The 67,821-nt window shown below is 43.4% G+C and overlaps 2 protein-coding genes across 13 annotated transcripts; one reads left to right on the forward strand and one right to left on the reverse strand.

Moving 5' to 3' along the window:
• The first annotated feature begins 12,183 nt into the window (after nt 1-12,183).
• ZNF182 (zinc finger protein 182) lies at nt 12,184-60,684 on the forward strand. Of its 12 annotated transcripts, none has more exons than XM_045068385.1 (8): nt 12,184-12,505; nt 12,872-13,034; nt 23,315-23,476; nt 29,439-29,625; nt 30,511-30,569; nt 51,095-51,221; nt 51,531-51,626; nt 57,678-60,684. In XM_045068385.1, the coding sequence occupies exons 5-8, from the start codon at nt 30,555-30,557 to the stop codon at nt 59,309-59,311; spliced, it is 1,872 nt and encodes a 623-aa protein (XP_044924320.1). In that variant the 5' UTR covers nt 12,184-12,505; nt 12,872-13,034; nt 23,315-23,476; nt 29,439-29,625; nt 30,511-30,554; the 3' UTR covers nt 59,312-60,684. The 12 variants fall into 12 exon arrangements, with proteins under 12 accessions (XP_044924320.1, XP_044924323.1, XP_044924322.1 ...); XM_045068389.1 differs by lacking the exons at nt 12,184-12,505; nt 12,872-13,034; nt 23,315-23,476 and adding exons at nt 29,018-29,195; nt 30,173-30,212; nt 30,913-31,090; XM_045068384.1 differs by lacking the exons at nt 12,184-12,505; nt 12,872-13,034; nt 23,315-23,476 and adding exons at nt 29,018-29,195; nt 30,173-30,287.
• LOC101690263 (sperm acrosome-associated protein 5) lies at nt 21,787-24,398 on the reverse strand. The gene is made up of 4 exons (XM_004754990.3): nt 24,194-24,398; nt 23,643-23,801; nt 22,080-22,158; nt 21,787-21,976 (listed from the first exon to the last, which is right to left on the reverse strand). Exons 1-4 carry the CDS (start codon nt 24,336-24,338, stop codon nt 21,895-21,897), a joined length of 465 nt encoding a protein of 154 aa, XP_004755047.2. The 5' UTR covers nt 24,339-24,398; the 3' UTR covers nt 21,787-21,894.
• Nucleotides 60,685-67,821: the final 7,137 nt, after the last annotated feature.

Raw genomic sequence — 67,821 nt, forward strand, 5'->3', positions numbered from 1 at the left:
CCATCAGTGTGTTCTCTAGAGTTTGCTTCTTGGTTTGCTCTTTCTTTTTTCCCTTTGCTCATTTGTTTTGTTTCTTAAATTCCATATAAGAGTAAAATCATGTTGTATTTGTCTTTCTGTGACTGACTTCTTTCAGTTAGCATTATACTCTCTAGCCCCATCCATGTTGTTACCAATGGCAAGATTTATTCCCTTTTTTGGCTGAGTAATATTCGTGTGTGTGTGTGTGTGTGTGTGTGTGTGTGCGTGCGCGCGTGCGCACGCACGCACACACACATATGTGCACATACCACTTCTTCTTTATCTACTCATCGATTGATGGACACTTGGGCTGCTTCCATAATTTGGTCATTGTAGGTAATGCTGCTCTAAACATTGGGGGTATCCCTTTGAATTAGTGTTCTTGTAATCTTTGGGTAAATACATAGTAGTGTGATTGCTGGATCATAGGGTAGTTCTATTTTTAACTTTTGGAGGAACCTCCATATTGTTTTCCATGGTGGCTACATCAGTTTGCATTCCCACCAACAGTGCAAGAGTGTTCCCCCTTCTTCACTTCCTTGCTAACATCCGTAGTTTCTTGTATTATTGATTTCAGCCATTCTGACAGGAGTGAGTTGACAACTCATTGTAGTTTTGACTTGCATTTCTCTCATGATAAGTGGTGAGCACTTTTTCATGTGTCTGTTGGCCATCTGGATGTCTTCTTTTGAAAAATGTCATTCCTATCTTCTACCTATTTTTTCAAAGATTTTATTTATCTGACAGAGAGAGATCATAAGTATGCAGAGAGGCAGGCAGAGAGAGAGGGGGAAGCACAGAGAGCCTGATGCAGGGCTTGATCCCAGGACCCTGAGATCATGACCTGAGCCGAAGGCAGAGGCTTTAACCCACTGAGCCACCCAGGCACCGCTTTCTGCCTATTTTTTAATTGGATTATTAATTTGTCGGGTGTTGAGTCTTATATGTTCTTTATATATTTTGGATACTAACCTTTTATCAGACATGTTATTTGCAAATATCTTCTCCTATTCTGTAAGTTGTCTTTTAGTTTTGTTGATGGTTTTCTTTGTTGTGCAGAAGCTTTTTATATTGATATAGTCTCAGTAGTTTCTTTTTGTTTCCCTTGCCTCAGGAAACAAGCTAGAAAGAAGTTGCTATGGCTGATGTCAAAGAAGTTACTGCCTGTGTTATCTTCTAGGATTTTTGTGGTTTCAGGTCTCACATTTAAGTCTTTAATCCATGTTGAATTTATTTTTGTGTATGGTGTAAGTAAGTGGTGCAATTTCATTCTTTTGTTTGCTGCTGTCCACTTTTCCCAGCATCATTTGTTGCAGAGACATTTTTTCCCCCATTGGAAATTCTTTCCTGCTTTGTCAAAGATTAATTGACCATATAGTTGTAGATTAATTTCCGGGTTTTCTATTCTGTTCCATGGATCTATGTGTCTTTATTTGTACCAGTGCCATACTGTTTTTGATCACCACAGCTTTGAATTATAACTTGAAGTCCAGAATTGTGATGCCTCCAGCTTTGCTTTTCTTTTTCAGGGTTGCTTTGACTATTTGGAGTCTTTTGTGGTTCCATACAAATTTTAGGATTGTTTATTCTAGCTCTGTGAGAAATGCTCTTGGTATTTGGCATATTGGTAGGGATTGCATTAAACGTGTAGACTGAGCTTTGAGTAGTATAGACATTTTAACAATATTTGTTTTTCTAATCCATGAGCACAGAATGTCTTTCCATGTCTTGTGTCATCTCTAATTTCCTTTTTGAAAAAAGATTTATTTATTTATTTATTTATTTGAGAGAGAGAGAGAAAGAACAAGCAAGTCAGAGGAGGGGCAGAGGGAGAGGCAGTGGCAGAGAATCTCAAACAGACTCCCCGCTGAGGGCAGAGCCTGACACAGGGCTTGAACTCACCACCTTGAGATCATGACCTGAGCTAAAAGTAAGACTCAGATGCTCAACTGACAGAGCCACCCAGGTGCCCCATCTTCAATTTCTTTTATCAGTGTTTTATAGTTTTCAGAGTACAGGTCTTTCACCTCTTTGGCTAGATTTATGCCTAGGTATCCTATTGTTTTTGGTTCAGTTATAAGTAGGACTGATTCCTTAATTTTCTCTTTCTGTTGCTTCATTATTGGTATATCAAAATGTAACAGATTTCTGTACACTGATATTGTATCCTGTGACTTTACTGAATTTGTGCATCAGTTCTAGCAGTTTTTTGATGGAGTCTTTGGGCTTTCTATATATAATATCCAATCATCTGTAAATAGTAAAAATTTTACTTCTTCCTTGCCAATTTGGATGACTTTTCTTTTTGTTGTGTGATTGCAATGACTAGGACTAGGACTTTTTGTTGTCTGATTGCAATGACTAAAAGTGCTGAGAGTGGATATCCCTGCCTTGCTCCTGACTGTAGAGAAGAAGCTCTCAGTTTTTCCTCATTGAGTATGATGTTAACTGTGGGTTTTTCATATATGGCCTTTATTACTTTGAGGTATATATTCCCTCTAAACCTGCTTTTTTGAGGGTTTCTATCATGAATTGATGTTGTACATTGTCAAAAGTTTTTTCTGCATCTATTAAAATGATCATATGGTTCTTATCTTTTATTAATGTGATATATCACATTGCTTGATATATGAATTTGGAACCACTCTTGCAACTCAGGAATAAATTCCACTTGATCGGGATGAATGATTTTTTTTTTAATGTATTGCTGGATTTGGTTTGCTAGTACTTTACTGAGAATTTTTGCAATTATGTTCATCAGGGATATTGGTCTATTCTCTTTTTTAGTGGGGTTTTTATCTGGTTTTGGTATCAGGGTAATATAGAATGGCATTTGGAAGTTTTCCTTCCTTTTCTATTTTTTGGAATAGTTTGAGAAGAATAGGTATTAATCCTTTTAAAAATATTTGGTAGAATTTGCCTGTGAAGCCATCTGGTCCTGGATTTTATTTGTGGGGAGTTTTTTGATTACTCATTCAATTTCTTTGCTGGTTATTGCTCTGTTCAAATTTTCTATTTTCTCCCATTTCTGTTTTGATAACTGGTTGCAAGAACTCATGAAATATAGTCCCTCTTGTTTCCCAAGCCAATGGCTTTGGGGAAACCTTTTGTGTTCTTCTCTCTCTTGGCTTTCTCTGTGACCATCGTTCCCTTCCCTCTGCAGCATCCATGATCCCTGTGTCCCCAAAACACATTCTTCAAGGTGGCCTCTTCTCTCCTCTTAGTTGTGGAGTTCATTCTGTCAGTCTTTAGGTTGACTTCTGAGGTGTTTAGGATGATTTGGTAGTCATCTAGTTTTGTCTTTGGGATGAGGCAAGCCTAGGGTCCTTCTACTCTGCTGCCATCTTCCTTCCTCCGTCCCCCAACATCTGCTTTTATTTATTTATTTATTTATTTAAGATTTTATTTATTTATTTGACAGAGAGAAATCACAAATAGATGGAGAGGCAGGCAGAGAGAGAGAGAGAGGGAAGCAGGCTCCCTGCTGAGCAGAGACCGATGCGGGCCTCCATCCCAGGACCCTGAGATCATGACCTGAGCCGAAGGCAGCGGCTTAACCCACTGAGCCACCCAGGCGCCCCAACATCTGCTTTTAAAGGCTCATGTAATGATACCAGGCCCATTTGGGTAATCCAGGATAATCTCTCTACATTAAGATAAACTGATTAAAATCTTAATTATATCTGTAAAATCCATTTTGTCATGTGACAACATATTCATGTATATGGCAACTCATCACTCAGTTGCTGGGAATGAGGGCAGGGTATCTTTGGGTCTCCATTATTCTGCCTATTATACCACCTAATCATATAGGTTCAAAATATATAAATTGAAAGTTGATAGAATTAAAAGGAGAAATAGACAAATCCCCAACAAAGTTAGGGACTTTAACCCATCTCTCTCAGTGATGGAACTAGCAGAAAGAAATCAGAAATGATATAAAATGATATAAAAATTTCAGAAATGAAGTATATAAAATAATTTATATATAAAAATGATATAAATAATATTCTGACATAATCAGAGTAACACAATTAAAGAATTTCATCTAATTGGTACATGGACAACACCATGCCCTGCAACTGAAGAATTCACATTCTTTTCTGATACACAAAGAATATTTACCCAAATAGATCTCATGCTGGTATACAAAGAAAGTCTCAACAAATTTCAAGGGGTGAAGTTTAACCATACAGATACAATGGAATTAAATTATATATCTATAACAGATAACTAGAAAACCCTCAAATATGTGAAGATAAGTCACACACTTGTAAATAACTCATGGATCAGGAAGAAATCACAGTAGAAATTAGAAAGTGTCTTGGACCACATGTTAATGAGAATATGTCATCTCATTGATGCAAGAAAAGAGACTTGACAAAAATCCAACATCCTTTCATGAAAAAACATTCAACAAATTAGGAATAGAAGGGAACTTCCTCAATCTGATAAAAGGCATTTATGGGAAACCCATAGCTAACATCATACTCAATACTGAAAGAACAAAAGCATTTCCTTAAGATCAGGAACAAGACAAGGAGGCCCACTTTTGCCGCTTTTTTTTTTTTTTTGTAATTTATTTATTTTTTTTTCAGCGTAACAGTATTCATTGTTTTTGCACCACACCCAGTGCTCCATGCAATATGTGCCCTCTCTAATACCCACCACCTGGTTCCCCCAACCTCCCACCCTCCACCCCTTCAAAACCCTCAGATTGGGGTGCCTGGGTGGCTCAGTGGGTTAAGCCATTGCCTTCGGCTCAGGTCATGATCTCAGGGTCCTGGGATCGAGTCCCACGTCGGGCTCTCTGCTCAGCAGGGAGCCTGCTTCCCTCTCTCTCTCTGCCTGCCTCTCTGTCTACTTGTGATTTCTCTCTGTCAAATAAATAAATAAAATATTTTTTAAAAAGTCAGTTAAAAAAAAAAAAAGATTAAAAAAAAAAAACCCTCAGATTGTTTTTCAGAGTCCGTAGACTTTTGCCACTTCTATTAAACATTGTACTCAGAGTCCTAGCCAGAACAATTTTCAGTCAAGAAAAAGAAATCAGGGGCGCCTGGGTGGCTCAGTGGGTTAAAGCCTCTGCCTTCAGCTCAGGTCATGATCCCAGGGTCCTGGGATCGAGCCCCGCATCGGGCTCTCTGCTCAACAAGGAGCCTGCTTCCTCCTCCCTCTCTGCCTGCCTCTCTTCCTACTTGTGATCTCTCTCTGTCAAATAAATAAATAAAATCTTAAAAAAAAAAAAGAAAAAGAAATCAAAGGCACTCAAATTGGAACGGAAATAAAACGATTTCTGTTCCCAGATAATATCATCTTATATATATAAAATCCTAGAGAATCCACAAAAAACTATTACAGTTCATAACTGAATTCAGCAAAGTGGCAGAATAGAAGATCAACACACGAAAGCACTTGTATTTCTATACACTGGTAATGAACAATCTGAAAAGGAAATCAAGAAATCAATTCTATTTCTAATAGGACCCAAAAGAATAAAATACTTAGAAATAAATTTAACTAAGCAGGTGCAAGACTTGTGCACTGAAAAGTTTAAAACATCAATAAAAGAAATGAAAGAGACTTAAATAATGGAAAGACATCCAGCGTTCATGGTTTGGAAAATTTAACATTGTGAAGATGGCAATACTTCTCAAAGCAATGTACACATTTAATGTAATCCTTATCAAAATTCCAATGGCCTTTTTTTTTTTTTTGCAGAAATGGAGAAGCAGATCCTAAAATTTATATGGAATTGCAAGGAGTCCCAACTAGCCAAGACATTTTTGAAAAAGAACAAAATTGGAGAACTCCCACTTCCTTATTTCAAATCTTATCACAAAGATACAGTAATTGAAACAGTGTGGTACTGGCATAAGGATATATATATATATATATATATATATATATATTATAATCAGTGGAATAAAACTGAAAGTCCAGAAACAAACCCACCCACATACAGTCAGTCAATTGATTTCAACAAGTGTGACAAGACAGTTAGGTGGGGGAAAGAGCAGTCTCTTCAACAATGTGCGAGGACAACTGGATGTCCACATACACAAGAAGGCAGTTGGATCCTGACCAAACATCACATATAAAAATTAGCTCGAAGTGTATCAAAGACCTAACTAGAAGAACTAAAAGTAGAAAATTCTTTAACAAAAATATAGTGGTCAATCTTCATGACCTTGGATTTGGCAGTAGCTTCTGAGATATGACACCAAAAGTATCAGCAATGAAGAAATGGTAGGTAAGTTGGAATTCATCAAGATTGAAAACTTCTGTATATCAAAGGACATTATCAGGAGAGTAAAAAGACAACTTAGAGAATGGAAGAAAGTATTACTAATCAGATATCTGATAATGGTTTAGTATCCAAAATATATAAAGAACTCTTACAAGTGAACAATAAAAAGACAAAAATCCATTTTGAAAAAATGGGCAAAAGTGCCTGGCTGGTTTAATCAGTGGAGCATGTGACTCTTGATTTCAGGGTCATGGGTTCAAGCCCCATGTTGGGCACGGAGCCTACTTAAAAAAAAAAAAAAAAGATTTAAAAACTGGGCAAAGGATTTGAAAGGACATTTCCCCAAATGGCCCATAAACACATGAAAATATTCTTACCATCATTAGTCACCAGGGAAATGCAGATCAAAACCACAATGAGATAGCACTTTATACCTCCTGGTATGGCTGTAATAAAAACAAATAGAAAATGAAAGTGTTGGGCAGGATGTGGAGAAATTGGAACCCTCCTACATTGCTGGTAGGAATGTAAAATAGTGTAGCCATAGTGAAAAACAGTTTGGTAGTTCCTTAAGTAGTTAAACATAGAAATACCATATGGTCCAGCAAGCCTACTCCTAGGTATATACACAATAAAATTGAAAACAGGTGTCCAAACAAAAATTTTTACACAAATGTTCATAGTAGCAGTATTTGCGATAGCCAGAAGGTAGACACAACCCAAATGTCTACCAACTGATGAATGGACAAACCAAATGTGGTCTATCCCTACAATAGAGTATTTAGCCATAAAGGAGAATGATTACTGATACATGACACCACATGGATATATCTTGAGGCCATTATGCTCAGTGAAGGAAGCCAGATGCAAAATACCACATAGTATATGATTCTATTTATATGAAAATCCCAAACTGGCAAATCCATAGAGACAGAAAACAGATTAGTGGGAAGCATGAACTGAAGGCACAGGGGAGAATGGGGAATGACTGCTTTATGGGTAGAGTTTCATTTCAGAGTGATAAGGTTAGTCGGTAGCTAGATAGTGGTCATGGTTGTAGACCATTGGGAATGTACTAAATGACACTGAATTGTACACTTTAAAATGGTAAAAATAATAAATTCCATGTTCTATGTATTTTATTGTGATAAAAAAGGGGTTCATTCTCTCTCCCTTTCCCTGCTATTGTGGCATGTGCAATTGATTTTGTTCTTTGTCATGTCTTCTCACAAGACCTTTAGGATCAAGTGATTCCTGGCCAAGAAACATAATCAGAATTATCTTGTCCCTCGATGGGTTTGAATAAAAACTGGTAATAAAATCAGGTATAACTCCAAGAGGAGACAATAGGGAAGAACGAAGCTAGGTGTGTAAGGAATTGCACATGAGATCACACATGTATTTATACTGTATCAAAGTCACTAGCATCTTAAACCATATCAAGCTGAAAACATCACCACTACCTGGACAGCTAGGCATGTTTAATTGGGAAAATGATTTTTCTGTTTGTTTCTGTGCTTCTGCACTAGAATGTTGTTTGTGGGACGTTTTTTAAAGGTGTTAATATGGGGTACAGTATGGGTGACTGGTGGCCACAAAGCAGAGTGAATGCGAAGTGAGTAAACAGTGGGACCCGATGGGGAAATCTGGGACACAGTGGGAGGGAATAGATTTGAATGATTGATAGAGTAGGAAGGAATGGGAGCCAGGAGGGACAAAGGTGAGCTGGAATGGAGGGGCCTGGCAGTTTCAGACTTTATAGCTGAATGAGTCCTGTTCTTCTGGAAAGCACTGATGGAGAAGAAATACCCCCACTCATTCGTGTTCCAGGAAATGGAAAACCACAAAGTTCCCAGTATTAGCTCGAGCTGCCATAACAAAATAGCACAGACTGAGGAACTTAAAAATAGAATTTAGTTTCTTACAGTTCTGGAAGCTGGGAAGTCCAAGACATAGGCACCAGCTGATTTGATTCCTGGAGAGAACTCTCTTTTAGGCTTTCTGAGAACCACCTTCTCAGTGTGTCCCCACATGACCTCTTTGTTGTGTGGCAGAGGTGTCTCTTCTAAGGACATTAATCCCATCCAATCTGGGCCCCCCTGTATGATCTCATCTAACTTTAACCCTCCAAAGGTCTCATCTCCAAATATCATCATTTTGGGGGCCAGGTTTTCAATGTATGTGTTTTGAAGGGGACACAATTCAGTTCATAGCAATTCCCAATGCCTTTGCATATTCCAAGGTAAGACCTGTCTCTGTCCTTCCTGATTCAAGGATGACTTTTTTTTTTTTAAATATGCCTCATGTTAAAAAAAAAAATAAGTTCAAAATGGTGTCACTTAGACTGAATTCCCAAATATATTCCCAAAGACATAATCTTTTAAAAATTATTTACATTTTGTTAACATACAGTGCGATATTGGCTTCTGGAGTAGAATTTAGTGATTCATCACTTACAACACCCAGGGCTTCTCACAAGTGCCCTCTTTAATCCGCATCACCCAGCTAGCCCATCCCCCACCCATCTCCCTCCGTCAACCCTCAGTTTGTTCTCTATCATTAGGAGTCACAGCAGTTTCCCTCCCTCCTTATTTTTTTTCCTCCTTCCCCTTTGTTCATCTGTTTTCTTTCTTAAATTCCACATGTGATGAAGATCATATGGTATTTGTCTTTTTCTGACTGACTTGTTTCACTTAGCATAATATACTCTAGCTCCATCCATGCTGTTGCAAATGGCAAGATTTCATTCTTTTTGAGGATTGAGTAATACTCCACCATATAGATACATCTATCTATATCTATGTGTGTGTGTGATATGTATATCTCACACACACACATATATATATTATACACACATACATATACCACATCTTCTTTACCATTCATCAGTTGATGGACGTTTGGTCTCTTCCCATAGTTTGGCTTTTGTTGATAATGTTGCTATAAACATTGGGGTGCATTTATCCCTTTCAATCTGCATTTTTGCATCCCCTGAAGACATAATCTAATTGCAGTTCCAACCTCCTGAAGAAGTATAGTCTTAACCAGACAGCCAGGAATTTTTCAATCCACATCAGTGAATCTGCCACTTGAGCCCTTTCCTTACCACTCCCAAAAAAGACGAGGTAATCTGTAGGATAAGACATCTTGCTTTTATTGCACTACTGGGTATTTACCCTAAAGATAAGAATGTAGTGACCCGAAGGGGCCCGTGCACCTGAATGTTTATAGCAACAATGTCCACAATAGCCAAACTGTGGAAAGAACCTAGATGTCCATCAACAGATGAATAGATAAAGAAGATGTGGTATATGGAATATTATGCAGCCATCAAAAACCGAAATCGCGCCATTTGCAACGACGTGGATGGAACTAGAGGATATTAGACTAAGCGAAACAAATCAATCAGAGAAAGGCAATTATCATATGATCTCACCGATATGAGGAATTTGAGAAACAGGACAGAGGATCATAGGGGAAGGGAGGGAAAAATGAAACAAGATGAAACTAGAGAAGGAGGCAAACCATAAGAGACTCTAAATCTCAGGAAACAAACTGAGGGTTGCTGAAGGGGAGAGGGGAGGGAGGGAGAGGTGGCTGGGTGATGGACATTGGGGAGGGTATGTGCTATGGTGAGTGCTGTGAATTGTGTAAGACTGATGAATCACAGAACTGTACCCCTGAAATAAATAATATATTATATGTTTGTTTTTTTAAAAAAAAAAAGGTACCTTGCTTTTCCCCCTAGAGTGAGGCCTGGCCTGAAACGATCCTTTTCTTTTGTTAATAACTTTCTTGCCCTCATCCTTTTGTACAAATGTGCCATTTTTTTAAAGATTTTATTTATTTATTTGACAGAGAGAGATCACAGGTAGGTAGAGAGGCAGGCAGAGAGAGAGAGAGAGAGAGAGAGAGAGAGAAGCAGGCTTCCTGCCGAGCAGAGAGCCTGATGTGGGACTCAATCCCAGGATCCTGAGATCATGACCTGAGCCAAAGGCAGCGACTTAACCCACTGAGCCACCCAGGCGCCCCATACAAATGTGCCATTTTTTTACAACTCCTTAGTGCACCTCTCTACTTGGTGGGGGAGGGGGTGGCTTCTTGCCGATTCATGAACCATTTAACAAAACCAATTAGATTTTCAAATTTACTTGGTTAAGTTTTGTTACTTAACACTCTATAAAACCCCAGGTCCCTTTTCTTGCCTTTGAGATGTTCCTCGTTAATGGGTTTTCCCCATTGCAATAGCCTGAAAAAAAAATCATCTCCTTAATTATCATGTACATTTTGACTTTCACATGACTAAGTGGTAGAGTGTGATTAATAGGGTAGAGTGTTTAAGGTCCAGAATCTGAGCACACTGTCCTGGTTGTTCCTCCATAGGTTACTAAGGCCCAGAGGCCAGGGACCTGGGACTACAGGACTCGGACCCTGGCATCTCGACCCTCCCGCAACTTTCTGGGGGCAGATGCCTAGAAGTGGGATGGAATGTGGGCTTGGCAGATCACTGTCAGGTTCAGATTCTTATTTAGTCTCTAACTGATGAAGTTCTAGAACCTAGGTGAGGTTCGGTGGGGTGAGGTCCGGAGCCGATGACTAAGAAAGAATTCTTGAGACATCTTTGGTGCAAAATGGTGGTTTATTAAAGTACGGGGGCAGGACCCGTGGGCAGAAAGAGCTGCTGCCCCGCTATCCTGAGGAGTGGCTGATTATAAACACAGGAGCTGGGTAGGTGAGGACAAAGGGGTGTTCAGAAGGGCTATCAGGGTAAAGAAGATAGTCAGGATATTGAAGGCTTGGTTATTATCAAGCCAAGGCCATTTTCCCCTCTAATGGGGCACTAACATGAAGACAATTGGGAGTTTCCTGGTGGAATGTCACATTCCTCCTATTAGTGAGATTTAGGTTTAGAAGAAATTTAACTTTATTTACCTTTCCTTCTACCTCAGCCTCCTTCAGTTTTGTTTATGGAGGGGAGTCTGATGTTAGGGCTTGAGGAACTGAGTTATGTGTCTCTGGAAATTGGGATATTGATAAGATAACTTCCTTGTTGTAAATTTCTAGAGCATTTGTAAACCAAGGGAGACTCCTGTCTTGCAGGATTGTGTTCTCTGCAAGTTAACTATTTGTTTTTCTTTTAGGGCAGCCAGGGGTGCCTGAGGAATGTCACACATATTATGGAGGGAGGGGAGCGGGTGGGAAGAGGGTGCAAGGTGCTAGCTTTTGCTTTGTCCTCAGCCAGCCTCCTGCTCCCTCATCATAACTAAGACCTCCCTGTTGTCCCAATCCTCCCAGGCTTCTGTCTTTGGCTCTCCTTGTAATTCTGTTTATGCTTGTCACTTTCTTCACCTGTCTCTTTCTGCGAGGACAGAATTTCCCCCATCTGCACTAGTGGTATCTCCCAAAGAGGATGGCTAGCTGAATCGTATCTATCAGAAGGACTGTACTCCCCGGTTCTCCACGCCCCCATCTCCCCGTTGTTATGTTCTTGCACCCCGACACTTTCTATTGCCCCAGTGGTAGAGGAAGGGATCATTCCCAGTTTGCTTCCCTTCTTCCCACTAATAGTTCCCGGGTATATCTGTAATACTCCCGGTCTCCTCACCCCCACCGCGCCGTGGTATCTTCCCACGGAGGCGGTGGTCTCGTCCTCAGCCCTACGTTGGTACAGATCAGTTCCCATCACACCCGCAACCATGCGCAAAACTCTCCCATCACTAGCCTTTGCGTCTAGGGCTTCAGTCATGGCAAGTTTTCAAAGTCCTCCCGAAATCTCATCTCTTCTGAACTTTCAGAGACACCTATCTCCGCTGTACGGAATTGGCACCTTCGAAAGATGTCTGCTCCCTGACAAACCGGTTTATTGGCGCGGCCATTTCTTTACACACCTCCTCCCCCGCCCCGCCCCGCCTTCACGCCTGGCCACCGCAGAAACAGGCACGCCGGGCGCGGCCACTGGCTCCTGGCCCCGACGGCTTCAGCGAGGGCCACTGCGCATGCGAGGGACAGAGCTGGACCCTGCCGAGGGCTGGGTAAAGGACCGAGAGAGTGGTTGTCGGAGGAACTGGTGACTGATTTGGGGAAACTCCAGGCGGAGCTCGCCAGAATCCAGGGGGAAACAGGAAGAGTAGGGGATGGAGGGCGGACGGTTCGCTCAGAGCGGCGGGGAGACAGCGCGGATCTGCGGGCGGAGCGGCACGTGCCAGTGCGGGCTCTGTAGAGATGCGACGTCTCCAGGTGAGTACTTGGAGGGGGCCTCTGAGATGGGTCGTGAGAGTCGTTGGGGGTATGCGATGGGGGGGGCCTCTAAGGTGAGTGATGGGGCCTGTGGAGTGGGGGTGTGGAGTGAGGGATGGGGTATCAAGGGGGTGGGATGTGTGATGGGAGGTCTCTGGCGTCAGGGATGGGGGATCTGTGGGGTGCGTCCTGGGGTCCGTGGGGGTGAATAATGAGGGTATTTGGGGGGTGATGGGGTTTGCTTAGAGTCAGTGATAGGTGAGGGTGAGTACTGGGAAGTCTGTGGATTCCGTGACAGAGCGTTGTTGTGGAACGATGGGGCTCTGTGGGGCAAACAGATATTCTTTTGTTTTGTCTTGCCTACAGCAGGGTCATTTAACGAGCTGGCGTTTATGGATTGCTAGCCTGATGATTTGGTGAACTTTCCAGTTTTCCATGCTGTTACAACTTTTTTCTTCTCTCCGCTCTCAAAGCTTTGCTTTTCTAGGCCACTGCCACTCTCCATAAGGCAGACATGACTAATTTCCAGGTAAGTTCTTATTTGCTCTCCCCTCCCTGACTCACTTAGAAGCAAAGAAGCAGTCATGTGTAGTGGTTGAGAGCCCAGACTCTGGGGCCAAAATGTTCATAATAGCTTTGTGAACTTAAGCAGGTCTCTAACTTCTCTGTAGCTTAGTTTCCCTATTTGTAAAATGATGATGATGATACCTAAGCCTTTATGATTGCTAGTGAAGATCAATTGAGTTAATATTAAGTGTTTAGGGGGCGCGTGGGTGCCTCAGTTGGTTAAGTGTCTGCCTTCAGCTCAGGTCATGATCTCAAGATCCTAGGATTCAGCCCTGCCTTGAGCTTCCTGCTCAGTGGGGAGTCTGCTTCTGTCTCTTCTCTCCCTCTGTGCTCTCTCTCTCTCAATTAAATAAATAAAATCTTTTTAAAAAGTTAAGTGTTGGGTGGGGGGTTGGGTAAGCCTGGTGGTGGGTATTATGGAGGGCACGTATTGCATGGAGCACTGGGTGTGGTGCATTAACAAAGAATGCTGGAACACTGAAAAGAAATAAAATAAAATAAAATGGAAAATTAAAAATTAAGTGTTTAGAACAATGCCTGGCACACACATAATAAGGTTTATATATGGGGTTGGCATTGTTATTTATGCCATAAAATGAGCATGTATAAACACATGAAAAGTTAGGATTAGGGAAATAGAGTAATACCAAAGCAAGGTTGATATGTATACATGTAGATCATAGGATCTTACATAATTACATTGAGCTACAGTTCTTTTTCTGAGCTTCTTGGAAGCTGTGACATATAGGGGAGAAGCACTCATTTGTTTTATTTATCTTACCTATAGAGAGAAAGTAAGCCACTCCCTCAGAAGCAAAGAATTCCTGATGTTGAGGTTTCAAAATAATTCTGTAGTGGGTTAGCCATAGCCTCATCACCAATCTTGTGATAATCACAGGGAGATGATTGCTTTGTGTGTGACTTAAAATATGTCTTCATACCAGCCAAAGGTGTCCTGCTGGGCCAGAACTAAAGGGATGTGACACTTCAGGAAACCAGAGCCATGTCAGTACAAGCAGCTGTCATGTTCAGGGTCAATACAAGGATAAAACCTTAAGGGTCAAGAAATAACCAGTAAATGGGGGCATCCAAGTGGCTCAGTCGGTTAAGCATCTGCCTTCAGCTCGGGTTGTGATCCCAGGGTCCCGGGATTGAGCCCTGCATCAGGATCCCTGCTCAGTGAGGAGTCTGCTTCTCCCTCTCCCACTCCCCCTGCTTGTGTTCCCTCTCTCACTGTCTCTCTCTTTCCTTGCCAAATAAATAAATAAAATCTTAAAAAAAGAAAGAAGCAGTAAACCCCATACCCTCCAAATTATTTTCCAGTATTTATTTAAATTGGAGTATAATTTAACATACAATGTTGTATTAGTTTCAGGCGTACAACATATTGATTTGACAATTCTCTACCTTACGGAGCGCTCACCGGAAATAAGTGTAGTCACCATTTGTCCCCCGACGACATTATCACAGTATTATGGACGATATTCCCTATGCTGTACTTTCCTCTCCTGGACTTATTTATAACAAGCTCTTTGTACATCTCAATCTCCTTTCTCTATTTCACCCATCCTCCCATCCTCCCACCCACCTCCCCCCAGTACTTTGTTTTTTTTTCTCATCTGGGATTTTTGGCAAAGCTGGAGCAATCCAAAGATCTGCCTTTTTCCTTTTCAGGCTGGGAATTAATGATGTCCCTGACTGTATTCAGTTCTTTCCCTTTTGCCCTTTGCATGTATGTATGTATGTATTATTTATTTAATTCACTTGAGAGAGCGGGAGTGCACAAGTAGGGGGAAGGGCAGAGGGAGAGGGAGAAGCCCATTCCCACTGAGCAGGGATCCTGATGCGGAGCTTGGTCCGGAGCCCAGGGATCACGACCCGAGCCAAAGGCAGGTGCTTAACCGACTGAGCCACCAAGGCACCCCTCTCTTTTGCCCTTTATAAAAATGTCTATTTCGTTGTGTCATTTTTCCCCCTCTCACTACAAAAGAAGTGGCACCAAAAAACTCAGACTCTTAGGAATGTACAGTCTAAAAAGAGAAAATATCTCTAGATGTCTTATCATCACTCATTCCAGATAAGCAATTCTATGGTAAATTTAATTTCCATCGACACCCCTCTCTGTCCTTTCTTCTTTATATTTACATACACATAAAAGCAGATTGTTCCTGTTGACCTTCCTTTGCTAAAATTTGCTCATAATATACAAACTGTTTTGCAACTCCGTGTTTTCTCTTTACATGGTAATATTGATGAAGGTACTAGGAGTAATGATAATGATAATACCGAGGCTAAGGAGGAGGATGGTATTAGTGGCAGAAACAGGAGCTAACATGGAAAGAGCCTGCACTGTACCGGGCACTCTACAAAGTATTTTATTTTATTTTATTTTTTAAAAAGATTTTATTTATTTATTTATTTATTTAGAGAGAGAGAGAGAGAGAGCACGCACGCACAAGCGCGAGCGCAGGGGCACACAAGCAGGTGAAGGGGCAGAGGGAGAGGGAGAAGCAGGCTTCCTGCTAAGCAGGGAGCCCAGCACAGGGTCTTGATCCCAGGACCCTGAGATCTGACCTGAGTCAAAGGCAGACGCTTACCTGACTGAGTCACCCAGGCACCATTGTTTTTATTTTTTTCATCATAAGAAGCATACTCCATAATCCCCATACCCTACTTCCCCCATTCTCCCACTTCTCTCCCCTCTGGTGACCATTAGTTTAGTTTGTTCTCTATTCTTAAGACTCTGTTTCTTGGTTTGGCTCTCCCTCTTTTTTTCCTTTGTTTGTTTGTTTTGTTTCTTAAATTCCACCTATGAATGAGATCACAGAGTATTTGTTTTTCTCTGACTGCCTTACTTCATTTAGCCTAATACTCCAGCTCTATGAATGAAAATACCCTTTCTAATCCTTTTGTCATGTTTTTAGTCCTTGCCATTTGGTAGTTAAAATATTTCTTTTGTTTGTGTTTATTTAGTTGGCAATGAGGTTGAGTGTCTTTTCATATTCTTTCCTTTGTTGGTGAATTGTTCTTTTTCATGTGGGTTCTTTTTTTTTTTTTTTAAGAGTATTTTTAAGTAATCTCTACACCGAAGGTGGGACTTGAACTCACAACCCTGAGATCAACCGTCATGCTCTACCGACTGAGCCAGCCAGGTGTCCCTTTCCTACAGGTTCTTAAATCTTTTGTTGTTGTTGTTCTTATTATCTTTGTCTTATTTTTTTATGGAAATATTTTATTTATTTATTTATTTATATGATGCAGAGAGAGAGAGGGAGAGGGAGAGACAGTAAGAGAGGGAACACAAGCAGGGGGGAGAGGCACAGGGAGAAGCAGGCTTCCCGCTGAGCAAGGAGCCTGATGTGGGACTTGATCCCAGACCCTGGGATCATGATCTGAGCCGAAGGCAGATGCTTAACAACTGAGCCACCCAGGCACACCTTTTTATGGAGATATTATGGGAATATTATTTAGATAAGAATTTGGGGGTTGACATTTTGTTGAAGCATAGCATACAGAGAAAAGTTTATAATTTGTGGACTTTCATGAACTACAAATTGGAAACACCTGGGTAACCAGTACCTGAATCAAGAGAGAGGGAGAAGCAGGCTCCCCGCTGAGCAGACAGCCCAATTCAGGACTTGATCCCAGGACCCTGGGATCATGACCTGAACCGAAGGCAGAGGCTTTAACCCACTGAGCCACCCAGGCACCCTTATGTCTGGCTTCTTTCAGCTATAATGTTTTTGAGATTCATCCTTGTTGTTTTGTGTATCATTGTTTTCTCCCGTTACTGTGTACTGTTCTATTGTATAAATACATCACAGTTGTTTATCCATTCTAAGGCTGGTGGATGTCCCCATTTTGGCTATTTCAAATAATGCTTCCATGGATATTCTTGTACATGTTTTGATGTGTGTGCATTTCCATTGGATATGTACGTGGGAGTGGGATCGCTGGGTCCTTGGTTAGGTGCACAGTCAGCATTAATAGATTCAGCTGAAATGTTTTCCAAGGTGGCTGTACTCTTATGGTTTACTCTCACCAACAATACGTGAGAGTTCCAGTTGCTCCATACCCTTGCCAATTTTGGGGTCTTTGGTCTTAATTTTAGCCCCTCTGTTGGTAGTTATATCTCATTATGGTTTAAATTTCTATTTCCCTGGTGAATAAAGATATCGAGCACCCTTTTGAAATAAAATTATTTATTTATTTATAAGAGAGAGAGAACACAAGCAGGGAGAATGGCAGGGAGAGGGAGAGGCAGGCGCCCTGCTGAGCAAGGAGCCCAATGTGGGGCTTGATCCCCCAGGACCCTGAGATCATGACCTGAACCAAAGGCAGACACTTAACTGACTGAGCTGCCCAGGCGCCCCTTGAGCACCCTTTCATAGGTTAACTAGTCAGTTGGATATCATCTTTTGTGAAGTATCTATTCACATCTTTTTCTAGTTTTTCTATGAGATTGCCTATATCTGTCATGATTTGTAGGAGTTCTTTATGGTTTCCATAGTGTAAAAGTCCTTCGCTAGAGATATCTATTGCAAATATCTCAGAGAAAACTTTTTGGAAATTATTATTATTATTTTTTAAAGATTTTATTTATTTATTTGACAGACAGAGGTCACAAGTAGTCACAGAGAGAAAGAGAGAGGAGGAAGCAGGCTCCCCGCCAAGCAGAGAGCCCGGTGTGGGGCTGGATCCCAGGACACCAAGATCATGATCTGAGCTGAAGGCAGAGGCTTCAACCCACTGAGCCAACCAGGCGCCCCCTTTTTGGAAATTATTAAACACTAGCCTCTCTCTGAAGAATATTTCATTTATCTTAAAATATATAAAATATATCACCATTTATCTTAAAATATATCATCATTGAACTGATCGAGTAGAAGGATGCGATGACAGGGATCAGTGTCATTTGAGGATGTAGCTGTGGACCTCACCCAGGAGGAGTGGAATCATCTGGAATCTTCTCAGAGGACACTTTACAGAGCTGTGATGCTAGAGAGCTATAGCCATTTGGTCTCTGTGGGTGAGCATGGCTTCCCTGAGTAATTCACAGTGTATCAAATAGGATAACTTTCGACCTCTGAAGTGTTTCAATACTTTGACCTCAAGTTCTAGGGATTCAAGATTTCTGATCCCTTTTAGGGGTACAAATACCTTTTAGGTGTTTGTATTTTCATCTCTTGTGTGAAATTTATACTTATTAAGATGTACCTTCCTAATTGCCTTGAGGCCATGAAACCCACACAGATGTGCCTAAGTCATCTATCATTTCCATTACAGGGTATCCTGTTACCAAACCAGATGTGATCACCTGTTTGGAGAAGGGAGGACTTCAGATCATAGAGAAATTCCAAGTTTGAGTTATACAGATAAATAAGAAACAGACAGATGGAGATGATGAGTAAGACCCCAGTGGGTGAGTGAGGGCTGGATGTCCTTAGAAACTGAGAAATGTCTTCCTCAAGGATATACCTTTCTTTTTTCTTTTTTCGCTAACTCCAAATTGTTACTCTTGTGAGTTGCTGTCTCATGGTAATCTTGGAATGGAGTGGTGAGGAACTAGACTGTGATCTACCTTGTCCTTCTGCTTATTCTCTTGGTCATGTCAGTTGTTTTTAGCCTTCCTTTTTATTTTAAGAGCGAGAGAGAGAGCAAGCGCACATGCACAGGTGTGCACATGAGCAGGTCAGAGCAGAGGGAGAGGGATGGAATCCCAGGTAGGCTCCATGCTCAGTGTGGAGCCGGGCATGGGGCTCGATCTCATGAACCTGAGATCATGATCTGAGTTGAAACCAAGAGTCCATCGCCCAACCGACTGAGCCACCTAGGTGTCCCATTTTCAGCCTTCCTGAAAGGCTCTTCTGTTTGAGTCCTCTTCCTCCGAATCCTGGATCTACTACCTTTCAGCAATCCCTTTTCCCTACTCATGGCTCTCGAAACATATTTTCACCTTCTCTCTTCCATTTTAAGGTATTTTTCTTAATCAAAGTCACTTGTATTTTTTTAAAAGATTTTATTTGTTTTTTTGACAGACAGAGATCACAAGTAGGCAGAGGGAGAGGAGGAAGCAGGCTCCCCACTGAGCAGAGAGCCCGATACAGTGCTCAATCCCAGGACCCTGGGACCATGATCCAAGCCAAAGGCAGAGGCTTTAACCCACTGAGCCACCCAGGTGCCCCAAAGTCACTTGTATTTATCATTAGTTTCTTTTTTTTTTTTTTTTAGGATTTTATTTATTTATTTGACAGAGAGAAATCACAAGTAGACGGAGAGGCAGGCAGAGAGAGAGAGAGGGAAGCAGGCTCCCTGCTGAGCAGAGAGCCCGATGCGGGACTCGATCCCAGGACCCTGAGATCATGACCTGAGCCGAAGGCAGCGGCTTAACCCACTGAGCCACCCAAGCGCCCCTTATCATTACTTTCTTGTTCCAGTTTCTGTTAGAGCAATTTGTGCTTTCTTTCCCTCAAGCTCAGAATATGAGACATATAATTTGAATTTCTTTCTGACTGGTATCTAGACCTAAAAGAAAATAAGTCAACCTTTCAGAAGTATGCTTCTAACAAAAGGTAGATTCACAGGGAATGCTTTCTTCTTCTTTCTAGAAGTCTGGCAAGTTGACCAGCTGGAGAGGCACCAGAAAAACCAAAATAGACACCGGAGGCAAACTACGTCCATTAGAGAGAAAGATGTGACTAAGGAGTAAGGTCGTGAAAGAATAGATTTGTAAATCCACTTCCTCAGGGCGCCTGGGTGGCTCAGTGGGTTGGGCCGCTGCCTTCGGCTCGGGTCATGGTCTCGGAGTCCTGGGATCGAGCCCCGCGTCGGGCTCTCTGCTCGGCAGGGAGTCTGCTTCCTCCTTTCTCTCTGCCTGCCTCTGCCTGCTTGTGATCTCCGTCTATCAAGTAAATAAATTTAAAAAAAAAAAAAAAAAAAAAAATCCACTTCCTCAAAGCACATGGGTGGTTTCTGCATTACACATACCCTATATACAGGACTCCTATGGCATAAGTTTTTTTTTTTTAAAGATTTTATTTGTTTATTTGACAGATCACAAGTAGACAGAGAGGCAGGCAGAGAGAGAGAGAAAGAGAGAGGGAAGCAGGGCCCCTGCTGAGCAGAGAGCCCCATGTGGGACTCGATCCCAGGACCCCGGGATCATGACCTGAGCCGAAGGCAGCGGCTTAACCCACTGAACCACCCAGGCGCCCCGGCATAAGTTTTTTTTAAAAGATTTTTTTATTTAGGGACATCTGGGTGGCTCAGTCAGTTAAGTGTCTGCCTAGGGTTTGGGTCATGATCCCAGGATCTTGGGATCGAGTCCTACATCAGGTTCCTTGCTCAGCAGAGAGCCAGCCTGCTTCTCCCTTTGCCTGCCACTCCCCCTGCTTGTACTTTCTCTCTCTGTCAAATAAATAAATCATCTTTTTTCAAGGATTTTTTTAAGGCTTTTAGGCTACCTGATAAGATTTTAGGAGATCTACTTTTTACTTAAATTCAGCAGAGTTCATTTTTGCTGCTTTTGCTGACAGAAATCAGTACCGAGAGTGATGGCACCCTTTATGGATCTCCAGGGAAATGTGAGATTGGGCCCTCCAGGCTGGCTGGGGCTGAAGGCAGGAGAAATCAAATTGGCATTAAGGAGGGGGACTCGGTCATTCTCCCACTGGTGGATATCTGCTTTAATGATCATCTATGCTTACCCTGGGTAAAGTAAACACCGAAAACAAGACTCTGGGTAGGTGAATAGCCACCCATAATCAAAAAGTACAAAAGGCATGAGGGACTGCTTCCTCACAGGTGTGGTTTCTTCTGATGGGGCCAGTACAGAGAGTGGCAAGTTTAAATTCCTAAATTCTCTGCCCAAGACACAGATCCAAATCCAGTCATTCTGTAAAAAAAAGAAATTACTACCCTGCGTCCATTGAATTCCCGGCCTAGATTCCCTCTCATTCGAAATTTACCATTACTTATGAAAGAGGGAGTGCGGGGCCAACTCTTAGAATAGGGAGATATGGGAGGGTGTGGGAGAATGTGAACACTGAGTTTCCTGTGTAAGCTGAAACCAATCTTATTTTCTGTGGAGAGACTGTACCTACCTTAATTAAAGACTCTGTAGTGACTGCTTTTTTTTTTAAGATTTTATTTATTTATTTGACAGAGAAAGATCACAAGTAGGCAGAGAGGCAGGCAGAGAGAGAGAGGAGGAAGCAGGCTCCCTGCTGAGCAGAGAGCCTGATGTGGGACTCGATCCCAGGACTCTGAGATCATGACCTGAGCCGAAGGCAGCGGCTTAACCCACTGAGCCACCCAGGCGCCCCTGTAGTGACTGCTTTTTAAGGAAAGAGAATTTTCATAGCTCTACCCTTCCATCTCCAGATCGATAACTGCCTTGTGACACTCTAGGTGCTTTCCAAACATTCATTCACTTAATTCTCCCAACAATCCCATGAAGTAGGTACTACCATTATCACCCTCATTTTGCCAATGAGGAAGCAGAGGCACAGAGAAGTTAAATGCCTTGCCCGATGCAACATAGCTCCTGAGTGGTAGAGATGGTATTTGAACCCAGGAGAAGCTATGCTCTTACCTTCACCCCAAGCAATATGGTGTCCCTGTTGAGAGCTTTGAATGTATGTGGGCAGTGATTAAATGGGGGTTACCTCCAAGCATTGGGAAAATGAAGAGAGTTAGTCATCAGAGGATGCTTGTCTAGTTTATAGATACCATTCTTTATTAAAACCACAGAAGAAAGAAAAGAAAGGAAAAGAAAAATCTCTTCTTCTGGGAAACCGAGTCACGAATTATTAATTATTAATCTATGCAGGTTTTACATGCATATTGCATCCCTTGAGCCATTCAGATAAATCATGGCCAGAACAGTGCCGGGTCCATGAGTCCCTGGGAAATGAAGGGAGAGGAGGAGGGTGAAGCGGACAGGCTGATAGGGTGGCAGTGGCATTATCCCAGCTGCCCAGGATCCAAGCCACCCCTATGAACTTACCAAGCAGCCATACCATTCTGTGAGGACACCACCTGCCTGGCACACAAGATATCATCTAGAATATGGCGGTTGAGCAGGTCTAGGTGGGGAGGGGAGAGAGGGACATAGTGATCTGGTGCACTGGGGACAGGGTGACGGTGTATGGTGGGCTCAGGGGTTCTGGATTCCTTGGAGCCTGAATAACTTCAACCACTACGTCTACTGATTCTAGATGACCTTGATTCACTTGTCAGCTGGTTATGAGTGACCTCAACTGCCATGTTGGCTGGTTCTATAGAACCTTAACTCATACTGAGAGATCCTAGATGATCTGGACTGTCATCCTACCTGGTTATGAATATCCTCAGCCATCATACTGCCTGGTCCTAACAAACTCAAACTCTGTTGGCCAGTTCTGGATGACCTCAACTGTAATTTTGTGTGATTTTGGATGATCTCAACTGCATAGGCAGCTGGTCTGACATCATCTTAACCCCCGTGCTGGCTGGTTGGGAAGCTACTCAGCTGCAAGGCTGGTCAGTCTTGGTGACTTCAAACACTATGTTATCAGGTCTTGGATAACCTCAGCTGCCACTTTGGTTACAAATGGCCTCAGTCTCCATGCTGGCTAGTTCCATTCAACCTCAGTCATCATGGTGCTTGGTTCTAGGTGATCCCAACTGCTCAACAAGGATGACCTTCACTGCCATTCTGACTGGTTAATGATCTCCACTACTGTGCTGACCAGTCCTGGACCATCTCAGTTGACATTTTGACTCGTTATAAATAACTTCACCCTCCATGTTGACCATTCCAGGACTGCAACTTCCATTATAGCTGGTCCTGGACTACCTCAGCTTCTATGTTAGCTCAAAGTGAACAACCTTAGCCTTTATTTTAGTTAATCTTGAGAAACCGTACTATTCATGTTACTCTGTCCCCGACAGCTTCAACCTCTGTGGTGGCTAGTTCTGGACAACCTCAACCTTCAACCTGGCCAATCCTGGGTAACCTCTTCTGTTTCTGTAGCAGGGCGTGGACAGCCTCAACCTCCATTTGGCCTGGCCCCCAATGGCCTCAGTCCCCATTTTGGTCTGTCTTGGACAACCCAAGTACCATTTTGGCCAGCCCCGAACAACCACCACTATTACATTTTGTCCTCAAAACCACCACACTCTTGTCTGGAAAGCTCTCTTCTTCTGCACAGATATTCCTTATTTCTGTTCCTACAGCCAGATGTGCATTTCTTCCCTCAGGGCCTGAACCACCTCAACCCCAAATCAGGACAACCTCCCCCTTCCATTCCACATGGAGCTAAGTTTCCTGTTTTCTGAGTCCCCGAAACCTTCGGCCTCCATTCTCGGGGAGGTATAGGACTTCTGAGCGCTCTTGACCTGGACAAAATCTCCACATAGTCGGTAAGTATACAGGAGGTGGTGTCTCTGACAGCCCAGGCAACTGTACTCCTTTCCCTATAATTTTTTTGCTTTTGTTACTAGAGAGTATGGCTCAGGCAACCTTGCCCTCTATGTGTTGGGCAGTGGAGCCGGGCCAGGCTTCAGGGTGTCCGCAGCGCTGCCTCACCTCGACACTCTATGTGACAGAGGTTCTGGGTGCGTGTAAGGCCGTTGTTGCACCACCAGGCAGAATTCAGCTGGAAAATGCCGTACTCGCTGCTGCCGTCAGGATTGTGGTCCACGAAGGAGGTGTCAAAGCCACTCTCATAGTGTGCCATGCACAGCCCTGGGGCAGGGAGGGCGTAGATAGGAGGTAAGCATGAGTCCTAGGACTGGCTGGTGGTAGGAGAGGGGGAGGGTATGGGGATGGTCGTCATCTCGATTGTGGGGGGGGGTGATCTTGGTTTGCTGGTGGTGTAGATGTTGTTGATTCTGGTGAGAGACGAGGGATGGCAAGGGGTGTTGCCCCGTGATGACTCAGGGTAGTGACAGTGTTGATGGCAGAGGTGAGGGTGACGGTTGTGAAGGCAATGATGGTAAGGACATTAGAGCAAGTCAGGGGGTGGCCGAGAGGATCATACCCTGGCCTAGGGAGGTGATAAATGAGAAGGAGGGGCCTGGGTCTGAGTGTGGTGGGTAGCTCGGAGGGTGGTGGGACTTGGGGCACTGGAGTCTTACAGTCTCCAACGCTGTAGCCCCTGAAGCCATTGAGGCCTGCCTTCTCCAGCTTCACTGCCAGTTCACAGCGTTCATAGATCTTCGCATCCACGGTGGCGACCATCAGTGTGGCCAGAGTCACCACCACAGTGACCCAGGTCTGCATGATAACGCCTGTAGGCCCTCCTATCCAACTCTTTGCTCCAGACTCAGACGCTGCCCTGTTCAGAACTAGGAGCATTCTGGAACTCCGAGCCCTGTGAGCAAACACCATGTAGTAGATTCTGGAACCCAGAAGCCAGAGGGCTGGACACCCTCACTGTCTTTCCCAGTGCCATCTCTGTTAGAGACGGACACACAAGGGAAAAATGATACTGACCTGTACATAAAGATGGGAGGGGGCAAAACCAGGGAGAAACCCTGAGATGTCAGAAAGAAATGCAGGAAGAAAGGAGCTGGAGACACAGAGATAGGACTCAGGTCCTGGGCCTCACACTCAGCCCACATTCCTGCACTTTCCTTAACATGGTGCCACTCCACTGTTTTGAATCTTGCGCTACCACTTGGTTCCCTCCATTTCCCCTCACTCTGCTCAGCAGTCAGCTCGGTTCACCACACTGCCTCCTACCACCTCGATTTCTCAAGCTCTGCACAATATGGCCATCATTCCCTCGCCTTCCGCCCCTTGTTACCGCCATTTACCCATTCTTGGCACCTCGTTCACTTCACTTACTACACCCTAATTTCCTGGGATCTGGCCACGTTTGCCCCATTCAATCACACTGTGCCCTCCACTACATATTATACACGACACGTGTATAATCACGTGTATGATCACGACACGTGATGGAGATGTGCCCTCTACAGCTGTTCTGCCTCCATTCTTGTTCGAGCTTTTATTCCAACCCCCTCCACCCTGCCCCATTCACTTACACTGCCTCTTGTCCACTACCCTTCCTGCGTGCTGGGCCTCCTATGGCCACGGTTCCTTAACCCTCTCCTCTCATGGCCCCAGTTCTCTCGTATTCCTTCACCTCTGCTCACTCTCAGACTCTCATTTTCCAGGTTCCCCTCTGCTCCTTGACACCACACGAAGCGACTCCCGTTCACGCTCATGTAGCCCAGCCTTCGGCTTGGTTCCCGGACTCCGGGCCTCATTCTCTCCCTCATTCACTCTCTTGCTGCCCCTTCTTCACCATTGTTCTCTCCAACACCACATTTATCCCCATTCCATGCCACTAGCTCAGGTTACCTGCAGATTCTCCTTCTACGCTTGCTCAGCCCCATTCCTCACTTTCTCTTTGTTGACTCCATTAAATCTGCCTCTTGTTCTTCAAAACGATCTCACTCATAGAAATTTCCAGTGTAACCCCTGTTCCTCCTGGAACCACTCCCACTCTGCACCTGATCTCATGTCTAGTTGTTTTCATTCTGCCCCATAGTACCTTCATCCAATCACACTCCGCCCTGAATTCACCACTTTTTGCTAACACTGGTCCCCATGTTTCCCCAGTTTATTCACTTGGGGCCATGTGACCTGTGACCTTTGCCTTTCCCTTTGGCTCACAGTCCCCACAGTCACTTGCCTTCTTCTCTTTGCTTCTATTCCCTCTCTCTCTGCCCAGCATTAGCTCCATTCATGCACATGCGGCATCTCCTTCACCTGGCTGATGGATGCTGGGATCTCTGGACATTCCTGGAGCCCCGCATCACCCCTGTCGGGTCCCAGTCTGCCCCTCATTCACTCTAGCCACTCCCCTTCTCCCTCAGAGTGTCACCACTCGAACTTAACCTGATTCACACATGCGCGTTCTACCATGTATATGGCTTCAGTCCCTCTTCTTCTGTCCCTTGTGCTCCCCATTCTATCCTCTATGCCCCACATTCCCTCCATTCCCTCCCACGTTCCACCGAAATTCACCTCTCTCACCCTTAACATGCCCCATAAACCATCATTTATTCACACTCTGGTCCTCCGTGCTCAAAGCAATTTGCACTCTCCTGCTTTATCAACTCATACACATTCACCGTGTGAATTGCTCCATTTACTCGGGCTGCTCCTACTTTCACTTTTGGTCACTTTAGCCCATGCCTCAATTTCCTATCACTTACTCAGTCTCACCCATAATCTCGATTCATTCAAAATCAAATGCGCAGGCATTCCCTCATGTGGCTCCACACTACCCCCTTTCATTCCACTCTACTCTTGCACCGCCCTCCCATCCCCCTCTGACTCTCCTTGCCACCATTCACTCCCAATCTGCCCTTCATTCCCCATTATTCACCCCTGCCCCCAGCCAGTCCCATATGTCTCCCATTGAGTGATACTCACATTGGCCAAGACAGAACAGTCTGACAGGATTCATGTACCAGTGATGGCATGTACCACAAATACCAGTGGCTTCAAAAGAATGGAAGGGGGTTCCTCCCTTGGAAGCAGGTAGTTCAGGGCTAGCATGCCAGCTTCAAGGTCACCAGAGAACTTGCTCGTGAGCTGTTGCTCTGACAAACTCACCCACTGCCTTATGGGCCCAAGTCACTGCTTGTAATTGGCCAAGCTTCTATAGTTTTGGTGAAATGTATCTTGTGTTGTAAAGTAAGCTCTATACCCAATGTGGGGCTTGAACTCATGACCCTAAGATCAAGAGTCACATGCTCTACCAACTGGGCCAGCCACATACCCCTTGATGAAAAGTATCTTAAGAGCAATCGTGGTGACGACTCACTGGTGAGGTGGGGGAACTGTCGCTGGGAGTGTCACACTGTACAAACTCTGTGGTGGGACCAGCTGCTGTCAGCTTCCCATACTCCTTCAGCTAGCTACTTGCTGCTTAGACCACTGTGTGAGGAGGTTGCTCCTGCAGGGACTGTTGGCAGAGGATGCCCAGCACAGAGTGAGAGTCCAGCTCCTCAGCACAGAAAACCTGGCCTCACATAGGTTGTCAATGTGCCTTGTGAACCCTGGGACAGTTCTTGAGGGGTGTATCACTGGCTCAGGGACATTTCTGGAGCTGGCAATCTCTGTACCCCAATATCCACCAATCCTAAAGGATTCTTTCTATACACAGGTGTGTGTGTACAAGGTGGTGGGGGGATAATGTTTGTAAGATGGAAGAGGCCAGGCTGGGATGGGCCCTATAGTCTGGCCCTTCCTATTTCCCACTGACATATTTTGTACCCAAGAAGTACTGATCCTTCGGGGAGCAAGAGATAGGAACTAGTCTTCTGTTTTCTCTCTTTGCTTTGGCTGCCAAGAAGCTCCAACTAGATATCTGGTTAAAAAAAAAAAATTCCTTGTCTAGTTTTAATGGTTCTGGCATAAGGACCTGCAGATTCTTTCCAGAAGTTCTATGGGATAGCGAATAAACAAAAGAATATTATTGGGTAGAAGTTAAGGATCCAGCCTTGGAAAAGTGTGTGACCATGCGCATGTTACTTAGTCTCTCTGGGACTCAGTTTCCTCCTCTGACAAGTAGAGGCCATGGGACTGTTCACAGTGGGGACTGAGTGAGGCAGGTCATGCCATGTGCTTCCCACAGTGTGTGGCACACATGAGATACTGAGCTAGGTCTGAGCCCCCATTATCACTTGCTGGGCCTGTTGGCAGAAGCCACAGTTTTTCCTGCTTTCGCCCTTGCCCTCTGTTGTCTGTTCTTCAAAGCAGCCTGCAGGTTATCTTTGAATTTTTTCCTTTTGATTAACAAAAGCTCAATACATATAGATGCCTAGTTTTATTTAAATAATAATACTAAAACATGTAGCACTTGCTGTGTGCCAAGCATTGTTCTAAATCTTTACAATTATCAGTTCGTTTGTCATCGTCCCCATTTTACAGATGAGGAAACAGCACAGAGAAGAGTTCTGCCCTAGTTACAAAGCTGGTGAATGGGGCTTTGAAACCAGGCTGTCTCCATCATGTTTGTTTGGTTCTGTCTTCTTCCTTGCTGTGTTCCCAATGTCTGGAATACTGTCTGTCATACAGGAGAAGCTCCTGTTCTAGTGGTGCACGACTCGCAATAAACAAGAATTTGAGATTGCTTCTGATGGGTCTTTAAAAAAATCTTACCCCTCTCACGGCTCAGCATTCTGTCTAGAATGAAGCATGAGCTCTGTTCCTGGCAGAGGAGGCCCTACGGCATCTGCCCCCACTCCCTCCCTCCCACCTCCTACGCTCCCAACACACTGCCAGTTTCCATTCCTCCCAACACGCCAAATTGGTCCCACTTCCCGGCCAGGAGGCTCTTTTCTTCGGCTCTTTGTGTGGCCGGCTCCTTTTGGTCAGCAAAATTGTCACCTCCGACGAAAGGATTTTGTTCCTGCCTATCCAGAGAAAAGAACCCGTCAGCTGCTGCTTAACACATTGGCTTCACCAAGGGATGTGTGTGTCCTAGGTCGCCGCTTATGTATCCTTCAGCTTGTTTGTATGCTGTCCTTCAAAACTCCCGGCTTTAGCCACTGGATGGAGCCAGTGTGACCTTTCCCAACCTCCCGGCCTTTGTGCACGCTGGGCGATTCTGCCACGCGTCCCGTCTTCCTGTTCAATTACACCTGTAAACCCGACGCTGCCCTTCGGGTTCAAGACACCAAATTCCCGCCTGCCAGAATTTTCCTCAGTTGGGCAGTTCCCTTCCCCATGATAAGGAAAATGGTTTTCGAAGCCTCAGGCATTACGGTCTCTGTAGAACCAAGTAGACACCTGCTCTACACCACAGCCCTCGAGGTGTAGAGCCCCGGTGGGCGCGGCCATCTCAAAGCAGGGACCGCGCGGGCGCGGCCATCTTCCCTCCGCGCAGGCGCCGCGGCCCCGCCGCGTTCGCGTGGGGCCGGCGGGGGGGGGGGCGGGAGGGGGCCCGGTGTTGACTATTGGCGGACGCGGGCTCAAAGCCCCCACTGAGCGTGCGCACATCCAACCGCTGCAACCCTGTAGGTTGCGGAGCCTGAGTTGGTCCTGAAGCGGAAGTGCTTCTTGGGGCCAGTTCTTGCACTGGTCTCTGCAGTGAGCAGAAAATCTATTGTCGAGAGGGTGAGAGAGAGAGAGAGAAAGAGAGGGGTTGAGAGGGCGAGTGCTAGAGGTGATGGGCGGAGTGATGGGGAGTTCCGGGGGGAACGAAAGAAGGGGGTTTGGGGGAGGTCATTGATGGTGGGACTTGTGGGGTGAGTGATGGGAGACCGAATGACGCTCTCTGGGCACGATGGTGGACAAAGTTATGGGACTAGTCAGGGTTGAGTGGGGCTTGTTAAACGTTGACTTTTACACATTTTCCAGCACAGTGACCTGCGCTAAGGGTTCATACGCACTCCTCAGGCCCCTCCTTAGGCGCCCCCCGCCTCTCCCCGTGCCCCTCTCCCCTTGCCCGCGCCCCAGGGTAGGGGCCTGATGTGAATGCTTCAGCCGAAGTGAATCTGCACCCGAAGGCTTCCTTCTGGCTCCTGGGCAAGCCGGCCCCAGTGAGGTGAGGAGAAGGAAGAGGCACCTGAGAGGACTCATCTCCCGAGCTGAGAGCTTGGGGCTTGGGAGGGGGGTGGGCGAGGCCTGGTGCTGCGGGGTCTGGGAGGGGATCATCAGGCTTAAAACGTCAGGAGGCCGATAGTTTTCCAAAAGTTCAGTTTTCTTGGCGTTTAACAAATACTAGCACATTTGAATTACAGATTAATTAAAAATAGTGGGAAAGAAAATCAAAAGGAATTCATTTTATCCCCCTACGTCTATACGTCCATTCTTAGACAGTTTTAGTGTTTTAGGGCTCTGGGTTTTTTAACATTTCACATATAGTTTGAGGTGGGTTCCTGCGGTTTTATAACCTACCTTTTTTTTTTTTTTTTCATTTAGAAGTTGACTGTGATTCAGCTTAATTTATTCTGTGATGTGTTAAAAACTTTCATTTAGGTATGTGTACAGAAAAGTACACAGATGCTAAAGCATAAACAGTCTTTTGAATAGCTATGTAGCATTTCACCCCTTGTATCTCCTTATTAATCTTCTTATTTTGAGTCATACAGGATTAACTTTGGCATTCATAAAGTCGACGCTGAGATGAAGGTACTTACAGAGGAATTGTGATGCATTAGAGTACATTATTTCATTAAGGAAAATGCCTGGAAATACTATTTCTGGGTCAGTACACAAGTGTATACAGAAAAAACCCTTTTGTGTTAGATGCTCATGTTTGGAAAAGAATCAAGAATACACAGGTGGTTGTTAAAAATCACACTGTTGCGCACATTTCCACAGAGTGGCCTCATGCCCAGCTTATGGGAGGGAATTCTTGGGCAGATAATTCTAGGCAGATAGTCCCGATGGATTCTCTCATACTCTGTATACTTCTCCATTCTTGCAGCTCAGCCTTCGCACATCTCTGCCTTTTCCCAAGAAGAACAGAAAATGGCCAAACCCCAGGTAAGTATGTGGTCTGTTCCTTTTTATTTCTTTTTTTTTTTTTACCATGGATGTGATGAGCTTGGAGGAATTCCTGACATAAAATAGGAAATTATTTGTAAATAAGCATTGGGATCAGGAAAAACGAGAAACAGAGGCAAGGCCAAGTTAGAGTGTAGACATGTGGAGGACTTAGGGTGTGACTGGTACTAACATTGACTTACAGATGTCTCTTTGAGCCTCTGGCTGCCAGAGGGAAACTTAATTAGGAAGCTGGCTCACCTTGCTCATCAGGAGAGAGCACACCAAGTCCTCAGGGAAGTGGAGGTTTCCTGTAATTGCCTTCCATGGCATTTCTTTTCAGAGTCTTCCTGTGGATGGCGGAATTGTCTTTAAGCACAGCCTGGTGATAAATGCAGTCCCTGGTTTCCTGCTGATATTTCTTACAGCATTCCTCAGTGAGCTGGCGACATAACGTCAAGGTGTAATTTGGGAACGAAATGTCTTAGGGAAATGGCTTTTCTTGAAATCATTTTCCTGAAGTAAGTTTATCAGTCAGACTTTGGATTCTCATTTGGCCAAGAGACAGAGTCTTGCAGATGTGCTTATAGCCAACCATCTTTTTTCTTTCAGTAAAAAAAAAAAAAAAAAAAATTTAAATTAGTGCGTAGGAATATTGAATTTGTTGTCACTGTCCAGTACAATAAATATGAACCCATTTGGCATTGTTAATGTCAGTGCTGAGGTGAAGGTATTTCATGAATACAGATGGGTGTAACTAATCTATGGGATAGAGAATAGTTTCATCAGGCAAAAAATGCTTTATGCTACTCCTTTATGGTTCTTTCCTTCCCCACTTGTAACCTCAGACAACCACAGATCTGTTCTGCATCACTACAGTTTTTATCTTTTCCAGGATGTCATATAAAAGGAATCATATGTATGTAACCTTTTTTTAGAAAAATTAAATGTTCATTGGAGATAATCGATTGATGTGCAGTTATAAAAATATAGAGACATCCCATGTATCCTTTACCTGTTTCCCCCAATAGTACCTCTTACAAAGCTATAGTAGAATGTCATGACCAGGATGTTGACTTTGCTGTGGTTAAGACAAGCCCCGGCACCGCAGGGACCTCTTATGTTGCCCTTTTATAGCCAAATCCATCCCTTTTCTCTAATCCTCCCATTCTTAGCCTTCTAGGAATTACCACTCTCCATTTCTCGAATTTTGTTGTTTCAAGGATGAGATAAAAATCAAATCCTGGGTGGCTCAGTGGGTTAAAGCCTCTGCCTTCGATCCCAGGGTCCTGGGATCAAGCCCCATGTTTGGCTCTCTGCTCAGCAGGGAGCCTGCTTCCTCTCTCAGTGCCTGCCTCTCTGCCTACTTGTGATCTCTGTCTGTCAAATAAATAAATAAAATCTTTAAGAAAATAAAATCCTACAGTATGTGACCTTTTGACATTGAGGATATTTTTACTCAGCATAATTCCCTGGAGATTCAGACAAGCTGTGTTAGGTCTTTTTATTGCTGGGTGGTATTCCATGATATTGATGCACCACTGCTTGTCTGTCCCTTCTTCTGTTGAAAGACATTGGAATTATTTCCAGTTTTTGACAGTTACAAGTAACACTACTTTAAACCTTCGTACACAGGTTTTTGTCTGAACATCGGTTTTCATTTCTCTAGAATAAATATTGGATTGCTGGGTCACATGATAAGTGAATGTTTAACTTTTTAAGACACTGCCAGATTGTTTTCCAGAATGGTTGAATCATTTTTCATTTCCCCCAGCAATGTATAAGAATTCCAGTTGCTACGTTTTTGTCAGCGCTTGGTATTGTCAGTATTTTTAATTTTAGTCATTCTGGCTAAAATTATAGTTGGTATCTCATCATGGCTTTAATTTGGGTTTCACTAATAGCCAATTATGTTCAAGGTCTTTAGATACGCTTATTTACTTTTTGTGTATCCTCTTTGATGAAGTGTTCAGTCTGCTCTTCTGCCCATTTAAAATTAGATTGTTTTCTCACTACTGAGCTTTGAGAGTTCTTTATGTATTCTGTGTGCAAGTCCTTTGCTGGATACATAGTTTGTGTGGTTTGCCTTTTTATTCTCTAAACAGAGTGTTCACAGAGCAAGAATTTTTAATTTTGAAAATGTCCTGTGTATGAATTATTTCCTTTATGGATGGTGATTTTGGTGTCATGGTTAAGAACTCTTTGCTGGATCCTCAGGTCGTGAAGATTTTTTTTGATTCTGTAAGTTTCATAGTTTTAGCTTTTACATTTAGACCTGTGATCTCTTTTGCATTAATTTTTATATAAGGGGTGAGAAGTAGGTTGAGGGTTATTATTTTGCATATGGAATTCCATTTGTTCCAACCCCATTTGTCCAAAGGATCATTTTTCTCTTTTGAATTGCTTTTGCAGGTTCGTCATAAATCAGTCGGCCATATTTGTGGATCTATTTCTGGACTCTATTCTGTTCTGTTGATCTATGTATCTAATCTTCTGCCAGTCCCACACTTTTTTTTTTACACTTTTATTTAAATTCCAGTTAGTTAGCATACAGCTGTTTCCATAATTTGGCTATCATAGATAATGCTGCTATAAACACTGGGGTCTGTATGCCTTTGAATTAGTACTTTTGTATTCTTTGGCTAAGTACCTAGCAGTGTGATTGCTGGGTTGTAGGGTAGCTCTATTTTTAACTTTTTGAGGAACCTCCATACTGTTTCCAGGGTGACTGCACCAGTTTGCATCCCCACCAACAGTACAAGAGGGTTCCCCTTTCTCCACATCTTCCACAACATCTGTTGTTTCTTATGTTGTTGATTTTACCCATTCCGACAGGTGTGATGTGATAACTCATCGTAGTTTGGATTTGCATTTTGCTGATGGTGAGTGATGTTGAGCATCTTCTCATGTGTCTGTTGGCCATCTGGATGTCTTCTTTGGAGAAATGTCTATTCATGTCTTCTGCCCATTTTTAACTTTTTAAAAAGATTTATTTATTTTCATGCTTTACAGGTGTTGTATTTCCTAAAGCTGATGTCACTGCAAGCTGCTTTTCCATTTTAAGTAAAACACTCAAATTGTTGATAGGTTTTGCTGGCGGCACGGGGTTTGTAGTGACCCCTGCACATTGTTTAAAAATTAGATCATACTGCACTGGGACACTCAGGTCCCTTCAGGAATCTTTTCTTAAATTACTTACTTCAGTTAGTCACTGGTATTCTGGGGAAAAAATCTGGAAAGTTTCTGTTTGTATTTTATTGTAGTTTATAATAAATCAAATTATTTTTTATTAGTTTCTGCGGAAGAATTTAGTGATTCATGGGTTGCATACAATACCCAGTGCTCATTCCATCAAGTGCCTTCCTTCATGCCCATCTCCCAGTTGCCCCATCCCCTACCCGCCTCCCCTCCAGCAGCCCTCAAGTTTGTTTCCTAGAGTTTAGCGCCCCTTATGGTTTGCCTCCCCCTCAATTTTCATCTTGTTTTATTTTTCCTTCCCTTCCCTTATGTTCATCTGTTTCGTTTCTTAAATTCCAAATATGATGAAGTCATATGGTATCTGTCTTTCTCTGACTGACTTATTTTGCTTAGAATAATACGTTCCATCCACGTCTTTGCAAGTGGCAAGATTTTATTCTTTTTGGTGGCTGAGTAATATTCCACTATATATATATATATGTGTGTGTGTGTGTGTGTATAAAATATCTGTTCATGTCTTCTGTTTTTTTATTTGAGAGAGAGAGAACATGCACAGTGCAGAGGGGGAGAGGGAGAGAATCCCACTCAGTCTCTGTGCTGAGCTTGGAGTCCGACGTGGGGCTTGATCTCACGACCCTGGAATCACAAACGGAGCCAAAACCAAGAGTCAGACTGTTGACAAACTGTGCCATTCAGGCATTCCTTCCATCCATTTTTTTAATTGCATTATTTGTTTTGGGGGTGTTGAGTTTTATAAGTTCCTTAGATGTTTTGGATACTAACCCTTTTTGAGATATGTCATTTGCAAATATCTTCTCCTGTTCTGTAGGTTGCTTTTTTAGTTTTGTTGGTTGTTTCCTTCACTGTGTAGAAGACTTTTGTTTTGATTTAGTCCCGATAGTTTACTTCTGCTTTTGTCTTCCTTGCCTCAGGAGACAGATCTAGAAAGAAGATGCTTCTACCTATGGCAAGAAGTTACTGCTGGTGTTCTCTTCCACAGTTTTTATGGTTTCATATCTCACATTTAGTTCTTTCATCCATTTTTAATTTATTTTTCTGTGTGGTGTAAGTAAGTGATCCAGTTTCTTTCTTTTTTTTTTTCTTGAATGTTTTCATTCAAAAAATGTCCGGTTTTCCATTCACCGTTTCCATTCACCATTCAAAACTGTCCGGTTTTCCCAACACCATTTGTTGAAGAGACACTCTTTTTCCCACTGGGTATTCTTCCTGCTTTGTCCAGGATTAATTGACCGGTAGTTGTGGATACATTTTGGGGGTTTCTTGTCTGTTCTGTTGACCTATGTGTCTATTTTTGTGCCAGTATCGTGCTGTTTTAATTAGTACAGCCTTGTAATATAACTTGCAATCTGGAATTGTGATGCCTCCAGTTTTGCTTTTCTTTTTCAGGGTTGCTTTGGCTATTTGGGGTCTTTTGTGGCTCCACAGACATTTTTGGATTGTTTGTTCTAGCTCTGTGAAACATGCTGGTGGTATTTTGATAGGGGTTGCTTTAAATGTCCAGATTGAGCTTTGAGTAGTATAGACATTTTAACAATATTTTCTTTTCCAATCCATGAGCACAGAATGTCTTTGCATTTCTTTTTTTTTAAGATTTTATTTAAATTATTTTGAGAGACAGAGAGAGGTGGGGAGAGAATAGTGGGGAGAGGGAGAGAGAGAATCTCAAGCAGACTCCATGCTGAGCGTGAAGGCTGAATGGGGGCTTGATCTTACCACCATCGATATCATGACCTGAGCTGAAATCAAGAGTCCAGTGCCTAGCTGACTGAGCCACCCAGGTACCCATCTTTCCATTTCTTTGTGTCATCGTCAATTTCTTTTATCAGTGTTTTAGTTTTCAGAGTACAGGTCTGCTGCTTCATTATTGGTAAATAGAAATGCAGCAGATTTCTGTACATTGCTTTTGTATCCTGTGACTTTACTGAATTTGTGTATCAGTTCTAGCAGTTTTTTGGTGGAGTCCTTTGGGTTTTCTATGTATAGTACCATGTCATCTGCAAGTAGTGAGATTTTTAGTTTTTCCTTGCCTATTTGGATAATTTTTGTTCTCTGATTAAAATGACTAGGACTTCCAGTACTCAGGTAAATAAAAGTGGTGAGACTGGATATCCCTGTCTTGTTCCTGACTGTAGAAGAGGAGCTCTCAGTTTTTCCTCATTGAGTATGATGCTAGCTGTGGCTTTTTCATATATGGCCTTTATTATGTTGAAGTATGTTTCCTCTAAATCTACCTTGTTGAGAGTTTTTATCATGAGTGGATGTTGTACTTTGTCAGATGCTTTTTCTGCATCTATTGCAATGATCATATGGTTCCTATCCTTTCTTTTATTAATGTGATATATCACATTGATTGATTTGTGGATTTCAAACCACCCTTGCATCCCAGGAATAAATCCCACTTGATCGTAGTGAATGATTTTATTAATGTATTGTTGGATTTGGTTTGCTGATATTTTATTGAGAATTTTTGCATCCATGTTCATCAGGGATATTGGCCTGTGGTTCTCTTTTTCAGTAGTTTTTTTTTTTTTTATCTGGTTTTGCTATCAGGGTAATGCTGCCTTCATAGAATGAATGTGGAGGTTTTCCTTCCTTTTCTATTTTTTGCAATAGTTTGAGAAGAATAGGTATTAACTCTTTAAATATTTGGTAGAATTTGCCTGTGAAGCCATCTTGCCCTGGACTTCCTAGTATATGTGCTGCCAAAGTGAGCACTCTGGACTTTTGTTCGTTGGGAGTTTTTGGATTACTGGTTCAATTTCCCTGCTGGTTATGGGTCTGTTCAGGTTTTCTATTTCTTTGTGTTTCAGTTTTGGTAGTTTTATATATTTGTAGGAATTTATCCATTTCTTCTAAGTTGTCCCAATTTGTTGGCAGATAGTTTTTCATAATATTCTCTTATAATTATATTTCTGTGGTGTTGGTTGTGATCTCTCCTCTTTGATTTGTGATTTTATCTATTTGGGTCCTCTTTTATTTTTGATAAGTCTGGCTAGAGGTTTATCAATTTTATTAATTTTTAAAAAGATTTTATTTAAGAGAGAGAGAGCACGCAAGCATGAGCAGGGGGAGGGGTAGTCGGAAAGGGAGAAGCAGAAGGCAGACGCTTATCCCACTAAGACCACACCAGGCGCCCATCCCTAAATTTTAATTTTTTTGAAAAACCAGCTCATGGTTTCATTGATTTGTTCTGTTGTTTTTTAAAATTTCAGTATCATTTATTTCTCCTCTAATCTTTATTATTTCCTTCTTTCTGCTGGTTTTGGGCTTCATTTGTTGTTTTTTACCTAGTTCCTTTAGTTGTAATGTTAGGTTGTTAGCTGAGATTTTTTTCTTGCTTCTTGAGGTAGGCCTGTATTGGTATATATTTCCTTCTTAGGTCTGCTTTTGCTGTGTTCCAAAGGTTTTGGACCGTTGTGTTTTATTTTTATTTTAAAACAATTTTTAAGCATTTTTTTCTTAAGATTTTATTTATTTATTTGACAGAGAGAGATCACAAGTAGGCAGAGAGGCAGGCAGAGAGAGAGAGAGGAGGAAGCAGGCTCCCCACTGAGCAGAGAGCCCGATACGGGACTCGATCCCAGGACCCTGGGATCATGACCTGAGCCGAAGGCAGCGGCTTAACCCACTGAGCCACCCAGGCACCCTGGACCGTTGTGTTTTAATTTTCACTTGTTTCCGTGTATTTTTTAACTTCTTCTTTGATTTCCTGGTTGACCCATTCACTGTTTGGTAGCATATTGTTTAACCTCCACATGTTTGCGGTCCTTCCAGATTTTTTCTTGTAGTTGACTTCAAGTTTCATAACGCTGTGGTCAGAGAAGGTGCATGGTGTAACTTTAGTCTTTTTGTATTTGTTAAGACCTGTTTTTGTGACCTAATCTGTGATTTATTCTGGAGAATGTCCTGTGTGTACTTGAAAGGAATGTATTTTGCTGTTTTAGGATAGAATGTTCTGAATGTATCTGTACGTCCATCTGGTCCACTGTGTCATTCAAAGCTGTTGTTTCCTTGTTTATTTTCTGTCCCTTGATGTAAGTGGTGGCGTGTTACTATCCTCTACCATTTTGTATTGTTATCAGTTAGTTTTTTTATGTTTGTTATTAATTGTTTTATATATTTGGGTGTTCCCAGGTTGGGTGCATAAATACTTTCAATTTTTATATCTTCTTGTTGGATTGTACCTTTTGTTATGATATAGTGCACTTCTTTGTCTCTTGTTGCAGTCTGTTTGAAAGTCTGATTTGTCCAATATTTGTAGTTACTCTGGCTTTCTTTTGACATCCATTTGCATGACAAATTTTTCTCTATCCCTTCACTTTCAATCTGTGGATGTCTTGAAGTGTAAAATGATTCTCTTGGGTGGAGTGCCTGGTTAGCTCAGACAGTGGCCATGTGACTTTGGATGTCAGGGTTGTGAGTTTGAGCCCCACGCTGGGTGTAGAGATTACTTAAAAAAATAAAAAGTAAAATAAAATGAATCTCTTATAGGCAACATATAGAAGGGTCTTGTTTGTTTTTTTTTTAAATCCATTCTGACTTTGGATTGGCGCATTTAGTCCATTTACAGTCAGAGCAGTTATAGATAGATATGCATTTATTGCCAATTTATTTCTTGTTATTTCTGGAGATTTTCTCTGTGCCTTTCTTGCCTTTGTCACTTTTGGTCTTTCCTTTCCAGAGTCCCCTTTAATACTTATTGCAGGGCTGGTTTGGTGGTCATGGACTCCCTGAGATTTTGTTTATCTGGAACACTTGTTATCTCTCCTTCTATTCTGAATGCTAGCCTTGCTTTGAAGAGTACTTTTGGCTGCAGAATTTTACAGTCAGCACTTGGAACAGATCATGCCACTCCCTGCTGACTTGCCAAGTTTTTTTTTGATAAATCTGCAGCTAGCCTTATGGACCTTAACCTTGTACGTTAAGTACTAATTTTTTTAAAGATTTTATTTTACTAATTTGACCGAGAGAGACAGTGGGAGAGGGAACACAAGCAGGGGGAGTGGGAGAGGGAGAAGCAGGCTTTCCACAAAGCAGGGAGCCTGACATGGGGCTCGATCCCAGGACCCTGGGATCAGGACCTGAGCCAAAGGTAGACATTTAATGACTGAGCCACCCAAGTGCTCCAAGGACTAATTTTTTTTAAGATTTTTTTTTTTTAAGATTTTATTTATTTATTTGACAGAGAGAGATTACAAGTAGGCAGAGAGGCAGGCAGAGAGAGAGAGAGGAGGAAGCAGGCTCCCTGCTGAGCAGAGAGCCCGATGCGGGACTCGATCCCAGGACCCTGAGATCATGACCTGAGCCGAAGGCAGTGGCTTAACCCACTGAGCCACCCAGGCGCCCTAAGATTTTATTTTTTAAGTAATCTCTATACCCAGCATGGGGCTCAAACCCACAATCCCGAGATAAGGAGTCACATGCTCTACTGAATGAGCCAGTTGGGTACCATTAAGGACTTCTGTTATTTTACTGCTTTTTAGATTTTTTTCTTTATCAGTATATTTCACAGACTTAATTACAATATGTCTTTGTGTTGGCCTGCTTTTGTTGATTTTGATGGGAGTTCTCTGTGCTTTGTGGATCTAGATGTCTGTTTCCATCCCCAGATTAGGGAAGTTTTTAGCTATTATTTCTCCAAATAAATTTTCTGCTCCCCCTTTTCTCTCCTTCTTCTGGGACTCCTATAATACAATTGTAATGTTTGATAGAGTCATTGAGTTTCCCAAGTTTATTCTCGTGTTGCATAATTTCTCTCTCTCTTTTCTTCATCTTCGTTATGTACTTACTATTACTTTGTGTTTTAGGTCACTAATTCATTCCTTTGCTTCTTCTAGCCTGCTGTTTGTTACATCAGACATGTTTCCAATCTTGTTTATTGTCCTTTTCATCTTTGATCAATTCTTTTTTTTTTTTTAAGTTGATGCCCCAATGTGGGGCTTGAATTAATGATTCTGAGATCAAGACATGAGCTAAGAGTCAAACCAAAGGCAGACACTTAACCTTCGGAGCCACCCAGGCAGCCCTGATTGATTCTATTTTAATATTTTTTCTCTTTGGCAAGCGTCTCGCTGATGTCTTCTATTCTTTTATCAAGCCCAGTGTGTATCCTTATGATGATTGCTTTAAATTCTCTATGAGGCATGTTACTTACATCTGTTTCGGTTAGATCTCTGACTGTGGCCTTGTTCTTTCGTTTAGGATAGTTTCCTCTGTTTTCACATTTTATCTAAGTCTCTGTGTTTTTCTATGTGTTAGAGAAGCTGTTTATGTCTCCTGCTTCTGAAAGTAATGAAGGGGCCTTGTAATGCCCAGGGCCTGGCACATCACAGAGTGTCTCCCATGTGTGCTATGTGTGCTCAGCTGAGGTGTGCTGGCCACTCTTAAAAAATAAAATCATCTGCAGAGGCTCGTCTTGCCTGCTGTGGGCAGTGCTTGGTCCCTGGCCTGAATGTGGCGAGTTTGAACTAGATGTGCTGTGGTCTGCTTGTTAAATGAGACCCGTCACCGACCTTACTGGAACTAAGGCCCTGCAGAGAGGACTCCCTGGTCAGGCGATGTGATGTGGACAGGGGTTTCTGCTGGTCTCTGGGGGAAGGGCCTGCCGTGCTGGGACTGAGCAGGGCTGTTCCACCTGTGTGCAGGGGCGTGAAGCTTTGTGTAAACAAGTTAGGTAGCCAGTGTCAGTGTATGCTATGCTGCTTGCCACAGATGGCTCCATGTATGAGGAGGGCTGGGGAATTGAAATGGCTCTGGCCAACTTCTTTGTTCCTGGGGAGGTGTCTCCATGAGGGCTGTCTCTCAGGCATGCGCTCCAAGAAGAGTGAATAATCTCCCTACTATGTTCCCTGGGCCCTGAGCTTGTTTTTATATATGTGTATGAAAGTGGTCCAGTTTCATCCTTTCGCATGCAGCTGCCCACTTTTCCTAGCACCCATTTATTTAAGACACTGTCTTTTCTCCATTGTTATATTGTTGCCTCCTTTGTTCTAGATAAATTGACCATATAAGCATGGGTTTATTTCTGGGTTCTCTATTTTGTTCCATTGATCTATGTGTTTGTTTTTGTCCGAGTACCATACTGTTTTGATTACTGTAGCTTTGTAGTATAGTTGAACATCAAGAAGCATGATATCTACCTTTATTCTTTCTCAAGATTGCTTTGTCTATTGGAGATGTTTTGTGGTTCCATATAAACTTTGGTATTACTTGTTACAGTTCTGTGAAAAATTCCTGTGGTATTTTGATAGGGATTGTGTTAAATCTGTAGATTGCTTTAGCCACAGCATTTACACAGTATTATTTCTTTCAGTGTGGGAGCATGGTATCTTTCCATTTGTGCCATCTTTGGTTTCTTTCATCAGTGGTTTATGGTTTTCAGAATAAATGTCTTTCATGTCCTTGGTTAAATTTATTCCTGGGTACTTTAGGTTTTTTTGATGTACTTGTAAATCTGATTTTTTTTTTAAATCTCTTTCTGATAGTTTTGGTGTTAGTGTATAGATACACAACAGATTTCTGTGTATTAATTTTGTGTCCTGCAACTTTACTGAATTTATTCCAATAGTTTTTTGGTGGAGTCTTTAAGGGTTTTTTTCAATATAATGTCATCTGCAAATAGTGACAGTTTTCCTTCTTCCCACTTAGATGCCTTTTCTCTCCTTTTGTTTCTGCATAGTTACTGTGGCTAGGACTTCAAGTACTCTGTTGCATAAAAGTGGTGAATGGACATCCTTATGTTGTTTCTGATCTTAGAGGAAAGGCTTTCTTTCACCTTTTCACTGTTGTGTATGATACTAGGTGTGAGTTTGTTATATATGGCCTTTATTGTGTTGACATACCTTCTCTGTATACCCACTTTGTTGAGAGTTTTTATCATAAATGAATGTTAAATTTTGTCAGTGCTTTTGGTGTATCTCATTGATTTGTTTGTGGATGTTAAACCATTAATTCCAAGTGGAATTAATTACTTGGTCATGGGGTGTGATCCTTTTAATGTTTTATTGAATTTGGTTTGCTAATATTTAGTTGAGGACTTTTGCATCTAGGTTTATCAGGGATACTGGCCTGTAATTTTCTTTGTAGTGTCTTTGGTTTTGGGATCAGGGTAATGCTGGCTTTGTATAATGAGTTTGGAAGTGTTCCTTCTTTAAGAATTGGAATAATTTGAGGAAGCCAACTTGACCTGTACTTTTGTTCTTCGGGAGTTTTTTTTTTTTTTTTAAGATTTTGTTTATTTATTTATTTGACAGGCAGAGATCAGAAGTAGGCAGAGAGGCAGGCAGAGAGAGAGGAGGAAGCAGGCTCCCTGCTGAGCAGAGAGCCCAATGCGGGGGCTCCATCCCAGGCTCCTGGGATCATGACCTGAGCCAAAGGCAGAGGCTTTAACCCACTGAGCCACCCAGGTGCCCCTCTTTGGGAGTTTTTTGATTACTGATTCAGTTTCATTCTTAGTAATTGGTCTTCAGATTTTCTGGTTGTTCATGATTCAGTCTTGGAAGATTGTATGTTTCTAGGAGTTTATCCATTTTTTTCTAGGTTGTCCTTGATGTATAGTTGTTGATAGTATTCTCTTACAATCTTTGTATTTCTTTTTTTAAAAAGATTTTATTTATTTATTTGACAGACAAAGATCATAAGTAGGCAGAGAGGCAGGTAGAGAGAGAGGGGAAAGCAGGCTCCCTGCCGAACAAGGAGCCCAATGCAGAGCTCTATCCCAGGACCCTGGGATCATGACCCAAGCTGAAGGCAGAGCCTTTAACTGCTGAGCCACCCAGGTGCCCTCAATCCTTTGTATTTCTATGGTATTGGTTGTAATTTCTCCTCATTTGTTTCTGATTTTATTTATTTGGGCTCTTTTTTTTTCTAGAGTCTGGCTAAAAGTTTGTTGATTTTGTTTATCTTTTCGAAGAACCAGCTCTTACTCATTGATGTTTTCTATTGTGCTTTTAGTCTCTATTTCATTTATTTCCATTCTGATATTTATTCTTTCCCTTTTTCTACTAACTTTGGGCTTTGTTCTTCTTTCTTTATTTCCTTGAGTGTTAAGACAGATTGTTTATTTGATGTTTTTCTTGTTTCCTGAGGTAAGCCTTTATTGCTATGAACTTCTCTCTCAAAATTGCTTTTGCTGTGTCCCAAAGGTTTTGGAACATTGTGTTTCCATTTCATTTGTGTCATGTTTTCTCTTTTTTTATTTTTTATTTATTTATTTATTTATTTTTAAAGATTTTATTTATTTATTTGACAGAGAGAAATCACAAGTAGATGGAGAGGCAGGCAGAGAGAGAGAGGGAAGCAGGCTCTCTGCTGAGCAGAGAGCCCGATGCGGGACTCGATCCCAGGACTCTGAGATCATGACCTGAGCTGAAGGCAGCGGCTTAACCCACTGAGCCACCCAGGCGCCCATGTTTTCTCTTTTTTTAAAGATTTTTATTTACTTGTTTTAGAGAGAGAGAGTGCGTGTGAGCACATGAGCAAGTGGGGGGAGGGGCAGGGAGAGAGGGAGAGAATCCCAAGCAGATTCCCCAGATTCTCGTGGCCTAGTCACGAGACCCTGAAATCATGACCTGAGCTGAAACCAAGAGTTGGACACTTAACCGAATGAGCCACCCAGGCACTCCCATGTTACCTTTTGATTTCTTTTCAATTTCTTGATTGGTTGTTTAATAGCATATTGTCCGACTGGTTTTGTGATCTAACATGTGGTCCATCCTGGAGAATGTTCTCTATACATTCAAGAATGTGTATTCTCCTGTTTTTGGATGGGGTGTTCTGTATGTATCTATTAGATTCATCTAGTCTAATGTATTGTGTAAGGCCAGTGTTTTCCCACTGATTTTCTGTGTGGATAGTCTGTCCATTGATGTAAGTGAGGTGTTGTAGTCCTTCACTATTACCGTATTGCTGTCTCTTTCTGTTTATTTTTGTTAATATTTGTTACATGTATTTAGATATTCCTATGTTCAGTGCATAGACATTTACAAATTCCATATCCTCTTGTTGGGTCGACCCCTTTATCATTGTGTCTTTTGTTATGGTCTTTATTTTAAATTCTAATTTGTCTGATACAAGTATTGCTACCCCAGGTCTCTTTTCATTTCCATTAAATGAAATACCCTTTTTCATCCCTTTACTTTCAGTCTGTGCATGTCTTTAGGTTTGAAGTGAGTCTTTTGTAGGCAGCATATAAAATGGTTTTTTTCCCCATTCACCTACCCTATGTCTTTTGATTGGAACATTTAGTCCGTTTACATTTTATTATTGAGAGGTATGTACTTACTGCCATTTTGTTAATTGTTTTCTGGCTGTTTTGTAGTTCCTCTTTGTTTCTTCTTCTCTTTCTTCATTTGTGGTTTATTTTCTTCAGTGTTATGTTTAGATTCCTTTCTATGTATTTACTGAAATTTTTTTCTTCATGGGTACTGTTAGGTTCACATGTAACATGTATGTAACAGTCATTTTTTAGTAGACAGTAGTTTAATTTTGAACACATTCAAAAGCAAAGCTTTATATTTTTACTCTTTCCCCCAAATTTTAGATTTTTGATGATATATTTTGTATCTTTTTATTTCATGTATCCCTTAATTATTTTTTAATTTTATTTTTAAGTAATCTCTACACACACCGTGGGGCGTGAATTCACAACCCCAAGATGAAGAATCAAATACTCTACTGACTGAGCCAAACAGGTCCCCCTAATTATTTTACTGTCAGTTAATTTTACTATTTCTGTCTTTTACCCTTCATACTTGCTTTATAAGTGGTTGATCCACTGTCTTTGATTTTTACTTAACTTTTCAAATGAGAGTTGTACTTTTGTATGTTTATTTTATTATTATTATTTTTAAAGATTTATTTATTGGTGGGGGGAGAGAAAGAGAAAGGAGGGGCAGAGAAAGAGAGCCATCACACAGACTCCCTGCTCAGAGTAGAGCCAGACATGGGGCTTGATCCCAGGACCCCAAGATCACGACCTGAGCTGAAATCAAGAGTTGGATGCCTAACCAACTGAGCCACCCAGGCGCCCCTCCTTTGAATATTAATTAGTGCCTTTTCTTCATAGCTTAGAGAAATCCCTGTAACATTTCTTGTAAGACCAGTTTAGTGGTGATGAGCTCTGTTTTTAAGATTTTGCTTATCTGAAAAACTCTTAATTTGTCCTTCAATTCTGAATGATAACCTTGCTGGGTAGAGAATTCCTGGCTGGCAGTTTTTCCCTTTCCACACTTTGAATATGTCATCCCATTCCCTTCTGGTCTAAATGTTTCTGCTGAAAAATCTGACAGACTTCTGGGGTTTCCTTTGTAATACTTGGCTTTTCTTTCTGCTTTTAAGATTTTCTCTGTATTCTTATCTTTAACCATTTTTTAGAAAGATTTTATTTATTTGACAGACAGAGATCACAAGCAGGCAGAGAGGCAGGAAGAGAGGAGGGGGGAAGCAGGCTCCCCGCCGAGCAGAGAGCCCGATGCAGGGCTCCATCCCAGGACCCTGAGATCATGACCTGAGCCTGAAGGCAGAGGCTTAACCCACTGAGCCACCCAGGTGCCCCAACTTTAACCATTGTAATAATAATGTGTCTTGGAGTGTTTTCCCTTTGTATTCATCTGATTTTGAACTCTGATTTTGAATTTCTGAAACAGATGTCTGTATCCTTTCCCAGGTTAGGGAGGTTTTCAGCTATTTCATCAAATAATTTCCTGATCCTTTCTCTCCTATCTTCTGGAACTCCTATAATGCTATTATTCTGTTTAATATTGTGCCAGTGGTCTCTTAAGGTATCCTTTTAGTTCTTTTTTTTTCTCTTTGATGCTCTTTCTGTATGTTTTCCATTGCTTCTCTGATTTGTGCTTCTATATAATCTCTTTTGCTTTTGAACCCTTCTGGTGCGTTTTCAGTTTAGTTATAACTTCTGTTTGGTACTTACATATTTTTCTTTTTTTCCCAAAATACATTTATTAGAGAGAGAGAGTGTGTGTGTGCATGAGTCGGGGGAAGAGGCCAAGGGAGAGAGAGAAGCAGATTCCCTGCCCAGCAGGGACCCCGACACAGGGCTCAATCCCAGGACCCTGAGATCATGTCTTGGGCTGAACATAGATGCTTAACCTACTATTCCACCTAGGTACCCACATATCTTTTTTCTTTTTGTTGAAGCTCTTTTTTTAAAAAAAAGATTTTATTTATTTGTGACAAAGAACACGAGGAGAGGGAGAAGGCAGAGGGAGAGAGAGAAGCAGACTCCCCACTTAGCAGGGAGCCTGACGCTCCATCCAGGGACCCTGAGATTGTGACCTGAGCTGAAGGAAGATGCTTAACTAACTGAGCCACCCAGGCATCCCTCTTTGTTGAAGTTCTTATTGTGTTTGTCCTTTATTCTCCTGAGATCAGTGAGCATCTTTATGACCATTACTTTGGATTCTGTATCAGGGAGTCTCCCTATCTCTGTTTCATTAAGGTCTTTTTCTGAGGGTTTGCCGCCGCCGCCTTTGGTTTGGAGAATATTCCTCTGTCTCCTCATTTTGCCTGTTTCTCTGTGTTTGTCTATATGTATTAGGTAAAACAGCTACCTCCCTCGGTCTTGAAGGAGCAGTCTTGTGTAGGAAATGTTCCGTGTGGCTCCAAAGTCTCCCTTGGCCACCAGAGCCTGGCATTCTGTGGGTGTCCCTTGTGTGGGCTGCACGTGCATGCCGGCGGTGATGGGGCCACAGATGCTGTGTGGGGAGGGCAGGGCTCAGGGCTCAGGGCTCAGGGCCCTTGCCCAGCTCTGTTGTGGTTGGGCGGCTGCATGGGGACAGTGGGATGCAAGCTGCTTTCCCTTTCCTGGTGGCCTGGTCTCTGCCTGGGGAGGGCAGGGCTTAGGGCATTCACCCTGTCCATGTGCAGCTTAGCCACTGTGTGGGAAGGTGCGGCTCAGGGCACTGACCGGGTCTGCTGGCGTCTTGGCCACTGAGCAAGGACAATGGGGCTTGGGCTGCTCACCTGTCCTCCCCATGGCTTGGTCTCTGTGAGGGTCGCATGGTGCTTGGGTCGCTCACCCAGCTCTGTTGTGGCTCGGATGCCTTGCAGGGCGTGTGGGGGGCTAACCCAGCCCCATTACAGTGTGGAATGGGCAGAACATGCCCTCTGGTGCTGGTAGGCGCCCAGAATGGTGCCTGTCGGCTTCATCACCAGCAAATTAGGATGAGGTTGCAAAAATGTTGTTAGTCAGCACGTCCTTTCCCAGACAAAATCCTTGTAAGTTCTGTCTCTGTGGCAGCTGCTTGACAATTAGTCAGTCTGTCTCTCTTCTTTATGGGCTAGGCGCTTTTCAGTCTGTTGCTTCTGTGCTGGATATCAGGGTGGGTGGGTTTTGCACGAGAGCCCTTGAAGAATCTCTTCAAGGGATCTCTCTGTTCCCAACATTTTCTGATTCTCCTGGCCTTAATCCCCATTGACTTTCAAAACCAAACATTTTGGGGGCTTTCTGGTGCGGGCCGCAGGGTCAGGGGTGCTGATGTGGGCCACAGTCCCTTTACTCTTTGAGTAGAGTACCATATTTTTGTGATCTCTTCCGATTGTGGGGTCGCCACTCCTGGTGTAGGGTCCCACGTCAGGTTCTGTCACTGCCTCTCTTGGCCTTCTCATTGTGTCTCTTTGTCTTTTGTTGTGGAGGTGCTGCTGTTCATGTAGTTCTCAGGTCTTTTTTAGAGGAAAATTACTCTATATAGAGCTGTAAGTTTGTCGTGTCCGTGGAAGGAGGTGATTTCATGGTCTTCCCACAGAGCTGTCTGGAACTCCCATTGTGGTTTTAATTTGCACTTTCTTCAGGACTAATGATGTGTTAAATATCTTTCTGTGTGCTTATTTGTGATTTGTATGTTTTCTTTGGTTTAATATCTTTCTTTTGCCTTTTTTTTTAGTTATGAGAGCTCTTTATATATTCTCAATACAGTTTTTTTTTTTTTTTTTTTTGCCAGAATGTGATTTGTAAATATTTTCTTTCATTCTGTGGCTTTTTCTTCTTTTAACAGTGTCTCTTGAATTTCACTCTCCCATCTAAGAAATATTTGATTAACCTAAGGTTAAAAAGATTTTCTCCTGTGTGAGTGTATTTTTTTTTTTAAAGCCCCAACACAGGGCTTGGACGCATGACCCTGAGATCAAGACCTGAACTGAGATCAAGAATTGGACGCTTAACTGACTGAGCCACACAGGTGCCTCTCCTGTATCTTCTAGAAATTTTATAGGTTTAGATTTCACATTTAGGTCTGTGATCTGTTCTGTGTTTTGAGTTTTATATATGTTGGAGATATTTATTGGAATATTTTGTTTTTGCATACGTATATCCAATTGTTCCAGCACCATTTGTTGAAATGGGAACTCCCATTTTCCATTTAATTGCCTTTGCACTTCTGCTGAAAATAATTTTGGGGGCACCGGGGTGGCTCAGTGGGTTAAAGCCTCTGCCTTCAGCTAAGGTCATGATCCCAGGGTCCTGGGATCGAGCCCCACATCGGGCTCTCTGCTCAGCGAGGAGCCTGCTTCCCCGCCTCTCTCTGCCTGTCTCTCTGCCTACTTGTGATCTCTGTCAAATAAATAAATTAAACCTTTAAAAAAATGATTTTTTAGTATAAAGGTGTAAAGTATATTTAACTATACATGAAATGCAGTTTGTAAGTGTACAGCTTGGTGCGTTATCACAGAGCGAACACACTGTCTAGTCACCCCCCCAGGTCGAGATTAGAAGAGGACGAGGACCTCCGAATCCCACTCATGCCCTTTCCCAACCAGTACCACCCACAAAGGTAATTACTCGCCTGACTTTTAATTTTTTTTAAGATTTATTTGACAGAGCGAGACACTGAGAGAGGGAACACAAGTAGGGAAAGTGAGAGAGGGAGAAACAGGCTTCCCGCCGAGCAAGGAGCCCGATGTGGGACTCAGTCCCAGGACACTGGGACCGTGACCTGAGCCGAAGGCAGATACTTAACGACTGAGCCACCCAGGTGCCCTTGCCTGACTTTCAGCATCATGGATTAGCCTTGCCTGTGCTCTTACTCTCTATATAAATAGAATTGTGTAGCATGTACTCTCGTGTCTAGATTCTTCTGCTCTTCAGTATATCAGTGAGATTCATCTGTGTTATGCAGTTTGTAGTTCATTTATTTTCATCACCACACAAGGTCCCGTTGAATGACTGCCAGTTTCCCTTTGTGTTGTTGAGGGACATCTGATTTTTGCCTCCTGATTTAGTTTTAGAAGTAGGGCTTCTGTGAACATCCCCGCACTCGTTTTCTAGAGCACGTGTGCATGATTTTCTTGAAGCTGTGTACCTAGAAGAATTGCTGCGGCGTACCGCATGCAAATCACTAACTTTAGTAAACACCGTTAAACAACTTCCCCCAAGCAGCTCTGCCAGGATTCATTCCTGCTAACTGGGAGTTCTCATTTCACCACAGTCCTATGCTATTTTAGGCTGCTTCATTATACCGTTTCTAGTGGGGGCACAGGAGTGTCTCGGCATGGCTTAAATTTTCATTTACCTGAGTGCTAATCGGGTGGAGTACCTTTTCTTATGTTCATAGGCCATTTGGATCTTGTTTTCAGTGAAGTACACATTCACATCTCTTCTTGGCTTTTTGGTGTTGTCTGTCTTCTTGATGTGCAGGGGTTTTGTATGCACCAGAGAAGATCCCTTTATCAATGTTGAATGTTGCAGATAATCTCCCATTTCAGGCTTGCCTTTTTACTGTTCTACCTTTTTTGCTTTTATTTAAATTGCAGTTAATTAAGGTACAGTGTATTATTAGTTTCAGGCATACAGTATAGCGACTCAGCACTTCCATACAACACCCAGTGCTCGTCATGACAAGCGCCCTCCTTAATCCCCTTCACCTGTTTCACCCATCCCCCACCCCGTCCCCTGTGGCGACCATCAGTTTGTTCTCTATAGTCAAGAGTGTTTCTTGGCTTGACTCTTTTTCTCTTTTGTTTTCCCCTTTCCTCATTCATTCTGTTTCTTAAATTCCGCATATGAGTGAAGCCATATGGTATTTATTTTTCTTTGACGAACTTATTCCACTTAGCATAATACTCTCTATCTCCATCCACATTGCAAATGGCAAGATTTTGTTCTTTTTTATGGCTGAGTACTAGTCCATTGTAGATATATAACACATCTTCTTTATCCATTCATCAGTTGATGGACACTGGGCTCTTCTTTCATAATTTGGCTATTGTTGATAATGGTGCTATAAACATCAGGGTGCACGTATCCCTTCAAGTCAGTATCTTTTTTTTTTAAAGATTTTATTTATTTGACAGAGAGAGACACAGCAAGAAAGGGAACACAAGCAGGGGCAGTGGGGGAGGGAGAAGCAGACTTCCTGCCACGCAGGGAGCCCAGTTCGGGGCTCGATCCCAGGACCCTGGGATCACAACCTGAGCCAAAGGCAAACGCTTAGCCAACTGAGACCCCCAGGTGCCCCTCAAGTCAGTATCTTTGAATCCTCTGGGTAAATAGCTAGTAGCAGAGTTGCTGGATTATAGGGTAGCTCTATTTTAAAGTTTTTGAGGAACCTCCATACTGTTTTCCAGAGTGGTTGCCCCAGCTTGCAGCCCCACTACCCTTTCTTCACATCCTCACCAACACCTGTTGTTTTGTGTGTTCTTAATTTTACCCATTCTGACAGGAGTGGGCTGGTGTCTGTCTCATTGTGGTTTTGATTTGTATTTCCCTGACTATTGTATTTTTAATCTTGTAACATTTACAAATCTTTTCCTTCATGAGTAGCACTTTCCACATCTTGTTTCAGAATTCTTTCCCTCCACCAAGACCATGAAAACATTTTCCTGTCCTGTTTTCTAGGCACCTCCTTATGTTATCATTCACATTAGATTTACAGTTCCTCTGTAGCGGATTCTTGTATATGGTGAGTTAGTGGCTAAAGGTGATTTCCCCTCATAGATACCCAGTAATCCGTCCACATTTATTTGAAAAGATCATCCCCCCCCCCAATGCCTTGCCATGTCAACTTTGTCATAACTCAGGTGTCCAGAGGGCATTTGGATTCTCTTTTTAGTCCTACTGGACTGTCCTTCCTTGTGCAAATACCACATCATTTAACATACATTCTGTATACTTACGAAACAGTCCGTATTCTCGATGGATCAGTCTTTCTGCTAGGGCTTGTGATTTCCCAACAAAGCAGGAGTCCGGTATTAAGTCATCATCACGAACTGGGAACCCAGTTAGCAGTTCCCTGCATTTCATCCTCCTCACCCAGTGGTCAGTATTTTGGAGTACAAGGAATGTGCAATTACAGGGCCTCGTGACATTCGAGGATGTGGCTGTGGATTTCACCCCGGAGGAGTGGCAGTACTTGAACCCTCCACAGAAGACTCTGTATCGAGAAGTGATGCTGGAGACGTACAGCAACCTGGTCTCTGTGGGTAAGAATGGCCTCCTCAGGTCATTTTGCTGCTCGTGACTACTGTGTCTGATAGAGGGCCTTTCCTTGCTCACTCTGGAAAACTTGTAAGGTCTCTGAACTGCTTGAAACTTTGGATGTTGAGTTCCGGGGATCGAAGTTTCCTCATAGGGTGTTTGTGAACTCATAACCCAGGTGGAATGGTTCGACTTGACCACTGGACCATTGTGTCAAGTGAGTGGGTCTCCCACGCTGGCTCAGACCCCACCGCCCTCTTTCTCAGAGGCTCTCTGAGGACCCAGGCTCTCTGAAGACTGTCATTTCTCATTAGCAGGACCGCAGGGGACCAAACCAGACCTCATCCTCAAACTGGAGGTTAAAGAACCATGCCTGGGAGAAACAAAAATCTCCTTCTGGAGCTTTCCAGGTGAGTGGGATCGACTCAAGATGATGGGGACAGGGGGTGCCAGCTTGTCAGCCAGGGGCAAGGACATCTGAAAGAGCTTTCAGGAATGTCTGGAGAAGCGCTGTGACCCTTTATTCTTGTTGGACAGGGACATGAATACCTCAGACATAGGACTGACACCACTTGCCCTGTCCCACACCCACTAGACCACTCCCCTTAAGTTGGTGCTCACTCCAAAGTTTCTGCACAGCTTTTTCTCCCAGTGGCTAAGTGTCTTGTAAGTGCCAGTCCTTCCCCATGCCCTCTCCCCGACTCGCTTCTCACTGCCTTCTCTGAAGCCAGGCCCCCCTGAGTCCCAGGCCTCGGCACTGCTGTCCTGACGCGGGCCTGGGCTATCTGTTGCCATCCAGTCTAGATAATCCTATCAGGTTTGCTCTCCTAAAACATCTTGATTATCTTTGTTTAAAAATAGCTTTATTGAGAGAGAATTCCCAGACCACAAACTTCACTCTCTGATGGATACAAATGCAGTTTTTAGTATATTCGCCAAGGTAGGAAACCATCACCATTATCTAATTCTAGAACATTATCATCACCCCAGAAAGAAGCCCATACCCCTCATCAGTCAGTCTGTTTCCTCCTTCCCACATCCCCTGGCAACCACTTTCTGCCTCTATGCTTTTTCCTGTTCTGGAGATTTCATGTAAATGGAATTATAAAATGTGACCTTTCGTGTCTGGTTTCTTTCATTCAGCATGGTTTCCAGGTTCCTCCACGGGGCTGCATGTATTAGGACTTCATTCCGTTTTATGGTGGGATGATACTCTGTTGTCTGGATTACACTTCTGTTCATTTGTCTGCTGATGGATATTTAGGCTGTTCCCACTTTTTGGCCATTAGAAAGCTGCTATGAACATTCATGTAGAATTTTTATGGAAATGAATGTTTTCATTCCTTTTGAGTATGGACATAGGAGTGGATTGTTTTTTTTTTTAAGATTTTATTTATTTATTTGAGAGAGAGAGAGAGACAGAGTGAGAGAGCATGAGAGGGGAGGTCAGAGGGAGAAACAGACTCCTCATGGAGCTGGGAGCCTGATATGGGGACTCGATCCCAGGACTCTAGGATCATGACCTGAGCCGAAGGCCTTCGCTCAACCAACTGAGCCACCCAGGTGTCCCAGGAGTGGAGTTGTTAAACCACATGTTTAATTAACATTTTGTGGAGGTGCCAAATGATTAATATCCTGTTTTCAAAAAAAATTTTTTTTAAGATTTTATTTATTTATTTGACAGAAATCACAAGTAGGCAGAGAGGCAGGCAGAGAGAGAGGAAGGGAAGCAGGCCCCCTGCTGAGCAGAGAGCCGGATGTGGGACTCGATCCCAGGACCCTGGAATCATGACCTGAGCTGAAGGCAGCGGCTTAACCCACTGAGCCACCCAGGCGTCCCTGTTTTCAAAAATTTTTACTGAGTGGTTTTATCACCCAGAGGATTCTTGCCTGAATCATTTTATAAGATGTTTGGAAGATGGGGGAATTTTCTATCATTCCTTCTCCATTTATAAGTTGGCCCTCTTCTCTTACCCTGTCCCTTTAATGAATGCATTTTAGTATCGTTATGGACTCAGAGTTTTATTTCTCAGGATGTTATAATGCACTAATGTCTTCTGTCGTTACTCATTTTGATGTTCAAATTGTCCTCAGTTTGCCCAGTAGGAGTCCCTTCGGGCTGGCTCCTCCGTCTCTTAACATGACCCCATCCTTCTCTGAGCACTTTCTAGCACAGAAATGTGTTCCAGGTTCACACTGTACTTGCCCTGTTTCAGACCTAGAATCAGCAGCTTCTCCAAGGATTTCTGATCCCTTTTAGTGGGGGATGGTATTGAGAAATGAGGATCCGGGGGCGGAGGGTTCTCACAGCTCCTTGCGTTCTCATTTCCCATAATGGACAAACGACTCCCAGCTATCTCCTCCCCCGTTTTAAGTAACTGGTTAATTTGTCTTTTAGTTTCCCACGTTCTGGACTTTGCTAAGTACCCTACTTAACATATTCCTCTGTCCCTTATTTTTTCTTATAAATTGATGGTTGGATTTTGAAGTTTGACCAGATACAGGGTTTTATTTTTTTTTTCTTTAAGCAAGTTCACTTCCTAGCCGGCATGACATCCTCTCATCAGGAGGCATGTAATGCATGGTTGTCTGTTGTAGCTATGAGTTCTCGGTGGTCATTGCTTGTATCTGTTCATTAATGTTGCAAAATGGTGATATTCTGTCATGCCTTCTTTGTTGATTAGCTGGAATAGTTCTATAAAGAACACTGATTGCCTTTCATCTGTTACTTATTATGTGTTCCAGGAGTTCCATTTCAGTTATATACGTTTTCCCATTTGTTTACCAGTTTTAAAAATAATGAGTTGGTTTTATAGCATCATTCAAAAGGTGACTAATAGGTCTTTTTTTTAGATTTTTAAAAAAGATTTATTTATTTGACACAGAGAGAGAGAGAGAGATCACAATTAGGCAGTGAGAGCAGGGGAAGCAGGCTCCTCACTGAGCAGGGAGCCCGATGCGGGGCTCAATCCCAGGACCCTGAGATCATGACCTGAGCCGAAGGCAGAGGCTTAACCCACTGAGCCACCCAGGTGCCCCAATAGGTCTTTTTATTTTTATTTATTATTTTTAAAGATTTTATTTATTTATTTGACAGAGATCACAGGTAGGCAGAGAGGCAGGCAGAGAGAGAGAGGAAGGGAAGCAGGCTCCCTGTTGAGCAGAGAGCCCGATGTGGGGCCCGATCCCAGGACCCTGGAATCATGACCTGAGCCAAAGGCAGAGGCTTTAACCCACTGAGCCACCCAGGCACCCCCCCGCCCAAATAGGTCTTTAAAAAAAAATAAATATTTTGTGTTTTAATCCATTGCTTTATCCTCATCATGAATCAGACTGCCGTATCTCTGGCCAGCAGAAACTTTCTGGTATCACAGGATGTTCCAGGCTCATTTTATTATATAGTTCTCATCTCTGGCCTGGAATGAGCCATTTCTCCAAGGAACCCGTTTTTTGTTTGTTTGTTTGTTTATTTGTTTGTTTTGGGGTTTTTTTGGTTGGTTGGTTGGATTCTTTTGGTGGTAAATAATATTTTTTTAAAGATTTTATTTATTGATTTGACAGGGAGAGATCACAAATAGGCAGAGAGGCAGGCAGAGACAGAGAGGAGGAAGCAGGCTCCCTGCCAAGCAGAGAGCCCGATATGGGACTTGATCCCAGGACCCTGAGATCATGACCCGAGCCGAAGGCAGAGGCTTAACCCACTGAGCCACCCAGGCGCCCTGTAAATAGTGTTTTGAGACCACAATTTGGATGCTAGTGAATTGCTTCTAGGCCTTTTAAAAATTGACAGGGATGCTCGGTAGCTCAGTCATTAAGTGTCTGCCTTCGACTCAGGTCATGGGCCTGGAGTCCTGGGATGGAGCCACACATTGGGCTCCCTGCTCAGTGGGGAGCCTGCTTCTCCCTCTGCCTGTGTTCTCTCACTCTCAATCTATCTCAATTAAATAAAGTCTCTAAAAAAAGTAAAAATAAAAATTGACAGAGCTAGGAACCATGTAAAAACGATTCTTTAAAAGATTTTATTTGAGAGAGAGCGTGAGTGAGAGAGAGAGCAGGAGCTGGGCCTGGGGGCAAGTAGACTCCCCGCCGAGCAGGGAAGCCCAGTGCAGGGCTTTACCCATGACCTGAGCCCCAGGCAGACGCCCAACTGACCAAGCCATCTAGGCGCCGGGTAAAAAAAGTTTTTGTAAGAGAAAATACATCATGTATTCAAACTGATACTTCTCCTTCATTTAAAAAGGTTGGTATTTCCAAATCAAATTCTGGGCTTAAACGTTTCTGTTAATCTTACATCTGATGGTAATGTAGTTAGCATTCTTCTGAGACTGCTGTCGATAGTGGTGTGAATCAACTGAGGTAATCACGTTGGTGCCATTGAGAAACAAGACTTTCCAGCGATGGTGGTTTGAAAATACAGATGAGGGTATATTATTATTACGGGATCCTTTAAAATCCAGTTTTGCTTTAGGAATGTATAAAATACTGACTTGGTTCCAAAGTCAAATCTAGAGAAGAAGGTATATTTAAAGAAGTTCAGCTTCTTTCCTTGCATTTCATTCTCTCCCTTCCTTCTGTAGGTAAGCATTTATTAAAGTGTACAGCTGTGTTCTTCCCTTGTTTACCTGTTGAGTCTATATAAGTATGTATTTATAGATTTCTTTCCTTAGAAATACGGCAGCCTACTATACAGTTTTCTTCACCTTTTTTTCACTTAATGGTCAAGAGCCTGTGAAATGTGTTGAGTTATTTCTTTTCAGAGTAGTGCTGTGGCGCTGAGTCAGCATAGCCGCTGTTGTGGTAGCAGCATTGGTTGTGACACTTGGTGGAGCTTGGGTGGCCCCATCAGATGTATTTTGCAAAAACAACTTCTTTGAGTCTGATATTCATGCCTAAGAATGAGTTTTTTGCTAATGATATTAAGGATATCATAGGAACATGGTCCATTTTCAAATTCAGTATTACTATTGTAAATGTTATCACTGTTAAGTCTGAGTGGTAGTCTGAATAGTTTTTTATACTCTTTCATCTTTTCTGTCACTTTTTCATACAAAATTTCAGGAAAAGGTGAAAAGTCAACTACAGAAATGATTAAGATTTGGTAGATGCAGAAAGTATTTACTATATTTTATTGACTTCAAGATCCAGTTGATTTTAATACATAGCCACTAAGAAAAGTTTCCACCACTTAATTGGTGACATGCCATTGGTAATAAGTACATCTGGGTTCAGAAATGTGTTAAAATGTGAAATAATGTGCATCTTGCAGGTGATGAAATATGGTATATTTAAGCCGAAGCTTTGCAACTTTAACTTCTAAATGAGTGGGACAGATAGCTACTTTAGAAAAAAACAAAAATTAGTTATACAGGAAGATCAGAATAAGCTTCTTTGAAAAAACAGAATTGCTTCTTGAAAGTTATCTAGATTTTGTGGTTTTTTTTTTTTTTTAAGATTTTACTTATTTATTTGACAGAGATCACAAGTAGGCAGAGAGGCAGGCAGAGAGAGAGAGGAGGAAGCAGGCTCCCTGTGGAGCAGAGAGCCTGATGCGGGGCTCGATCCCAAGACCCTGGGATCATGACCTCAACCAAAGGCAGAGGCTTTAACCCACTGAGCCACCCAGGCAACCTGAAAGTTATCTAGATTTTGAATATAGCAAAATATGGGAGACTAGGCTATGTGGGTGATAGAAAATGAGGAAGGGTTTGGCATTGATAGAGTCATAGTTTTTAGTGAAAATAGTGGGGACAGGAGAAGATGGGGTTGAACTGTGAATGCAAGCTTGGATGAATCCAGATTGGGGGAAGATCTTTGAGTTTTTCTTCGTTTTTGTAAGGTTAATTATTCTGCATCTTTCTCTGATTGACTAAGAATGTGGATTCAGGATTGTCTAAGATTTGAGTCCATTAGCCACACTGTTACATTTCTGCTTAGAAATTGTATAAGTCCTTGGGGCGCCTGGGTGGCTCAGTGGGTTAAGCCTCTGCCTTCAGCTCAGGTCATGATCTCAGGGTCCTGGGATCGGGCCCCGCATCGGGCTCTCTGCTCAGCAGGAGGCCTGCTTCCTCCTCTCTCTCTGCCTGCCTCTCTGCCTACTTGTGATCTCTGTCTGTCAAATAAAATCTTTAAAAAAAAAAGAAATTTTATAAGTCCTGGACACTTAAGAGTTCATATGATAAGTGAAGATAAAGGTTGATAAGGTCCCCAGAGTTGACAGGAATCAGAGATGATGTAAAAGTAGAAGTAAGACAGACTGAGATGTCAGGGAAAGATTGTTCTTGGTAACAAAAAGCCTAGCAGGTGGGAGTTTAGTAAAAGAACGGGATTTGATGGTCAGGATCTTCTCTAGAACTCAGATAAAATGAGATAATAGTATCAGCTTTTATATGGTAGGGCACTTTTAAAGAAGGGTCATTATATAATATTAAGTTACAAAAATGGTTTATTGTACTTCCTTCTAGAAGCAGTCTGTCAAATTGGTGAACAGATTGAGAGACAGCACCAGGATGACCAAGATAGGTATCTGTTGATGCAAGTTGGATTCCCTGACACGAAAACAATTATCACCAAGACTGGCCATGACTATAATGAATTTGGAAACACCTTTCATCTGGATACAAACCTTGTTGCTTCAATCCAAAGGTCCCATAAATATGAGCCATTTGGAAATAATATGGTAGATAGTTTAGACTTATTTACCAGAAGCTCTGTAGGAAAGAAACATGATAGTGGATGTGCAAAGTTATTCTTCCGTACGGAGTATGAGAAAACAACTCCTGGAGTAAAGCCGCATGGATATAAAGAGTGTGGGAAGGCCCTCCGGCGGAAGAAAGGGCTCAGTCTGCAAGAGAGAATTAAAAATGGAGAGAAACCCTTCGAATGCACCGCGTGTAGGAAAACCTTCAGCAAGAAGTCACACCTCATTGTACATTGGAGAACTCATACCGGAGAGAAACCCTTTGGATGTACTGAATGTGGAAAAGCCTTTAGCCAAAAATCTCAGCTCATTATACACTTGAGAAGTCATACAGGAGAGCGACCTTTTGAGTGCCCAGAATGTGGAAAAGCCTTCAGAGAAAAGTCAACCGTCATCATACATTACAGAACTCACACAGGAGAGAAACCTTATGAGTGTAATGAATGTGGAAAAGCCTTCACTCAGAAGTCGAACCTCATTGTCCATCAGAAAACGCACACGGGCGAGAAAACTTACGAATGCACTAAATGTGGGGAATCGTTCATACAGAAGCTTGATCTAATTATACATCACAGTACTCATACAGGAAAGAAACCCCATGAATGTAACGAGTGTAAGAAAACTTTCAGTGATAAGTCAACTCTTGTTATACATCAAAGAACTCATACAGGCGAGAAACCTCATAAATGTGCCGAATGCGGGAAGTCTTTCAATGAGAAGTCAACCCTCATCGTGCATCAGCGAACTCATACAGGGGAGAAACCCTATGAATGTGATGTGTGCGGGAAAACCTTCACCCAAAAGTCCAACCTTGGTGTACATCAGCGAACTCATTCAGGAGAGAAGCCTTTTGAATGTAATGAATGTGAGAAAGCGTTCTCGCAGAAATCCTATCTCATGCTCCACCAGAGGGGTCACACAGGAGAGAAGCCCTATGAATGCAGTGAATGTGAAAAGGCATTTTCCCAGAAATCCTACCTCATTATACATCAAAGAACCCATACGGAAGAAAAACCCTATAAATGTAATGAATGTGGCAAAGCCTTCAGAGAAAAGTCCAAGCTCATTATACATCAGAGAATTCACACAGGAGAGAAACCCTATGAATGTCCCGTATGTTGGAAAGCTTTCAGCCAGAAGTCCCAGCTCATAATACATCAGCGAACACACACAGGAGAGAAACCCTATGCGTGTTCTGAGTGTGGCAAAGCCTTCAGAGAAAAATCCACATTCACTGTACACCAGAGAACTCATACGGGAGAGAAACCCTATAAGTGTGCAGAATGTGGGAAGGCTTTTACCCAAAAATCAAACCTGATTGTACATCAGAGAACACACACGGGAAAGAAAGCCCACGCGAAGGGCCATAGCCGGAAGTCAAAGCTCATCACACATTAACGAGTAGATCCAAGGCGCCTGTTAAGGTTCACTGAGGGAAAGTTTTGTCTAATTAACGTTTTAAAAGTACGTTCTGATTTCTGGTTTAAACATGGGGATTAAAAGGCTCTTTTCATCTCAGTCTTCACCCAGACACTACAAGGAGCAGAAGAGGAAGTGTAATCTCTGTATCTGCCACAAGGAGGAGATAGCCGAAACCCTGCCAGCGCAGCCAGAGGCAGAGGGGACCTCGCGCCAGTGCAGGAGATCTCTCTCGAAGCAAACACTCAAGGCTGCACACGTGGGGCTGCACTGGTGAGGACTCACCAGTTGAGGTTCAGGACATCCCCCAAGTGCAAGGCCAACTCCATCCACCACCGTAACAGAGGGCATTGACAGGTGGGAGTTAGGATGTCTCCTAGACCCATTTGGGGTCCGAGGAGAGGCTGGCAGAGGCCTTGACAAGAGATCACTCAGACAAGCCATATTTGTAGAAAGTAGTCTGCAGTCATGAGAGGAGCACTTGACAGGGGCTGGAGCAGGAGAAGGGGGTGTTCCTTGTGAAGAGCCCTACAGCTGCCCCAGTTTACAGACTCTGGAGAAGTCAAACCTAAAAGAAATACCAAATGTGGGGGGGACAATTTTAAGAAAAACTCTTAACCTGCCTAGAATGTGGTCCCCGTTTCTTACCCCACATGAACCTCTGGGGAACAGCAAGTCCAGGCAAAACTCTTACTCAAATAATGATTCCAAAGTAATGAAAACCACAGAGGCAATGGCTTTCGAGCCTACAGTTCCACTTCTAGGAATGTATATACTTACGTATGTACGAAATGATGACCATGCAGAGGTCTTCACAGGCGCACTGTGAAAACAAAAGGTTGGAAGCTGTCTAGATGACAGGGGTCTAGATCCCGAAATCATGGTATGTTCATACAGCAAACCTCCTAGGTAGGCAAAATGAAAAAAAAAAATTTGTGTGTGTGTGTGTGTGTGTGTGTGTGTGCGCGCATTATATATATGTAGAAATATATAAAAATTTATATATATACATATATATAAAGAGAACTTGGACATCATCTGTGTAGTGATGTGGGATGATCTCCAACACGATTAGGTGCAAAAAGCAAGGTGCAGGATCATGAATATAATATGCTACCATTTGCATATAAAAACAAATTGTAAGTACGTAATTGAGCATATATGCATCAACTCTCTCTGGGAAGATACATGAGAAGCTGCGAACCCTGATTACCTCTGGGAAAGGGCAGGGGAAGTGGGTGGTTGGGGGAATGGAATTGGGAGGGAGACACCTCTGTGTCCTTTCATAGCTTTTGAAAATTGTGCTCTGTGGCTGTACTACCTTTTCAATAAATAAAACTTTTTAAAACAAATGTTTTGTTCCATTGCTGTGATAATGAAGTTAGATTTTAGATACAGGATTTCCTAACCTTTGAGACATGGATGTTCAATATGGAGTTTAATGTTTTGAGTGAATAGTAAACAGAATAATCTGTCAGAACAACAGATAGCCAGCTGGTTCGAAAGGCACACGGGCCTCACTTTTCCTGAGTGTGCCAAGTGCGGTGGTTCTTGGGTCGGCTGGGACCACAGCACCTAAACCTGAAATCATGGAGACTGGAAAACATTTCCTAATTTAGTGTGCTCCATGACCTCTGAAAATACCCTGTATTAAAGCCCATCACTGTCCTTACATATTTTAACAAAATGATATACATTGCTTCATTTTGTGTTTGTGCGTGTGTATTTTTATCGTGAGAGAGAGAAATGTGTGAGTATCCAGGCAAGTTGGGCAGCTTACGCCCTGGGTCACACGACTGCTGGTGACCTATTGAGAGCCGTGGTCTGAACGGACATAGCCGAAGACCAGGCTGCAGCATGTCTGCACCAGAGAGAGAGGTCCCACTCTGTGACTGTGTTCGTGGCCTCAGGATGCTGTGGTTTTTAACTGGGGCTCGATCTCTGGTGGGACGGGGGAACCCAAGCTGTGTAAATCCAGGGCAGGGGAAGGGTTTTGATTTAACCAGACAGGTGAGTGAGTCAGACCTCTGAGACCCTGCCTGTCTCCTGCCGGGCCTTGTTTTTTCCCTAAAGTATCCTGCAGGAAAACGAGCTGTGGGTTTGCTTTTTTGGAGCTACGTAAGTCAGACGTGTCTCATTTGGTGTCTTCCCAGGGAGGAGGAAGCTTGGGGAAGAAACGTGGGGCTGACAGCCTTACTTCTGGGGCCGTCTGCTGAGAGGATGCCCAGGGGCACCAGAAAGGAAGCATTTCCTCTTCCCGCTGCTAGGGAATATCCCTGGGGTTTCAGGCCTGTCCAAGGTCTGAAGGGCGGTGTGGACAGGGGTCAGGTCTTGCCAATTCATGTTGATCGTGGATACCAGCTTCCTGGGACACAGATGGCTGGCTGATGGGCCCTGGGTGTGAGCGGAAGTCAGTGAGGCATGGACCATGGGGCGAAAGGGGGAGGGGAACAGCAGGATACGGACGGATGGACCAGAATCAGGAACATAGATGAAGGTGATGAAGGGCCAAGTTGGGGGGGTGGGGGCGTGGGGGAATGAGAGGGCAGAAAGAGGGCGAGCAGGGAAGAGTAGGCAAAAATGTGGTAAATAGCCAGTGGGGAAGGTGCTGGAGAAAGAGCGGAGTAGACGGGAACGTGAGTAACGGCTCGGAGAGTGAGCGAGTAGTCAGAGTGAATGGGCCGAGGGCGGATGTTGGCAGTGTGGGCAGAGCGGTGCAAGTTGGGACGTGGAGCTTGGCGAGAACGCTAGCGGTGAGTGGGGCGGAGTAGAGAAGGGTCAGACACGTGGCAAAGTGTGGCAGAGCACTGGCGAGTGTGAAGAGGAAGAGTACGGGTGGTTGTGGGACGGACCGCTGGATCTGGGGAGTGAAGGGTGCTCTGTGAGTTGGGCTGTTGGGTCTTGGGCTTTCAGGGATGCAGGGTTTCACGGTATTGGTGATGAGCGTTTGGTGAGGACTGAGTGGAGGAGGCAGGAGGTGGTCTGCACGGGTTTCTGTATGAAGAGGAGCTGCCCCGAGGACCGCAAGGTGACTTCAGGTACACGGGATGGGAAGAGCCCATGCTCGGGACACAGTGTTCAACAAATGTGCCTCCCATGTCCCACATTCTTGTTCCGATTTGTATATCCTGGGAGAGGGAGACCCCCCGCACCGCAAGGATAACCCCGATGCCACCCCCAAGTCAGCTCTGCTGTGGCCATAGGCCAGCCCTAGTCCTGTCATCTTGTTTTACCTGAAACCTCTAAAATGGTATAAGTAATGATGGCTCTTCAACCTGTTTCCCAGGCCCTCGAGACTACCCTCAGATCCCTAAGCTCAGCCCTGTGACCCTTGATTGGCCCTGTGACCACCCAGATCAGCACTGGGACCCCAGTATTTTAACCAGTTACTTTCTAGTGTCTTATTTCTTTAGGAAGGATCTCCAAACTGAACTATGACCCCTTCTCACCTCCTCCTCTGGGAATGGTTACTATGAGAAATTCCCTCGATAGAATGATGGCCTCTAATACACTCCCAGCCAAGTCGTCCCAGAGGTCTCAGAATAGGAAGGCTCACAGACCAAAATAAAAATGCTCCAGTGATGCGGCTTATTGTCACTTAAAAAACACAAGATCCATATATTTAAAAACCCACCAAGAAGCAAACAGAAAGGGACGGGTAAGTTAACATTTAGAACAGGGGGCAAACTGGGTGCAGGACCACGTTTCCTGACTCCTGTGTTACGTAGTGTTCATACACCCTTACCTCCGTTCTCGCTCGGTCTCTCCCTGTCTCTTGCATCAGCCTCACTGATGACCAGAGTCGAAATTTAGACAAGGGGGCCAATCAGACTGAGGTTGCCCAAGGCCAAGGACATCTCCTACTGGCCCTAGCTATAGCTCCCCAGTTAGCTTCCGGTACAGTCCTGGGTTTTATCTGTGATCAATGGAACAATCCCGAGTGTCAGCAACTGGCGGTGAGTTTAGGTAAAATGCAGCTGTTGGTTTGGGTGGTAGGACACCTATGTCCTAGTTTTTGCATTCCTTTCTGTCTTTAAGTGACACTTGTGTTTGTTACACCACATATTCCATTTATTCTATTTCTCTTTAGCGTATCCTATCTCTTACTGACTTACTCGCTAACTATATTTAACACATTGTACAAATTCTGCCTGTGCCTCCGAAGCAGCCTGCCCACTCCCTGTTGATACCTGACGCCTAATGAGTTCTGGTAGATCCCAAGCTCTTTTCTGTAAACTCTTAGGAGTTTCCTCCCTCACATTTGCTTTCCTGTCCTCTAGAGGACAAGCAATAAGAAAAATCAAAGGGAGTTCTTTGAAGAGGTTAATGAATAGGAGAAACCCAGACTGATCAAGGAGGAGGGAAAACACAAATTGTCGAATTAGGAGTGATATAGTGGACTTTACAGATTTCATAAACATCAAACAAATTGGGGAATTATGAAAAAAAACTTTATGCCAATAAAATTGACAATTTAGCCAATGTAATTAATGGAGAAAGTCACATCCTAATCTCTACAGATGCGGAGAAGGGGATCTCCTACAACTTCTGTAGTCTGATAAAGAGTGTATTAAAAAAGAAAAATTTGGGGCGCCTGGGTGGCTCAGTAGGTTAAGTGTCTGCCTTTGGCTCAGATCGTGATTCCTGGGTCCTCGGATGGAGCCCTGCATGGGGCTCCTTGCACAGCAGGGAACCCTCCTCTCCCTCTCCCTTTGCCTGCCACTCCCCCTGCTTGTGCTACGCTGTCAAATAAATAAAATCTTTGAAAAAGAAAAACTTAGTGGTGATAGAAAAAACTTTCCTCCTGAGACTAAGAATGAGAACTAGGATGCCTGCTGTGCCCACTTCTATTCAACACTACAGGAGGACTTAGTGGCATACAGTGAGACAGAGGAAAGAGTGACTGGAAAGGAATAAATCCCCCAGGTTTTTTTTAAAGATTTTATTTATGTATTTGACAGACAGAGATCACAAGTAGAGAGACAGGCAGAGAGAGAGGAAGGGAAGCAGGCTCCCTGCTGAGCAGAGAGCCCGATGCAGGGCTCGATCCCAGGACCCCGAGATCATGACCTGAGCCGAAGGCAGAGGCTTTAACCCACTGAGCCACCCAGGCGCCCCTGAATTGTTAGAATTAAGTGAATTTTGCAAGGCTGCTGAATATAAGCTTGAACACAAACTGTTTTTTGTATTCGACTGACAACAACTAGAAGACAAACACCATAGCTTCAATTTGGTGAAAAATAATGGATGGGGCTAGGGAACGGGGATCCCCCAAAGGAGTTTACATGTGGGTGGGGTGGATTCCAACTGGGAAGCGTAGAAAACAGCTTAAAGCTTCTTACAGGGAGGAGAGAAGAAAGCAGAAGAAGCAAAGGTCGCAGCGTGAAGGACAGATCCGTAAATGTCTCATGCGTAAAAAGGATTGACGACAACTGGAGGGTTAGAAAATGAAAAGGCCAGGGAGAGGGAGAACGACCCAGAAGGGCTTGTTCCAGCTGCAAGAGGCAGGGATGACATCTTGAGGAAAAGAAATGGTTTCCTCAAAGGTAAGCAAAGAACACGGGGGCTGGGCAGGGGGGACATGTGGAAAGGAAAGTTGTTCCGAGGAGCTCACACCCATGTTCTATAGTCAGCAGAGGCCTACGTCCTCTCTGTTAAGGAAGGCCAAAGATCTGTCAATTACGTGTCAAAGAAATCTCCCTCTTCCATCATCACCCAGGGAGGATCTTGCCCTGCCAGCTGGCTTCTGTACATAGAAGGCAAGGAGAGAGCAAAAATAGAGACCGACTGTGCCACTAAACGTGGCAAGTTTAGTAAGCCAGGGGACTTACTTATGAGGCTTGTCTGGGGTGGCTATAAGAGGAGTCCATCTCCACACCCACTGGCCGGGATCTTGAAGGGATACAGAGGCCGTAAGTGGGCTCAGCCACATACACCAATCAGATGGTCTCAACTCTCTGAAGTCTGCATTCTTGAAAATGGCTCCCACGGTAAGGATGGTGGAAGAGTATACATTCCAAGGACAGGAGAGGGCGTGAGGAGCCTCTTGTGGCCTGGGTCCCACTCACGGATGAACTGGAAGTCCCGTCCTCCTGATGACCTCCTCCCACACCCCAGTCTTTGTGATTGGTTCTTATACTCTTACCCATGCCCGTCTTCTGCGGTGGGTCCCGAACAGTCAGCAAGAGCTATGGCTGGCATGGAAGTGCCTCATCTGTAGGCCATCGGGTGGCACTGGAGGCAGACACCCACAGCAACAGGACAGGCACTGCATTTCAAGGGCAGTGGACAATCCCACACAGGTGCTACGGGGGCCGCTCTTCCTACGCACCCTGCTCTGTTGTGTCTACTGGAGGATCTGTTGCTAGGGCTTGTACCCACGCTGGGGCATCAGCTGCCTCATTGCCTGGGGGTGTCACTGCCTTAAGGCCCAGGATGTAGAAGACAGAGAAGACTGCCTCAGGTTCTCGAAGGTGAAGCCAAGTGCCTTCCAACCTATCCCGACCCCCAAGAGGGCTTATTCCTGATCATTCACCACTCAGCTTCCTATTGTCCAAGCCACAGGGTCAATCCCTGTAGAACAGCCCAACTGTAAGGGCCAAGGGTTAACAGGGGGGGCTCAGGAGTGATCACCAGCCAAGCCACTCAGAGTTCAGCCTTACAGCTCCTGTGGCTCGTTCCTGTTTTGAGGCATCAACAGGAATTGCCCCTGTGCCCACTCTGCGGGCTGCAGGATGGCCACAGGAATTAGGACAGGGCATCTGGACAATCTACATAATAAAGGGCCCAAGAACCCCCATATTTCTAGAGACAGTAGGCTGGCAGATGGGGTGCTCTTCTGCTGCAAACAGACATGGGACTTCATTAGAGTGGGGGGTTTGAACCATGGCAGAGGTAGGCAGACGGAACGTCCTCTCAAATCACCCTGTGGTAGGGAGGGAAGTTCTTTCCCTGATGTGTTGCTTCCTTCACGAGAGGCTTGACCCAAAGGAGCGCTATGTGCCCCGTTAGAAGCTGTCTCTCTGTGGGGGTATACTGGGCTTCTGCCCCTGTCCAGAGCTGGAACCCAAATCCTAGGGGTACTCTCCCCTGTTATTTCTGCCACAGTGCCCCAACCCGTGCCTTCTGGAGTCACATCCAGCTTAAACAGCAGCCTTCCCTCCGGGCTTGGGAGATGCGCAGAGTTTTCATCTGCTTCATCTTACCCAGACAACTTCCCCAAACCCCAGTGCTGTCTGGGTCTTGAAGGTCCTGTGGGTTCATGGCCCATCCTCTTCCTCACGGATGCTCCAGCAGAAGGTCCTGCAGCAAAGGCAAGACTTCACGTGTTAACATGACGTCATCGATGCAACCGGCCCATCTTACCAGTGTGGGGAAAGACCGGGGACAGGTCTCGGGCTCCCAACCCACGACGCACCATGGGGCTGTGCAGGCCGCCTTGGGGAAGCCCTTGGAAGACCCACTGGTGCCCCTCCCACATGAAGGCAAATTCCTCATCCTTATCGGAAAACTGTACCTGTCGGAGTCTTTTCCATGAATCCCCATGAAGACGATGCACTTTTATAGGAACACTGTTGCCAAAGCACTTTGGTAAAAGGATGACCGTCTATCAGTGACAAAAGACTTAAAAATGGTCATGACTAAAGATCTGATGGGAGTTCATGATAATACAATGGACAAGGGAATTTTTTTCTTTTTTTCAGAGAGACCAGCTCTAATGTATCTTTTATTTATACAAAAAGGGCCTATTAAGCAGGAGACACACCAAAAAAGGGTTGTTATGGCCAGGAGATAAGGAAGGAAATGACAGGCCTTTTGAGGCCCTGCTGGGAGAAGAGGAGTCTGGGGAAAGTGACGAGAAGAGGAAAATTGTTTTTTTCTGTGACATCCTTAAAAAAAATAACAACTAGAATTATGATCAATAACATTATACCAGGAAATATCAGAGTTTTAGAAATTTCATACAATTTCTGGAACATTTATATTTATATAACATATATTTGGGGTGCCTGGGTGGCTCAGTCAGTTGGGCATCTACCTTCAGCTCAGGTCATGATCCCAGGATCCTGGGATCAAGCCCCACATCGGGCTCCTTGCTCAGCAGGGAGCCAGCTTCTCCCTCTGCCTGCCACTCCCCCTACTTGTGCTCTTTCTCTGACAAATAAATAAAAATCTTAAAATAAATAAACATATATATATGAATATCACCTAATGAAAGTTTAGCATTACTTCTTATTTGATAATGCTTCCCATAAAATTTAATATATCAAATAAGCCTAACTAGTTTAAGACCTTTCCTTTTTAAGGAGAGAGAACACATCTTTTGAAATGTTCCAGGGAACATCTTGGAAATCCCAAAGTTAGTCTGAGGTCAAAAAGACTTCAGGATTTGGGGCACCGCCCAGGTGGCTCAGTGGGTAAGTGTCAAACTCTTGGTCTGAGCTCAGGTTGTAAACTTGGGGTCGTGGGATTGAGCCCCACATCAGGCT

The sequence above is a fragment of the Mustela putorius genome, unplaced genomic scaffold (genome assembly GCF_011764305.1).
Source record: "Mustela putorius furo isolate JIRA1106 unplaced genomic scaffold, ASM1176430v1.1 tig00003903_pilon_pilon_pilon, whole genome shotgun sequence".
Classification (NCBI taxonomy): Eukaryota; Metazoa; Chordata; class Mammalia; order Carnivora; family Mustelidae; genus Mustela; species Mustela putorius.

What these genes read in the sequence shown, in the direction of transcription:
- LOC101690263 (XM_004754990.3), bottom strand. Translation starts at nt 24,338, where the DNA reads ATGCAGACCTGGGTCACTGTGGTGGTGACTCTGGCCACACTGATGGTC. An exon ending in GGGCTACAGCGTTGGAGACT is followed by an intron (nt 23,802 to 24,193) that starts GTAAGACTCCAG and finishes TCCCTGCCCCAG; the next exon opens with GGCTGTGCATGGCACACTAT. An exon ending in CTGTCACATAGAGTGTCGAG is followed by an intron (nt 22,159 to 23,642) that starts GTGAGGCAGCGC and finishes CTCCCCACCTAG; the next exon opens with ACCTGCTCAACCGCCATATT.
- ZNF182 (XM_045068385.1), top strand. An exon ending in CAGCAACCTGGTCTCTGTGG is followed by an intron (nt 51,222 to 51,530) that starts GTAAGAATGGCC and finishes ATTTCTCATTAG; the next exon opens with CAGGACCGCAGGGGACCAAA. An exon ending in CTCCTTCTGGAGCTTTCCAG is followed by an intron (nt 51,627 to 57,677) that starts GTGAGTGGGATC and finishes ACTTCCTTCTAG; the next exon opens with AAGCAGTCTGTCAAATTGGT.